Source organism: Leptonychotes weddellii, chromosome 15, assembly GCF_054177405.1.
Source record: "Leptonychotes weddellii isolate Sample4059 chromosome 15, ASM5417740v2, whole genome shotgun sequence".
In the NCBI taxonomy this organism is placed as follows: Eukaryota; Metazoa; Chordata; class Mammalia; order Carnivora; family Phocidae; genus Leptonychotes; species Leptonychotes weddellii.
Genome location: NC_138383.1, coordinates 14706781 through 14760979, shown reverse-complemented (window position 1 = coordinate 14760979; position 54199 = coordinate 14706781). Strand labels below are relative to the sequence as shown.

Genomic DNA, 54199 nt, shown 5'->3' with positions numbered 1-54199 from the left:
CATCTTGGCTCTTTCCACAGTTTGGCTATTGTGGACATTGCTGCTATAAACATCGGGGTGCACGTACCCTTTCGGATCCCTACTTTTGTATCTTTGGGGTAAATACCCAGTAGTGCAATTACTGGATCATATGGTAGCTCTATTTTCAACTTTTTGAGGAACCTCCATACTGTTTTCCAGAGTGGCTGCACCAGCTTGCATTCCCACCAACAGTGTAGGAGGGTTCCCCTTTCTCTGCATCCCTGCCAACATCTGTCATTTCCTGACTTGATTTATTCCTAGGTAGCTTATGGTTTTGGGTGCAGTTGTAAATGGGATCAACTCCTTAATTTCTCTTTCTTCTGTCTTGTTGGTGGTGTATAGAAATGCCAACTGATTTCAGCACAGAAGTTTTTAAGTTGGGTGAAATCCAATTTATATTTTCTTTTGTCACTTCTTTTGATGTCACATCTAAAGATAATCCAAGATCATGAAGATTTATACTGATGTTTTCTTTTAAGAGTTTTACAGTTTTAGCCTTTTAATTTCAATCTTTGGTTCGAGTTAATGTTTGTATGTAGTGTGAGATGGGAGTCCACTTTAATTCTTTTGTATGCAGATATTCAGTTATCCCAGCATCATTTGTTGACAAGATTATACTTTCCCCATTAAAGGGTTTTGGCATCCTTGTCAAAAATCAATTGATCGTAAGTGTATGATTTATTTCTTGACTCTCAATTCCATTCCATTGATTTTTATTTATTCTTATGCCAGTACCACATGGTCATGATTACTACAGCTTTGTTGTAAAGTAATAACATAAGCAATAATCTTTAACCAGAGCAGGGCGTCAGAATTACGTGTAAGCTTGATCCACCTGGTTCTACTTCTGGGCTATGATGGAGTAGCTTATATCAAACCAACCCTCCTGCTGAGAATAACTAGTAATATCTGGACTAAATTAAACAGCATCAACAACCACAACTGTTTGAAGGCATTGGAAAGCAACCAAAGCTGTCAGGGTTTGTGGGGCTATAAGATAAATACAAAGAGTGTGACTTGTAGCAGCAACAGCAGCTGCTGCTGCTTCTTGTCTGTTTTGTCTCTGTAACATAACTTTAAGTGAAATAATGCAAATTTTGATGTAAACTCATTTGAAATGCTTCACAGTTATTTCAGAGGCCACATATGAAGTATTATGTAGCCGAAGGCAGAAAGGTTGACCACTTACTTACATATGTCAACTTGAAAGGCACATTAGTTAAGAGCATGGGTTTTGGAACTATGGTGCCTGGACTTGAATCCTGGCCCTGCCACTTACTACCAATATATTCTTTAGTAAATCACTTAACCTCAATTTCTTCATCTGAAAAATAGGGATAATAATGCCCATCTTGGAATTGTAATAAGGCTTAAATATGTAAAGTAGAAGTATTTAAAACAGTCTGTAGCACTTAGTAAGTTTTCAGTAACTGCTAGCTATTATAATACATAATGGTTTTCAAAACTATACTAGTAGTTTCATGTAAAATTCTTTTATGCTGGGGCGCTGGGTGACTCAGTCAGTTGGGCATCTGCCTTCAGCTCGGGTGATGATCCCGGGGTCCTGGGATCAAGCCCTGCATTGGGATCCCTGCTCAGTGGGGAGCCTGCTTCTCCCTCTCCCTTTGCCTCACCCCTCCCCCCTGCTCGAGCTCTCTTGTGCATGCGCTCTCTCGCACACACTCTGTCTCTCTCAAATAAAATCTTTAAAAAAATAAAACAAAATAAAATTCTGTTATGCAACCCAAGCTTTTTAAGTGAAAGTGAATAATATACTCTTATTTCTGCTGTTGAAATATTTGTTTTTGCTCTTTTTTTGCAGCTACACAGCTACTCTTAGCTACTACCCAAATTCTCCAGAATGATCTAATTGATGCCTCTGAACTCAAAGCATTATTGGTGAACAATGACTTTTATGCAGCTAATGTTTTACTTAATGAAGTGTTAAGACATGAACCTGAACCTGGTGAGTAGTTTGAATGCATCTATGTTATAAATGCATCTCCTACCAGTTGGGGTGGGAGATGTATGGATGGGATACACAGCAATGGAAGGCATCCTGTGGGAGCTGCAGGGGCATGACTGGGGAACATCAGTGCTGCCCTGGTGTGCCAAGCCTGAGCCCTGTGAAACCAAATGGAGGGGTAAGTCAAGGCCTACTTTATACCTGTAGGTGGCAGTACTTGGGAGATGAGGTTACTTTGAACTGACTGGCATGGGTAGTACTCAATCAGAATGCCATGCACAGAATACAACAGAGTCCTTGAGGCCCTTCGCCAGGTGTCAACCCTTTGGAAGGTAAACTATGCTGATATCCAGGAATACCTCTGGGGGTATTGCACATGGTGTTGGCTCAGGGAAGCAGATATTTATAAATGTACAAAATAATTTCATTATTTTAATGACTGATACTGTTGAATATTATCTTTGCTATATTTTCAAAAGAGATGGAGAGTCTTTATTTTTCTGCTCTCTGTTTTTTTTTTTTTTTAAGATTTTATTTATTTATTTGAGAGAGAGAGAATGAGAGAGAGCAAGCACATGAGAGGGGGGAGGGTCAGAGGGAGAAGCAGACTCCCTGCCGAGCAGGGAGCCCGATGCGGGACTCGATCCTGGGACTCCAGGATCATGACCTGAGCCGAAGGCAGTCGCTTAACCAACTGAGCCACCCAGGCACCCTTTCTACTCTCTGTTAAGAGATTCCTCAGATGTTAAGTAGAACCCACAGGTGAAGCCTAATGGGCCTAGAGATTTATTTATGGGAAAGTTCTGGATTATTGATTTAATTTCTTAAATTGTATGGGATTACAAAGAAAACATTATATTTTCTTGTTAATATTGGCAGGCTCTATTTTTATAGGAATTTGTCCATTTCATCTGACTTTTCAAATTTATTGGATAAAGTTGTCCTTGACCTCACTTTTTATCTTTTTTGATGTCTGCCTGATCTGTAATAATATCTTCACTTTCATTCTCGGTATTAGTGATTTGGAGCTTTTTTTTTCACTCAGTCTCCACAGAATTTTTCTTTTCCTTTTTGTAAAATTGAGATACAATGAACATAGAATATTTTGTAAGTTTAGGGTGTACATTGTGTTGATTTGGTACATATATATTGCAATATGATTATCACCATAGTGCTAGCTAACACCTCTATCACATCACATAATTATAATTTTTTTGTGGTGAGAACATTTAAGGTCTAGTCTCTTAGCAAACTTTCAAGTATATAATACAGTATTAGGTCAGCACAGCATTAAATTTCCAGAACTTACTCATCTTCTAACTGCAAATTTGTACCTTTAACGACATCTCCCCAACTCATCGCACTCCCCAAGTTGCTGGTAACTACCATTCTACTCTGTTTCTACGAGACTGGCTTTTTTAGGTTCCACATATTGGTGATATATACAGTATTTGTCCTTGCCTGGCTTATCTCCTCTAAGCATAATGCCCTCGAGACCTATCCATGTTGTTGCAAATGGCAGAATTTCCTTCTTTCTCATGGTGGAATAATATTCCGTTGTATCTATATATATGCTACATCTGTTTATTCATCTGTGATGGACACTTAGGTTGTTTCCATATCTTGGCTTTTGTGAATAATGCTACAAAATACGTGGGAGTGTAGATATCTCTTAAAGATCTTTTTTCATTTCCTTTACATATATACCCATAAGGGGGATTGATGGATCATATGGTAGTTCTATTTTTAATTTTGGGGCAAGCCTCCATACTGTTATCCATAGTGGCTGCATCAATTTCCATTGCCATCAACAGTGTATGAGGGTTCCCTTGAGGGTTCCCTTTCTCCACATCCATGCAAACCTTCATCTCTTGTCTTCTTGATGATGGCCACTCTAACAGGTGTGAATGATATCTCATTGTGGTTTTGATTTGCATTTCCCTGATGATTAGTGATGTCGAACACCTTTTCATGTACCTGTTGGCCATTGGGATGTCTTCTTTGGAAAAAAATGTCTGTTCAGTTACTCTGCCCATTTTTTTCATCATTTTGTTTGCTTGTTTGTTATTGAGCGGTGTGAATTATATGTTTTGGATACTAACTATTTATCAGATATATGGTTTGCAAATATTTTCTCTCATTCTGTAGGTTGTCTTTTCATTTTGCTGATTTTTTTTTTCTGTACAAAAGCTTTTAAGTTGGATGTAGTCCCACTTGTTGATTTTTGCTTTTGTTGTTTGTGCTTTTGGTGTCATGTCCAAAAAATCATTGCCAAGACCGGTGTCTGAAAGCTGCTTCCTTATGTTTTCTTCTAGGAATTTTACAGTATCAGATCTTACAGTCTTTAATCCATTTTGAGGTAACTTTTTTGTGAGTGGTATAAGATGGAGCCCTAATTTCATTTTTCTGGATATAGTTATCCAGTTTCCCAACACCATTTATTGAAGAGACTATCCTTTCTCCATTAAATGTTCTTGGCTCCCTTGTTATATATTAGTTGAGTATATGCGGGGGTTTATTTCTGGACTCTGGACATTTTTGTTCTTTTTTACCACCCCACAGCCCATGAACATTTAACACCACAGATAAATATTTGCTGATGTACTGTGGCCACAAACCATTGTAATAGCTAAGTTTTTTTCTCCTTCTCTAAGAACTGGTTTTCCTCCTTGAAAGCCTGTTGCTCTCCATGAGAATGTATGTCTTGAAAGTATCTAGAACTTTAATTTCTAGATATACTGCTAAATCCTACTTTCTAGTATTTTACTTAGACTTTAACACATTTGTAAGGAATATTGGTCTATAGCCTCTTACCCTACCCATGATGTGTTTTTTTGTTTGTTTGTTTTTGGGTTTTTTTGTAGTTTTGGGGCAAGTAGGAGCTACTGAAGGGTTTTATTCAGAGGAGTAACCAGATTTTTTTTTTTAAAGACAAAGACCTCTCTTGCTGCACTGCAGAAAATAAATGTAGAGAAATGAGACTAATGGCATAGAGTTTTAACGATGCTGTTGGAATAGCACAGGCATTTACTAGCATAGTGATACATTCAAGAAGTATCTGGAAGTAATTAAAGATGCAGAAGTTAATGCAGAAGTTAAGGAAGAAGGAATAGTATAGGCTGACTCCTAGGCTTTTCACTTTTATTATAATTTGACTATTAGCTTCTGACATATTAATTCAGAATCAGTAACTCTTTCAGCCAAACTTTACTTTGCATTACAGAAAATGGCAAGATTACCATTCAAGAATTTTTAACTAAGTTCTGTAATACATTGAGAATTCCTAAAGTCGCAGGTGAGTTTTACTTAATATGTATCCACTGCCTATATCTGGAAGGACAGGCAGTGGTTTTCATGGTAAGACAACACAGGAACAGATAGTTAAAACACAGGTGAGTAAGAAACAATATGAAGATAAAACAATACAGTATTGGGTTATATAATTTTTGTCCAGATTATATGGCAAAGACTGCTCAGCTTTCCCCAAACTCAGAATTGTGGGTAGTTTTACTCTAGTAGTGCTAGAAAATTACTAGATTATGTATTATTCTCTGAGATTATTCTCTAGGTATACCTGACTTAAATTTATTGGAAAATTATAAATGATTAGAAAATAATTTTTAGAACTTTTTACAAACCTAGCAAAGTGGATTTTATGCCTATCTTTTTTGTTTTTAATGTATCCTCAGCCACTCTCTTGACTACATTGTTTTAGGGCAAATTTATGTTTATTACACTGTAACTTATATATAGTAAAATCACCTGTTAGGTGTACTGTTCTTTGAATTCTTGAAAATAATGTCATGTAACCATTACTAAATAGCACATAGAATTTATCACCCCAGACATTCCTTTATGTCTTTTTATAGTCCATCGCCTCCCCTAACCCTCATTCCTGGTATCCACAGATCTGTTCTTTGACTCTAAAGTTTTGCCTTTTCTAGAATGTCACATAAATGAAATCATAACATAAGAAGCTCATTTGAGTCTGGCTTCTTTCACATAGCATATTATACTTTATATTCATTAACTTTTTGCATGTAATTTGTTTAATTTTATTGATGAGTATTATTCCATTATATGAATGTACAATTTATCCATTTACCAATTGATAGACTATTGAATTGTTTCTGGGTTTTGGTGATTATGAATGAAGCTTCTAAACATTTATGTACAGGGGCGCCTGGGTGGCTCAATCGTTAAGCATCTGCCTTCGGCTCAGGTCATGATCCCAGGGTCCTGGGATCGAGCCCTGCATCAGGCTCACTGCTTGGTGGGAAGCCTGCTTCTCCCTCTCCCACTCCCCCTGCTTGTGTTCCCTCTCTCGTTGTGTCTCTGTCAAAAAAATAAGTAAATAAACATTTATGTACAGGTTTTTGTGTGTACATATATTTTCATATCTCTTAGTTGAATACCAAGAAATAGGATTGCTGGGATATATGGTAAGTGTATATTTAAATTGATAGAAACTGCCAAATATGATTTTATGATAGATAACATCCATTTATGATAAAAACTCTCAACAAAGTGGGTATAGAGAGGACATACATCAACATAATGAAGGCCATATATGACAAGGCCACAGCTAACATCATACTCAATGGTGAAAAACTGAAAGCTTTTCTTCTAAGATCAGGAACAAGACAAGGATGCCCATTCTTGTCACTTTTTAATTTTGTTTTATTTATTGAAGTACAGTTAACATGCAGTGTTGTATTAGTTTCAGGTGTACATCATAATGATTCAACAATTCTGTGTATTACTTAGTTCTACCCATGGGAAGTGTAGTTACCATCTGTCACCACAAAATGGTATTACAGTATTATTGACTGTATTCCCTATGCTGTAATTTTTCTCACCACTTTTATTCAGCTTTTATTCATAGTATTAGAAGTCCTACTGAGGACAATTAGACAAAAAAAAGAAATAAAAGGCATCCAAATTGGAAAGAAAGAAGTAAAATGGTTACTATTTGCAGATAATATGACATTATATATAGAAAACTAAAGGCCCTACCAAAAAAACTTAGAACTAATAAACAAATTCCATAAAGTTGTAGAATATAAAATCAATATAGAAAAACCAGTTGCATTCTATTCACTAATAAACTATCAGAAAAAGATATTAAGAAAGCTATCCCATTATAATTGCACCAAAAAGAATAAAAAATTTAACCAAGGAGGTGAAAGACCTGTACACTGAAAACTATAAGACACTGACAAAAGAAATTGAAGATGACACAAACAAATGGAAAGATATTCCATGCTCAGGGATTGGAAAGACAAATATTGTTAAAATATCCATACTACCCAAAGCAATCTACACACTCATTGTAATCCCTATCAAAATTCCAGTGGCATTTTTCACAGACCTAAAACAAATAATCCTAAAATTTGTATGGAACCACAGAAGACCTTGAATAGCCAAAGCAATCTTGAGAAAGAACAAAGCTAGAGCCACCCTACTTTCTGATTTCAAACTTTATTACAAAGCCATAGTAATAAAAACTGTATGGTACTGGCATAAAAACAGACACATAGATCAATGGAACAGAACAGAGAGTGCAGAAATAAGCCCTTGCATATTTGGTCAATGTGTTCATGACAGAGCAGCCAAGAATATACAATTGGAAATGACAGACTCTTTGATAAGTGGTGCTGGGAAAACTGGACAGCTGTATGCAAAAGAATGAAACTGGACTGCTATCTTAGACCATGCACAAAAATTAGCTCAAAATGAATTAAAGACTTGCATATAAGCCTTGAAACCACAAAACTTCTAGAAGAAAACATAGGCAGTAAGCTCTTTGACATCGGTCTTTGAAAACATTTTAAAAACCCCAAATTTTGTCTATTAATACAATAGCATAGGTAAAGTCAAAGAACAAATAACAAAATGGGAGAAACTATTTGCAATATATATCACAGAAGAAATACAGAAAAGCGGGCAAAAGTCATGGATATACAAATCATAAAAAAGATATAAAATGGCCCATGAACATATTAAGAGATGTTCGATTTTACTTATAATAAGAAATATGCAAAAAAAAAAAAGAAATATGCAAACTAAAATAGAGATGCAATTTCTCACCCATTAGACTGACAAAAATTGAAAACCTTGACAACATATTCTGTTTGTCAGGTTGTAGAGAAAAAGGCATTTATCTATAACTCATGAGCATGTAAAATACTACCATTCTTCTGGAGGGAATTTGGCAATGTCTAACAAAACTATACATGCATTTATCTTTTGACTCAGCAATTCCACTTCTAGGAATTTTCCCTGAAGATACCCTGCACCAATGTGAAAATACAGATGCATAAGGTTATTCATTACAGAATTATTTGAAATTGCAAAATTATGGAAAATACTTAAAGTGTAAACATTGGAGATTAGTTAAACTATAGCTTCTATATTGTACAACTATAAAAAGGAATTTAAAAAAAAGAATTTAATACCAGTACTTTTTATACCACAGATTTTATGCCTTTCCAACATTTAAAGCTACAGATTTCCCTCTGAGCACTTTTACTGCATCTCACAAAATTTTATATGTTATGCTTTGATCATAACTTATTTAAAATATTTTCTAATTTACCTTGTGATAGCTTTTTGAAATATGAGCTGTTTAGAAATGTACTATTTAATTTCCAAATATTTGGACAATTTCTAGGTATCTTCTTGTTACTGGTTTCTAATTTAATAACCTTTGTCAGAGAATTTATTTTGCACAATTTAAAAGCTTTTAAATTGATTAGATTTGTTTTAAAGACTAGCATGTGGTCTATCTAGGTGAATATTCCATGTGCACTTGAAAGAATGTATATTCTGTAGTTGTTGGGTAGTGTTCTATAAATATCCATTAGGTTAGATTTTTTGCTAGTTTGGTTGAATATTCTAATTCTTACTGATGTTTATTCTACTTGTTCTATTAATTACTAAGTGCAAGGTGTTCAAATCTGCAGCTCTGATTGTGGGCTCATCTATTCCTACCTTTAATTCTTTAAGTTTTTGCTTACAAGAAAGCTCTTGTTAGATGTACACATTTGGTATTGCAAAATTTATATATATGACCTTATGTAATGTACTTTGTCTATTGCTCTCTTTTGTCTTATTTTTGTTGCTCCTTTGTTCCTTTCCCCCAATTTCCTTACTTACATTTATACATTTATGTGTACTTATTGTCACCTATCTTATTTTATTTAAAATAAAGCTTTTAATTGATATTGCTAAATTATTTTACAGAAAGTTTATCAAATCATCCATAGGCAATATATGAAAATAATTATTCTTGGTGCACTTACATATTTCACATTATAATATCCATCTCTCTGTTTAGTTCTTTCAGTTTTGTAATACATGTTTTTCAGACTGTCACTAAGTACATACAAATTTAGAATTGTTATGTCCATCTAAAACATCATTATGAAATGTTTCTCTTTATCTCTAAAAATTCCTCTTCACATAAGGTCTACTTTGTCATATTTGTGTAGCTACACTGCTGTCTTTTGTTTAGTGTTTATCTATTATATCTCTCTTTTTTGGGGGGGTTTCTTATTTTAAAATTTAAATTCAATTAATTAATATATAGTATATTATTAGTTTCAGAGGTAGAGGTCAGTGATTCATGAGTCTTTTTTTTTCATCCAACAAGAAGCCATAACTTTATTAATGATAGAAACAGTACAAATTTCAAATCAAGCTGCAGTTATTCTTTTGAAACACCAAAAAAAGTCCTCGTTTTCAGATGGTTACATTGTTAATTCCATAATAGCATTTACAATATCATTACAGTTGTTCTTCAGGGCTCGGACTGCCTTTGCTCTTGACGCATTTGCTTGTGACATGACCAGTTCTATGTCCTTACCCTCTTCACCGGTTTCATCAACCTCTTCCTCTTCACTCTCCTCTTGCATAGTTGGAGTCTGTGTGTTTTCTTGAATGTTTGAGACAGCTTCACCTTGAACTTTGAATTTCTCAGCAGCTGCTAGTTGTGCTTGCTGAGATAAATCCTCGATCGTGGCTTCCCCCAAAACTACGTAGGTATCTGAAGCTGGGCTCTTGTAGACATCTGGTTTTGTGATGACAAAGAGGATATTCTCAGATTTCCAGATAGTGACTCTTGTAACCCCTGTAACCTGTCGAAGACCCAGTTTGGACATAGCCTTCTGTACCTTCTTTTCACTCCAGCTCTGTTTTGCTTTGCTGACTGGTTCTTCATTGATTTCAGCGGCTGCTGCCAGCTGGGCTTGTTATGTGGTTGCCTGTGTGGAATCCTGTTCCTCAAGCTCTGGTAATGAGTCATCATCACTGTCAGATTCTGTTCCAGACCCTGTCTCAGCCTGGGACTGTGGCAACTCCTGTTCTGTAACAGGAACGGTTTCTGTGGCTTTACCAGGCATTTTGTGAGGGGAACGCGGAACCAAGATGGCGGCAGAAAGAGCTGATTCATCAGTCTTAGAGAAGGGTATTTACCCCAAAGATACAAATGTAGTGATCCGAAGGGGCACCTGCACCCCAATGTTTATAGCAGCAATGTCCACAATAGCCAAACTATGGAAAGAGCCTGGATGTCCATCAACAGATGAATGGATAAAGAAGATGTGGTGTGTGTGTGTGTATAAATATATACACACACATGGTGGCTGGGTGATGGACATTGGGGAGGGTATGTGCTATGGTGAGCGCTGTGAATTGTGTAGGACTGATGAATCACAGACCTATACGCCTGAAGCAAATAATTTATAAGAAAAAAAAAGAATACCCAGTGCTCATTACATCACGTGCCCTCCTTAATGTCCATCACCTGGTTACCCCATCCCCTGCCCCCTTCCCCTCCAGCAACCCTCAGTTTGTTTCCTATGATTAAGAGTCTCTTATGGTATGTCTTCATCTCTGATTTTATCTTGTTTTATTTTTCCCTCCCTTCCCCTATGCTCCTCTGTTTTGTTTCTTAAATTCCACATATGAGTATTGTTGCCTATTTTAAATTATTTTAGGAACAGAGCAGTCCATAGATAAATACAAATACTGTCTTTTAAGTGTAATTTTATATATTGGAATAATTTTTCCCACTTATCTTTAAAACATAAAGGAGAAACATGAAAAGTCCTCTCTAATTGGAGGTGATTATCTCTTCTCAGGAGATAAAAGTCAATTTTACAACATCACCATTCACAAAAATGAAATTACAGCCATTCCTGACCTTCAGCAAAATTTGAATGTCATCAGAATCTATCTAACAGATGATAAAATAAAGGAAGCTTTGGATAATACTAATCCTATTGGTGAGTAATTATTTTAATTTAAAATAGCAAAGCTTGAGTATTTCAGAAGTTTCACCCTATATACCTAAGAAGATATATCCCCTTTATATCTTTTAAAAGAAAATTAAAAATGTATTTTCTTTTCTTTTGATTGATGGGTTTATATTGAAGGAATTGATTTTCAGAGTATATCTCCGACAGCTTTATTTCAGGTCTAATCTGCATATCATGTACATCACAGTAGGATTGCCAGTCCTCCCTGTTATTTTTGTGTTTATAGCTCTGGTTTTATAACATCAAATAGTCTTCTTTACAAGAATATCTAAATTCTTTCTCTTTTTTTTTTTTTAAAAAAAAGATGAAGTGGTGAATTTTAAGGATTTTATCAGAGCATTGAACAACAGTGATGAATTTATCGAGTGCCAAAGTAAGTATGGAATTTGAAATGAATATGAACAGAAACTTCATTTTTTTTTGGCTGGTGTATATATAGGTATGTGTGTGTATAAATTATATATATATATATTTAAATATTTAATTTATTTATTTATTAGAAAGAGAGAGAGAGCACAAGCAGGGGGAGTAGCAGGTAGAGGGAGAAGCAGGCTCCCCGCTGAGCAAGGAGCCCCATGCGAGACTCAATCCCAGTACCCTGGGATCATGACCTGAGCCGAAGGCAGATGCTTAACCAACTGAGCCACCCAGGAGTCCCTAAATTATATATATTTTATATATACTCTACCAAGCCCCTTTTTCCCCCATTTTCTCATTTAAACATAGTTGATTAGTATATTTTTTTAAAGTCTAGGTTTTCAAACATATGAACACAAAATTTTCATATACTTTTTTAGAAAGATTTATTTATTTGAGAGAGAGAGAGTGAGGGGAGGGGGAGAGGAAGTGAATCTTTGAAGCAGACTCCCCACTGAGCGTGGAGCCCCACTCGGGGCTCCATCCCATGACCCTGAGATCATGACCTGAGCCAAAATCAAGAGTTGGACACTTAACCGACGGAGCTACCCATGCGCCCCTTGAATTACTTTAAAAATCTCTGTTACCTCTATTTCTTCCTTTTTGTGTGTTTTATTGCTCCGTTCTCTCTTTTTTCTTTATCACTGCTGACAGGTTTATCCATTTTATTATCAAAGTAATCAGATTTGGGTTTTTTAATCACCTCTAGTGACTTTTGCCCTCTTGTGTTCTTTCTTATTTTCTCATTTTATTATTATTATTATTTTTACATTTACTCTCTAGTTCTTTGTCAAAAACTTTAGCTAAATGGTTAACTTTTTCAGTCACAGTTCTATCATGGAGATACTAAAACAGCCTTGGACCACAGACATTGAGATTGAGAATTATAGTCCTCACCCTGGGGTTTTAAAGAGTATTAAAATCAGTGGATTCTCTCTAAATTAATCTGCACTTTGAATGCATTTTCACTCACTATCTCAGGATAGGTGGGAACCTTGACAAAATAATTTTATATTTTTTTGGAAGATTATAGGTCTATGAATAGCTAAGACCCTTTTGAAAAAATAATGAAGAGGAACTTACTTTATCAGATATTATTACATATTATAATGCTACTTTAATATAGTGTTACAAATAGGGCGCCTGGGTGGCTCAGTCGTTAAGCGTCTGCCTTCGGCTCAGGTCATGATCCTAGGGTCCTGGGATCGAGTCCCACATCGGGCTCCCTGCTCGGCAGGAAGCCTGCTTCTCGCTCTCCCACTCCCCCTGCTTGTGTTCCTGCTCTCGCTATCTCTCTCTCTGTCAAATAAATAATAAAATCTTTAAAAAAAAAAATTAAAAAAAAATATGTAGTGTTACAAATAGACCAATGCATCATAATATAGACCAACAGAGACTCCTATTAATGGGACCTTGGAATGTGATTGAGATGACATCATTAGTCAGTGGGGGAAAAGATATTTAGTATATGATTTGAGAAAATTGGCTTACTATGTGGGAGAAAACAGAGTAGAATCCCTACTTCATACCGTATACAGAAATAACTTTCAAGAATCAAATGTATATGAAAATGGATCTCAAAGGTAAAACTATACAGCTGATAGAAGAAAATGTAAGAAAAAATATTGTGCCTTATGGTTGTGGATGCCTTCTTAAAAATACTACTCCCCCAAAGCACAACCATAGGGTGAAAAAGGATGTAATTACATCAAAATTAAGGATTTCTGGTAAATGAAGGACTCTAAAATATATAACAGACTATAAGAAGACAATCACAAGATAATTAACAAAAGATTAATATCTCAAAATATAAGGAAATTCCACAAATCAGCAGTAGAAAGAAAAAAAATCAATTGGAAAAATAAGTAAGGATCTAAGAAGTCAGTACAGGAGGTGAAACCCAAATAGCTAAATATGTATATGAAGAGAATTGGAAATACTCACAAATTGCTGGTGAGTAGGTAAAATGGTACAGCATTCCAGATTGCAACCTAGCAGTACTTGTCAAATAAGTATGCATGTTTCTTATGGCCCAGTAATTCTGTTTTTAGATTAATAGCCCAGAGAAGTTTCTTGTAGAGACATGTACAAGGGTGCTCCCTGCAATACTATGGGAGGATAGAAATGAAAGCAACATAGGTGTCCATCATTAGGGAAATGGTTGACTAAAACATGGTCCATATATATCACACATCCTAACAATAACTAGATTTATATTTGCACCAGAGAGAGACCTCAGTAATAATATGGTTTCATGAAGAAAGGAAAAAATAGAATAAATGAATAGCACACAATGCTTTATGTAAATTAGATTTCTACTAATGCCCATAACACTGTATTTATATGTTTTTTCAGGTGAGCACATAATTCTATTATTTATTTATTTATTTATTTATTTTGATGTAGTGTTCCATGATTCATTGTTTGTCTATAACACCCAGTGCTCCATTCAATACGTGCCCTCCTTAATACCCATCACTGCGCTAACCCATCCCCCACCCCCCTCCCCTCTAAAACCCTCAGTTTGTTTCTCAGAGTCCATAGTCTCTCATGGTTCGTCTCCCCCTCCAATATCCCCCCCTTCATTTTACCCTTCCTACTATCTTCTTTTTCTTTTTTTTTTTTTTTAACATATAATGTATTATTTGTTTCAGAGGTACAGGTCTGTGATTCATCAGTCTCACAATTCACAGCATTCACCATAGCACATACCCTCCCCAATGTTTATCACCCAGCCACTCCATCCCTCCCACCCCCCTCCACTCCAGCAACCCTCAGTTTGTTTCCTGAGATTAAGAGTCTCTTATGGTTTGTCTCCCTCTCCGGTTTTGTCTTGTTTCATTTTTCCCTCCCTTCCCCTATGATCCTCTGTCTTGTTTCTCACATAATTCTAAATAGAAAGATGAGAGATTAATTGAAAGAAATTGAGAAAGAGATTGAGATTGAAATGACAATATTAATAAACTTGACTTAAGAAACAGATTATATAATACTTTGTATCCTAAAGACTTAGAATACACATTCTTTTCAAATGCTTATGGAACAATCACAAAAATAGATGATGTATTTAAGTCACAAAGAAAAATTTCAATGAATTCTAAAAATCAGAAGTCGTTCAGAACACATAGTCTGACCATCATGTAGTAACATTAAAATTACTTTTAATTTGGAAGTTAAAAGAATTTGCAATGTTACTTTTAATTTGGAAATTAAAAGAATTTGGAATGAGAATATAGAAAAATGTTGCTTTTAAGACTAAAAACAAATGGTCTTCTAAGTAATTCTTTGGTTGAAGAATAAAAGAAACCTGAAAGTAAGAATTTTTAGAAATGATTACATTGAAAGCACTACATATCAAAATAATGTAAACTGTGGCCAAAACAATCTTACAGGATATTTTATAGTATTAAATGCTTTTATTAGAAAACAAGAAAGACAAACCATGAGAAACTCTGGACTCCGAGAAACAAACTGAGGGTTACAGAGTGGAGGGGGTGGGGGGATGAGGCAACTGGGTGATGGGTATTAAGGAGGGCACGTGTTGTGATGAGCACTGGGTGTTATATGCAACTATTGAATCGTTGAACACTACATCAGAAACTAATGATGTACTATATGCTGGCTAAATGAACATAAAAAAAGAGAAAAGAAACATTGAAAATAATTTTTCTTAAATGTTCAACTCATGAAGCTTACCAGCAACATAACAAAACAGCAAAAACAATCCCCCCAAAAAGTACTAGTCAGGAGCTAATAAAGTTGAAGGTAGAAGTTAGTGAAATAGAACACACACACACAAAAGAAATTACTCATGTAACCAAAACTTTGTTCTTTCAAAAGATTAATAGAGAATGCTTTAGGAAATATGATGAAGGGGAAAAAAATAGGACATAAAAAAGAAGATCATCATAACTTGGATACAAAGGAGATTAAAATATATAAATGAATAATAAAACTAAGCTAATAAAGCACCAAATCATTGGCATCTTATCAACAACACTGTCATTCTTTCCAAACATTTGGATGAAGACAGAAAGGGCTGCTTCCTCCCCCCTCACAATAATGGCACTGTTTTCTTTGGGATCATTTTGATATTTTGTTGTTTTTGTTTAGCTTCATGAGTTGAACTAATATAGTAAAATATTTCAGTATTTCTTGGTTTTTTTTTTTTAAGATTTTATTTATTTATTTGAGAGAGAGCGCGTAAGAGCACACAAGCAGGGGGAGCAGCAGAGGGAGAGGGAGAAGCAGGCTCCCCGCTGAGCAGGGAGCTAGATGAGGAGCAGTGTTTCTTGTTTTCTAATATAAGCATTTAAACCTATAAATTATGTGGAGCTCTCAGTTTGGAGAATATTTCAGAGAGGCAAAACCCTCAAGACTGTGTTTTCAAGAAAATGAATACATTTCACCCAAATCAAGTTGTGAAGTGCTTATCTGGATAGACTGACCAACTAAATATCTTTACGTTTTGTCACTTCTCTATATAGAAATAGAAGATGCATCTAACATTGTTAATAGTGTCTTTGATGGGAAAGTTGAAGTTAAAGACCTTTTATCTCCCTTGGAGAGCCTGGAGAAACTTTTAAGTAAAGAAAAACCTGAGGCGTTACTGAACTGTGCAACAGACGGTAAGTACTTGAGTTACCTCACGGGTTTCCTGTTTAGAGTATACATGTTCACACAAGCTAATTTTTTTTAAAGAATAATAATACTGTATGCTTAGGAAGGTTGTTATAGAAATAATGTTTATATATTGGTCACTGTGAACTGTTAGAACCTTTTTGGAAAGTGTATGGATATTCTTTATTTGGAGGAGACGAATAGAAGCAAGTAGTCTTGTTATCCATGTTTCAAAACCAGATACTCCTTTATTAGATTATGATGGTCACAATAATAAATATGATAGAACCCTGCTCTTCCAGTTCCCCAACCCTGGATTCCAGAGATAGGGTAATTCTTACAAACAGAGCTCCACCAATAAATGTAATATTTACTGTGGTATTTTCATAAATGATGTTCACCAGACTGAAGAAATAGCCTTCTATTCCTTTCTTGCTAAAGGATTGAATTTATATTTATTTGGTTTATCATGAATTTCCCAAACAATTTTTATGCATCTGTTTAGATAGCTCATAGGAGTTTTTCTTGTAATCTATGAGTGTGGTGAATTATATTGAATTTTTAAATATTAAATGAAACTTAAAATTTTGGAAAAACCCATTTTGGTCATGATATATTATCCTTTTTACATATTGCTGGGTTCATTTTTCTAATACTTTGTTTACGATTTCTACATCTCTGTGAGTAAGACTAACCTGGTATTTTCTCATACTACTATTGTCAGGCTTCAGTGTCAGATTATCCTCATAATTTGAAAAGTATTTTCTCTTTTTTCTAAATTTGGTATAGTTTGGGTAACATTGGAATTGCATATTCTTTTCATGTCTCATGGTATTCACCAACACAGTCGTTTGAGCCTTGATATTTCTTTTTGGGTAGGTTTTTGATTACTCATTCATCTTCTTTCATGCCATAGGATTACTTAGGTTTTCTGTTTTGTTTTGTTTTGTTTTTAAGATTTTATTTATTTATTTGAGAGAGAGAATGAGAGACAGAGAGCACGAGAGGGAAGAGAGAGGGAGAAGCAGACCCCCCGCCGAGCAGGGAGCCCGATATGGGACTCGATCCCGGGACTCCAGGATCATAACCCGAGCTGAAGGCAGTTGCTTAACCAACTGAGCCACCCAGGCGCCCTTCTGTTTATTCTTGAGTCAAATTTTGCTAAGGTTGTTTTTTCAAAGAGGTTGTCCTTTTCATATGAAAAATTATCGCTATAGTGCTATTAAGTTTTTAATAATTAGCGCTTAGGGGGCGCCTGAGTGGCTCAGTCGTTAAGCGTCTGCCTTCGGCTCAGGTCATGATTCCAGGTCCTGGGATCGAGCCCCGCATCGGGCTCCCTGCTCGGCAGGAAGCCTGCTTCTCCCTCTCCCACTCCCACTGCTTGTATTCCCTCTCTTGCTGTGTCTCTCTCTGTCAAATAAATAAATAAAATCTTAAAAAAAAAAATAATAATAATAATAAGCGCTTAGTAGTTTTGTAATATTTGCAGCATCTGTGGTAATGCTCCCATCTTATTCCTCATATTGGTTCTTTTTTCTTTTTAGATCATCTATGCTAATGGTTTGTCAATTTTAATAACTCTTAATTAATTCTCAGCTTTCTGATCCTCTCTATTGTGTGTTTGTTGACTGTTTCCTCAATTTTTGTTTTTATCTTAATCATTTTCTTCTCCACGATTTGTTTAAGCTTATTTTGTGACATTTTAATATATATTTCATATATATATTATGAAATGACCACAATAATAAGTCTAGTTAATATCTGTCACCATACATAGTTACAAAGACTTTTTCTTGTGTTAAGAAATTTTAAGATTTGCTCTCTTAGCAATCTTCAAATATGCAATACAGTATTATTAACTATATTTTTTAGATATATATATATTTTCCATTCTTTTGATTTCACTCTTCCTGTATTCTTATTCTTCTGAAGAAAAAAAAGATAAATTTGGAACCATGTGAGGGAAACTAAAATTTGAAAGAACGAAATAGGACTTCTAGAAATTAAAAAAGTAGCAATTAAAATTGATTAGTGGACAATAATGTCAGCAGATTAAACATAGGTGAAGAAATATGAACTGCAAAATAGTTTGAAGAAATGATACAAAATGTAGCATAGAAAGAGAAATAGAATACAAGAAAGAGGCTTAGAGGAAGGCAGAATGAAAAGGCTACTTATTGCAGTAATTGGTTTGAAATATATATGTATATCAGATTACAATGTTATATACTTTACACTTACATTATAATTAATATAATGTTATATGTCAATTATATCTCAGTAAAGCTAAAAAAAGAAAAAATGAAAAGACATGATATATATCCATTCAGGGGAGAAGAGACAGAATGGTTGCAGAGAAAATATTTGGAGAACTATAGCTGAGAATTTTCTAGAATGAGAAAGACCTAAACCTACCAATTCAAGAAGTCCAATGAATCCCACATAGGATGAAAGGAAATCCATCCATACATAGGTTTATCATGATGAAACTGCAGCCTACCAGAAGGAAAGAAAATCTTAAAGGTAGCTAGAGAGAAAAGTCAAATTATCTATAAAGGAGGAACTTTTTCTTATTCTTGATATTTTCTCTAGGTATTGAAATCTAGAGAAACATTTCTGTAAGTCGAGGATAAACCCTCCAGTTTGGGAGAAACCTAGGCTTTGTCTGACCTTTGAAAATACAAACTAAAGTTCATCCAATGTTGCTTTGTTTTTGTTTTGTCTTTGGCAAATACTCTGGGTGAAAAACTGTTGCGGTGTTTCTGGGTTACAGCCTTCCATTACTTGTTTGGCCTGGAAGTTTCTTACTTTCTTGGCAGCAGATTGATGGATTTAAGGTCATTTTAAAGCAATAATTTTACTTAGAATTTTTAGTTGTTTTTAGTAGGAGGGTTGATCCAGATATCTAGGCTGGTTCATTGCTGGCACCCTCTCCCATTCCAAGGTCATACCATAATGTAGGAGATAGAGGAAGAGCTTTTAAAACTCCCTTGCATTGTGTTTCTACTGACACCTAGTGGATGGAGCCTGTGGTGATCCTGCATCTGTGGGGAAGGGATATGGGAAAGGGGTGCTCCCACAGGGCAATTCTCATTCTTTCCCATCAGACTTCCATTCTCTCTCTCCCTCAGCCCTCCCATTCCCTCTCTCTCTTTCTTTCTCTCTCTTTGCCTCAGGAGAAATTCTTCCTCTCTATTTAGGCATTTGGTATATTTTCTTCAACTCTAGGTTTCTGCGCAAGCAGTCTCTACAAAAACTTTTAATCTACAAAAATCTCAGGAATGAGGAAATACTTAAGGCCAAACTAACTGCTTAGAACAGGAAAGATGGGGGACGCCTGGGTGGCTCAGTCATTAAGCGTCTGCCTTCGGCTTAGGTCATGGTCTCAGGGTCCTGGGATTGAGTCCCTCATCGGGCTTCTTGCTCATCAGGGAACCTGCTTCTCCCTCTGCCTGCTCTGCCTACTGCTCTCCTTGCTTGTATTTGTGCTCTCTCTCTCTCTGACAAATAAATAAATAAAATCTTAAAAAAAAAAAAAAGAACAGGAAAGATGGGTCAAATTATCCACCACTTCAAGAGGTACAGTGCAATAGCTCCAATTTGCTCTTTAAACAAATTACAATAAGCTTCCAGAGAAGGGTAACTTTTGAAGCAGACCGGAGTCAGCTAACTCAAATATCTGCAGTAGCCAGGCACATAATGCAAATTAATAAAATGAATTGGGTATAAGACAAAAGGAAGGGATGTGGACTGTAGGGTAACTTGAGAGCACATATCCTATATTAAGATAGTTAAATTCAAATGAAAAGAAAACGCTAACACTCCCTAAGACAATGAACATGACTGAATCTCAGCTGTATTCAGTCTGTGAGCCTGTGATCCCTGAAGCAGGCTTCTGTAGGAGTGGGGAAAAAAATCTTTTCCTTCTACCCTTCTAGGTTCTCAGCTAGAGCTCTGTAACAAAAGACAGATTAACAAGAGAAAAGCATACAAATTTAATATAACTTTACATGAAAGGGGAGCATACATAAGGAAACGAAGACCCAAAGAAGTGGTTAAGTAGAAAATGGTGGAAAATGTGATAGGGCAAAATGATATAAGCTAAGGGTGGTAAACGGGGGGAAATTTAACAAGTTTCCTCTGGGTGTCCCTCCAACCCTCAGTCTTCAGAGATAAGGATGCTCCTTTCCTGTGGGTATAGCAGGGAATCTCTCACGTGAGAGTCTTATGACCTGCTTCAGGGAGGATGGGGAAGTCTGAATCCTAACTGCACCTTCCATTTCTCAAATTTCTTCAGCTTAAAGTATTCAATATGCTAGGTTGCAATGTTTTGGGGGTAGTATGTCCTGAACCCTGTCCTCCAAAGAATAAGAAATATTTATGTGATAGTTTGGATAATTCAGAAGAAATTGAAATTCAGCTATTAGGTTTTATAAGGGTTTTTACTTACTTGGAAAGATTAATAATTTTATATATTTTCTTTTATGCATAGTTTTTGCTTGTTCACTTCAGGGTTAAATAGGGAGTAGTGACAGTAAAAACAAGTTGAATTTCTCTTTTCTCACCAAACAGAACTTTCTTCCAAAGGAATTTTTTTTTAATTCTTTCTCTTCCTTTGCTGTCTTTGTTGTATAAATCATCTCTGCAGGGAGTGGCTCTATGCATTCTCTCATACTCGTTATAGGTGTGTATATATTTTTGTACTATATAACCTGTGTGTAATTTTTTTAAACCATGGGTCACAATACTGGGTTGTGAAATAAATTTACTAAGTCCCGAATAGCATTTTAAAATGAAATGGAATAATGTGGAATTTGTTGGAAGATATCAGCATGCATCACATAGGATAAGGGTAAGTATTGTTTTATAAAACATTTATTTCTGTGTGTGTGAGTATTTGTGTGTGAGCACGCATGTTCACAATCTAAATGTTTTTCTTACTCTGCGTTATAGTCATAGAAGTTTGAAAACTGAATGAAATTATATTAAAGCAATACCAGATCCCTGCCTTAATGAGGTTGAAATCTATTTAAACCCTATTTTATTTAACTTTGCAGAAAATAAAAAGATTGTAAAAGATATAATTGGTGTTTTCACTAATTCACCGAAACCATCAACACCATTCAACAGTAAGTATAGTAAAAGAATGAGGGGCGCCTGGGTGGCTCAGTTTTAAGCGGCTGCCTTCGGCTCAGGTCGTGATCCCAGGGTCCTGGGATCGAGCCCCACATCGGGCTCTCTGTTCAGCAGGGAGCCTGCTTCTCCCTCTCCCTCTGCCTGCTGCTCCCCCTGCTTGTGCTCTCTCTATCTCTCTGTCAAATAAATAAAATCTTAAAAAAAAAAAAAAAAAAGAATGAAAATTAAAGACAAATTTCTAAGATCATTCTGTGATATTCTACTTTTTCTAAAGTATAGTTTGTTTTGCCCTGTGCTTTTATTTCCTTAAGTTTTCTTTGCTTTATTGTGATGTTATAATCTGCTTTCTTATTCCTTATCATATTCAATCTGTACTTTGACTATAATGAATTATTTAGAATTACATTCCTAGTATATGCTTCCTTAAAGCAGTTTGTCTCAGTATATGCTTCAGTGTAAGGTATCCCATGAATCTAATACAATTTTCTCTCACCTCTAATAAATCCCACGTGCTTCTTTATCTCACCTACAGTGAAATATTGTAAGAGAAAGTACAAAGAAAACAAGATCTAGCGCATCTAAAACTACTAGGTAGGCGTTAAGTAAGAGAGACTCTCTAATCCTAGGATAGGGTGTGACTACGTGTTTTTCAGGCTATAGCAGATTTATATTTTCATTTTTCTTTCTCCAACTACCTGCGTTCTGTTTCTGCTAGCTGACCTCATTCTAAGTAAGAGCCATTACCTAGCTGTGCTTGAAATGCTTACAGTCTATGAAAGATTGGAGCACGTAGTAGTTTTTACCTTTGAGGGGAAATAATAAATAAAAGCAAATTTTTACAAAAATTTTGCAGAAGTTCAACTTTTAGCTGCCAAGGGGTATGTTAAATTTTGCTTGTTGTTTAAGTGGCTTCTCAAAACAAAGCCCATTGATATGTTTGAAAGCCCTTTAACTCAGAATAACTTTTGTAATACACCTACTCTCTGCAGGTCAGGGTGTTAAGTCTAAGAAAGGGCTTTGCCCCAGCTTCCTCATTTGTTCTCTATTCTTCATGTATTTACAGATTTATTTAAAGAGATTACAACTCTTGATAAGATCAGAAATGATAAGATGCCTGCAAATGAACTGAGCTTCCAACTCTTGAGTGCAGGAATTCCATTAAGCAACAAGACATTCCAGGAGATTCTGGGTCAAGCATCTATTGATGGTGAGCCCTTTTTGAAAGAACAATCTATGTTGAGCTTAATGAAGTCCTAGTTCTACTGTGAGCTTGGGAAATCTGTTTTATATATGCATAGTTTAGATAAACTAGGTCTTAGAAACATAATGAGAACATAGGCATACTGAGAACTAATTAAAAATTAATATTTTTCTCTTGGAAATTTTATTTATTTATTTATTCATTCATTCATTCATTTTTAAGTAGGCTCCACACCCAGTGTGGAGCCCAGTGCAAGGCTTGAACTCACGACCCTGAGATCAAGACCTGAGCTGAGATCAAGAGTCAGATGCTTGGGGCGCCTGGGTGGCTCAGATGGTTAAGTCTCTGCCTTCAGCTCAGGTCATGATCCCAGGGTCCTGGGATCGAGTCCCGCATCGGGCTCCCCGCTCCGCAGGAAGCCTGCTTCTCCCTCTCCCACCCCCTCTGCTTGTGTTCCCTCTTTCGCTGTGTCTCTCTCTGTCAAATAAATAAATAAAATCTTTAAAAAGAAAAAAAAAAAAGAGTCAGATGCTTAACTGACTGAACCACCCAGGCACCCCTTCTCTTGGAAATATTTTGAAGAGGCACCCTCTGTTTATCTGGCATCATATTTGTAAAATGTATACATCAAAATTTAATTAAGACAAATAGTATAATTAGAAATTTTTTCTCATTTTAAGGGAACCGGTTCTTGGTAAAACTATTTTAAATTGATCAGTTTTTATCCAGCTAATTTTCAAAAATTAACAAAATTTACCCATCCCCCCATTTCCTGTCATGGTTATTTTAATGGTTATAAACATTGACACTTTGCCATTTTATAATCCTTATACTTTACTTTTTAGAAAATAGTGAAGTAAGTCTCAAACAAATTTTGGAGGCTTTGAACACAAATAAGCCAGCTCCTGAATTTGAAGGTGGGTCAGTCAATATTTCATTTTAAATATTTGTCATAGTTTCCATTACCTTTTGTCGTTATTATTTTTAAACAGTGTTGTGAGGTATAAATGATATACAAAAGCTGTATATTTTTGTAATTAAAGTGCACAGTTTGGTAAGTTTTGATATATGCACACACCTATGAAACTACCATCATGATCAAGGTAATGAACACATCCCTCACCCCCAAAACTTCCTCATGCTCCTTTATAATCTCTCCTGCCATTTCCTGTCCTCTTCCTCATCCTCAGGCAACCCCTGGTCTGCTTTTTGTCAGTATAGATTCATTTGCATTTACCAGAATTTTACAAAATGGATATATTCTTTTTTTGCTGGATGTTTTCATTCAGCATAATTATTTTGAGATTCATCCATGTAGCATGTATCAGTAAGTCATTCTTATTTATTACTGGATAGCACTCCATTTTATTGATATACCACAGTTTATCTATTACCTGGTGATACACATTAGGCTATTTCCAGTTTGGAGCTATTACAAATAAAACTGCTATGAATAATTTTGTACGTCATTGTATGAACATAAGCTTTCATTTCTCTTGAGTAGTTACCAAAGCTTGGCTGGCTCATATGGTAGGTGTATGTTTAACTTTTTAAGAAACTGCAAACTGGTTTCCAAAGTGGCCACACTATTTTACATTTACATTTCCACCAGCAGTGAATGAGAGTTCCAATTCCTCCAAATCCTTGCCAATACTTGGTATAGTCAGTCTTTCTAATTTTAATCATTCTAGTAAGTGTGGAGTGGTATCTCGTTGTGGTTTTAATTTGCATTTCCTTAATGACTAATGATGTTGAACATCTTCTCATGTGCTTATTTGCCATCTGTATATCTTCTTTGTAAAGTGTCTGTTCAGATCTTTTGCCCGTTTTTAAAGTTGGGTTGTTTGCTTTTGTATTTCTGTACGTACCTGTCCTTTATCAGAAATACACTTAGCAAAATATTTTCTCTGAGTCTTATACTGAGCAAAATTTTCTGAGTCTCTTCATTTTCTTAAGTGTCTTTAAAAGATCATTAATTTTAATTTTGATGAAGTTTAATTAATCAATTTTTTTCTTTTTTGTATTGTGCTTTTGGTTTCACATGTATGAAATCTTTGCCTCCCCCAAAGTCACAAAGGTTTTATTGTATGTTTTCTTCTAAAAGTTTTATGGGTTTTGGTTTTGCATTTTAGGTGTATGATCTATTTTGCTTTAATCTTTATATATAGAATAAAGTATGGATCAAAGTTCCTTTTTGTTTCATTTTGTTTTGTATATGGACATTCATTTGTTCCAGCACGGTTGGTTGTTGAAAAGATTATACTTTCTCTATATTTTCTATACTGAATTTCCTTTGTACTTTTGTAGAAAATCATATGTATTTGTATATATATTTCTTGGATTCTCTATTCTGTTCCATTGATCTTTGTCAGTCTTTACACTGATACCACATTGTCTGATTACTGTAGCTTGATAATAAACATTGAAAGCACTCAGGTAGTATCGGTCCTCCAGATACTTTGTTCTACTTTAAAAAAAGTTGTTTTGGCTATTCTAGGTCTTTTCCATTGCCATGTAAATTTTAGAATCAGTGTAATTTCTACAAAAAGTCTGCTGGAATTTATTGGAGAAATTAAAGGCCCTCATGAATTAAGATCTGTTGGAAAATTTCTTGTCTAATAATGTCTTATTAAAAAGTACACCTCTTCTCTGCAATTCCTTTGTGTGCCTCTACTTTGCCTCCTTTTAAATATTCCCCCAGATAAACTAGAGATTATAATCCAAACAGTGATCTTTAGTGTATGATGATTTGTGTAACTCATTGATAAATAGAGGCATGGCTCTAATCCTAAGGACCCCATTTAGAGGGGAAAACTCCTAGAGGTTTGGATAAGACCTGGGAAGAATACAGAGTGCTTCAGCCTGAAAGAACCTCCAACATTTTTATTTTCTTTGTAGAAAAACCCTTACATCTATTACCTCTAATCTTGAAACTCTTCAATTCATATTTCATCTACAGATTTTGTAGCATTTAGTTCTTGTACCTTTTAGGTTAAAAACTAAAGGCCACTTCCACTTTCAGGCACAATATATTCCTGAAAACCTTAATCCTCCCATACTTCTGGGGGGACTTCTAATAATAGAGTAAAAGTTATGATGAATAAGCAAAAAATGAAAGGAGCAGCAAAATATGTAAGTAGAAGAAAATTCAGGACTAATATTTTTATACTCCGAAATTTGGGCTGTTTCATATACACAGAGATAAGCCCCAAATTCCCTCTCACTGATACAAAATTAAACATTTCCCTAGGACATGCAATAATGGCCTATTTTAACTTTAAAAAAACTGATAGTTTTATTCAGTTAAATAAAAAAACCTCAGTCATCCTAATTTTTTTTTACATTAAGACAAAAATAACTGAACATCTCAGGGAAATATGCCTGGAGTAAAGGAATATTTGGCTTATTAATTTTGGAATCATAGAGATAATATTAGTTGAGATATATGACTTACAGAATCCTCATGTGTTTTCAGATTTATCTACTGCCCTCCAGACTGTTAACCTGATGGACTGCAACAAAATTCAAATTAACAACTTGCAAGATGCTTTTGATGACCTCAATATTTCTGTAAAGCCGGAAGAATACCAGATGTTAGAGAAAACGCTTGATGTTGATGGTACATATAATAACTATAAGTTGGCTTTCCAAATAAAGTGACAGTAAATTTTCCATTCCCCTTCCCTGTCCTCCATTCATCGCTGCCCAACAATTTTTTTCTTTATTATCCTAATGGAAAAAACACTCTAACAGAGCAGTTCTATTGAGATCATAAATTTATCTTGATAGAAAAATCTTTGAATAAGATTAATAAGATTTTAAAAACCCCATCAAGTATTCTGTGTTGATTCCGTCAGAGTGTAATTTGTATGTATGTTTTTAGCATCTATTATGTAAATCAGGGAAGATGAAATAATTCTCTGTGAAGGTTGTGCTAAAGTAAAACTGCTTTTAGCCAGGAATAGACTAAGGGAAGGCTTTCTTTAGCATCTACTATGTAAATCAGGGAAGATGAAATAATTCTCTGTGAAGGTTGTGCTAAAGTAAAACTGCTTTTAGCCAGGAATAGACTAAGGGAAGACTTTCTCCCCTTGGCGTGAGATATTTATGGCAGGAGATGGATTGAATGTGAATCCTAAGAGCTTTCAGAGAAAACAATATATAATTTTCCAAATTTTGCCAATTATTATGTGGTTTTTAAAAATTAATTTAAAATCAATTCCTAAAAGTATTTTCTTTTTTACAGTATTAAATGGGGCCACTGCACAGCACAACTTCTGGGGGCATGTTGTCATTTGTGTCAACAGCACCCTTTGATGTTAGGCAATGCATGGCCTGCATCGCTATGCAACAGACCTGATCCCAAGTGCCTGTTATATGTAAGGTGTCATGTAATATGTAATGTAATCAAATAAATACAAAGTATTCATATTTAGGAAACTTTCAGTCTAGTTGATGAGGCAAGCTATAAACAACAAAAGGGTATATAACAATATAGGAGATAAAAGCTCAGTGCATTTGCAATGTTACATCGCAGTGCTTTAATAATAGCCAGGGAAACAGTGATGTGATACTGTGATTTGTAATAAGAAATATATATTTGGTCCCATTCCTGGCATAGAGCTCCTAAAATACTTGTAAATTCTTAAGTGATGAGACCACTAGGGGTATCTTTTGTTCTAATAGGCAATTCTGGGTGGGCATCTTGTTCCTAGGTGGGGACTGGTCACCAAAAAGATAAGCCATGCTTAGAACCTTGGAATTTTTAGCTCTACCCCCAGTCTCCAGAGAGGGGAGAGGGGCTGGAAATGGAGTGAATCATTGATCATGCCTATGTGAGGAAGTCTCCATAAAATCCCAGTTGTTCAGAGAGCTTCCAGGTTGGTGAACACATCCACATACTAGGAAAGTAACTCACCTCAACTCCACAGGGACAGAGCTGCTGTTCCTGGGACCCTCCCAGATCTCCCAGACCCTATGTATCTCTTCATCTCGTTGTTCATAAATATACTTTATCATATCCTTTAATAAACTGGTAAACATTAAATGTTTCCCTGAGTTCTGTGAACTATTCTAGCAAATAATTGAATCCATAGGGGAGAAAGTCATGGAAACCTCCGATTTGTAGCCAAGTTGGACATAAGTTGTGGGTAACCTGGGGACCTACTACTTGTGATTGGCATCTGAAGTGGGAAGAAGGACAGTCTCATGGGACTGATCCCTTAACTTGTGGGACCTGATGCCATCTCCACGTAGATAGTGTCAGAATTGAGTTAAATTATAGGATGCTCAGTTGGTGTTGCAGAGAATTGCTTGGTGGGGGAAAACAACCCCCCACATCTGGTGTCAGAGTGTTGTGAGTATGGTAGTAGAATGAGAGTAATGAGAGGAGAGCAATTTCATTCATTCAATGAAAGTTTATTAAGCACCTATTGCTTGTTAGGCACTAAATATATAAAGATAAAAGAGCTTACAGTCTATTAGAGATGACAAGCAATGAGAATACCAATTGTTAAATATCGTGACAGAGGTAAACACAGAGTGTTATGGGAATGTATACAATAGGTACCTAACCCACAGAGGGTTGGATAGGGTAGTCAGAAGAGGCTTCTTGGAGGACATACTGTTGGAGTTGAGTTTTTTTTTTAAAGATTTTATTTATTTATTTGAAAGAGAGAGCAAGCATGAGAGAGAAAGCACCAGCAGAAGGAGAGGGAGAAGCAGGCTCCCCACTGAGCAGGGAGCCTGATGCGGGGCTCAATCCCAGGACCCTGGGATCATCACCTGAGCCGAAGGCAGATGCTTAATGACTGAGGCACCCAGATGCCCCCTTTGTCTTCTACACACACACACACACACACACACCTTGGCCATGATGCAGATATTCTGAAGAGATGTAAGCATCTGTGTTTTTAACAAATTCCCCAGGTAGTTCAGATGTGAATCAGTCTGAGATCCACTGGTGTACATCCTACTGGACTATTTAAGAGTTCCTTGACTTCTCCTCGAGCTTTGTTCTTCTATACTTTGTACATACTGAACATTCCTTCCTAACTCCTTCCAGTCGTCTTCCCTTCACTCCCAATTCTTGGGTAGCTCCTACTCATATTTTAAATCCCAACTCCAGGGGCACCTGGGTGGCTCAGTCAGTTAAGTGTCCTATAATTTAACTCAATTCTGACACTATCTACGTGGAGATGGCATCAGGTCCCACAAGTTAAGGGATCAGTCCCATGAGACTGTCCTTCTTCCCACTTCAGATAGACATCTCTAAATCTAAAATTAAGAAACTACTTATAGTTCCCAGAACACATCATACTCACTTATATTTCTGTATATTTTCTTCATCAGTCTTTCTGTTAACCTTCAGATATACTGCCAAGTCAGTAAAAATGTGACTTCCTTGAAGATTTCTTTAACTCATTCAGCCAGATATGGAAGCTTTTTTCTTGCATTTCAATAACATGCCATATTTGCCATCATTGAGACAATTTTGCTTTATAACTGCTTGAGAAAAGTGATTATTTTGGAGAAATTTCCATAAGAGTTATGAGGAAAGGATATATTTTGAAAATCTGCAAATATAGGCATTTGGTTACTGATGAAAAATGAATGCTTAAACTATAAGCAAATTTAAAGTATTCTGTTGGGAGAACAGGTTAAATATATAAAGTCACAATACAATGTGAGGTAGGTGGAAAGATCAAACAAGAAGCCTATGTTCTTGTTGGCTTTCCACTTCTTACATTGACCAAAGTCATATTATCTCACTTATTTTTCAGGTTCTTCCAACTAATGGGAAAAATATAGGTGTTTGCATATTTCTGAATGCACAATATATGCATCTTTGCTTTAAAAAACTTATTAGCAACTACATTTACTGGATAGGTGGTCATTTATAAAGTTTGCCACCTAGATGCAATTTCAGGTTTCTTTTTTTAATTGTTTAAAAAGTAAGATGTTGTTAGACAAATATTCATTATCTCACATTAAAACTGATATTTCAAAAAACACTCAGATATTCTTTTAATCAGTTAATGTGTGATAATTAATTCCTTTCAGAAATATTATATAAAACCCAGAATGACAGTTTAAACTGAGATTTAGGGGGGTTTGATTTATAATAAATTAGATTTTGTTTTAAGAAGAAGATGTAAGTTAATCTAATTATTCCTTGTCTTAATTTTGCCTCATCTTAATTTTTCATTCTTTTATTTGAATTTTATGCTTTATTATTTTGTGTTTGACTCTTCTGTCTTCAATATAAAGCAATAAATCAGTAAAGAAAATTGTGAAAATAAATAAAAGAATGTTATAATGATTTGTAAAAATATTAGTCAATACTTTTATATATCAAATGCATCCAATTAATCCTAGTTCTTGTTTTTATACACCCATTGTGCAAGCTGACACTAGACACTTCAAACTAGGTTCATACTTAGAGTCCGTGAAAACTTGGAATAGTATTCATTAGAGAATGGTGTAAACACAACTGTCAAAACCATAGAAAGTTGTCCTCTCTCTTTTCTTACAACTTTTTAAGATATGAAGGTAAAAGAAAATGCAATTAGAATAATCCACTAAGAGTTTTATTTGCCACCTGCCATTCTCTGAATTCTTGCTGATAAAAGTGAGTTTTTAACTTGCAGATTTTCCTTGATACACTGGAATTAGGAAAGGTTCCTTCTAAAGTGAGTGCTCCAGCTGCCACATGGGGATAAATACAGAACCAATCAAATCAAAGTTTGGCAATATGGAAGTAAAAAATGTATTTGATCTGTCCCAAAGATTTGTTATTTGCGTAGAAAGAAAATCATTAACTCATTTGTGTTTTAAATCCCCCTCAAAAGGATAAATTGTGTTTGAGAGGCTTGTGGACATAGAGTTGAAGATGTGCAGTAGATAGTGGTCTAGCTTAGAAATAGAAACTTGAGAGTCATCAACATGCAGTTTGTAGTTACAGGAGAATTCAGGAATGGTTTATATAGTGTGATGAGAAGAGGGCCAAGAATAAAGCACTGGGGCATGCTAACATTTAAGTAATGGTAGAGAAAGAATAGTTCATAAGGACATTAAGAATTAGCTAGAATGGTGTGAGGGAAACCAAAAGAAAGCTATAGCAACAAAGCAAAGAGAAAAAAAGAGCTTGAAGGAGGAAAGTATTAAATAAGACCAAAAAATTAAAATGTGTTCATTAGTTTGGCAATAAATAGTTTTGGGTTTTTTTTTTAAGATTTTATTTATTTATTTATTTGAGAGAGCGGGATCCCTGCTGAGCAGGGAGCCTGATGCGGGACTCGATCCCAGGACTCGATCCCAAGACTCCAGGATCATGACCTGAGCCGAAGGCAGTCGCTTAACCAACTGAGCCACCCAGGCGCCCCAGCAATAAATAGTTAATGGGTGAACTTGGTAAAAGCAGTTTCCAGGAGGTGGAAGACAGATTAGAGCAGTTTGAAGTGTGAATGAGGATGTGATGAATAAAAACATTTCTCTCCAGAAAATAGATTGTGAAGGAAAGGAAAAGGAAAGAGTAGCATTTAGCGGGGTATCGTAGAGGCGCAAGGGAAGGCGTTTTAGAAAACTAGACTTACAAGCTGATTTTGACATGAATAGGATTTATATAGGTAGAGTGTAGATTGCATTCTGGACAAAAGTTTACATAGCTAGAAAAATCATAAGATGCTTTAAGGGGACAGTAAGTGAACCAATCTAGCTCACAGTGGAAGTGCTTTATGTTTCTTGAATTTATTAATTTTTCTTTGTACTATTTTTGTCTTTACAGAAAAGGGAGATGTTTCCCTAAAGACTGCCCTTTTAGCACTGAAGAGCAATAAGCGTTTGCAAGATTTTAGAGGTGAGAATAATTAGGAAGTTTTATACAAATTGAGAATATCGGAAATTTTTAGCTAGTTGTCGAAAAGTGATGGACCACTTACATAAAAGTATAACTCATATGCTACAAGATTAAATGAATGGTGTACATTTAGTATTTTAAGAGTTGAAATGAAAGTGAGCTTCCTATGTTGATGAAAGTCTAGTTTTTAACATTATAAGTTTGTAGTTGAAGCAAATGGTATGTCTTCTAACAAGAATGCCAAAAATATGTGACCCTAAAATGTTTTAATTATTAAATTTAAGTTTTTAAATTAGGTAATACATTCACACAGATCATAAATAAAAAAGTATTTAAAGATACACAGTGAAAATCTCCCTCCTATCTGGTCTCTCTATTCAATTCCTATTCCTTAGCCCCAGTAACTAACTAATAAGTAAGTAGTTTCTTATGTAGGTAGTATTTAGAGCATTCAAGAAAATATGAATATATATATATGTATATATATATATTCTCCCTCCACACACTTTTTACATAGGTGGAAGCATAATGTGTATGTTGTTCTGTCTCCTTTTTTTAACAATATATTTTGGATATTTATTCATATCAGAATATAAAGAGCTTTCTCATTCCTTTTTGTAATTGCATAGAGAATATGTGAATTTTCATCCTGATGAAAATATACACGTTTAACTTACTGGGATCAGTGATCCATCCAACTTGAATCTTCGTCTTTTCGATTGTGGTACCAAGAAACATTTTGTGGCATCACGTGATGGATGTCCTCTGTGAAATATCTAACTTTTGACTAGAATTTATTTATTTTATTTATTTATTTTTATTATGTTATGTTAATCACCATACATTACATCATTAGTTTTTGATGTAGTGTTCTGTGATTCATTGTTTGCGTATAGCACCCAGTGCTCCATGCAGTACGTGCCCTCTTTAATACCCATCACCTGGCTGACCCATCCTCCCACCCTCCTCCCCTCTAGAACCCTCAGTTTGTTTCTCAGAGTCCATAGTCTCTCATGGTTCGTTTTGACTAGAATTTTGAAAAGCTCTAACTCTATTTAAAAATGAGTTAATAGCCTAATGTTTTATGAACTTACCAAAACTCTTCTCCAACTCTTATTTTCAGTATAAAAAGTATCTTGAGGACAAAAGTGTGCATAGTTTTATTTCATATTCTCTAAAGACATATTTTATTTTGTTTGGTTTCAAATAATATCATAATAGTTGGCAATAATAATACATTTGTATAGTGTTGATGTTTTACCAAGCACTTTCACATAATTTATTTCTCATCAACTATTCTTTATGACTCTACTGTTAAGTAGGAGTCTTATAATAAAGAATGAGAAAAGTGAAGTTTGAAAAAATTGTACCTTACCTAGAACCCCACAACAAGCGTTGGACTCTATGTGAAGATATATATTTTTTTCTGTATTACAGCTTAATGGTTTAGTTTAAAAATTTATGCTATAACTTACAGGTTAATAGCATCATGATCAGCACACATATATTAAACACAAAAATATGCATAAGGTAGGCCATGAGAATCTTAAAATCTAGATGAAAAGATAGGCCATTTACATAAAAACATAACTAAAATGGCATAAGATCACATTAGTGACGCATATTTATTATTTTAAGAGTTCAGATGAAGATTAGATTCCTATGAAAAAAATGGAGGGAGGCTTTGAAGGAAGGGTAACATCTTGTTAGGTAGAGGGAAAGCAAGAAAACACTGAGACCTAGAGATTAGAAGGGGAAGAATGGAGACATAAGTAGGATTTGAAAGATGAGGAATGAGAGATAGTTGATAGGTCAACACTGAAGGGAGTATTAAATGTTAGCTCAAAACAGGTCTCAATATATTCTCTGGGCAAGAGAGTCAGGTGCTAAGCTGTCTCTAAAGATTGATTTAACAGTGTTTTGGATTAAGGAGCCACGAGAGGCAGGAAGATCATTTATTCAATCCATTCGTTCAACAAACAAGTGGCACTTTGCTGGTACGCAAGATAGGTAAATACTGGTCTCTGACCCCAGAGAACTCATTGAAGAAAGACAGATGAACAAATAAATAACTACAGATTTTGCTAAATATTAGGGAGAAAATGTGCAAGGAAGAGGTAGAGCATTAAGGTACAGTGGCTTAATTTAGATACGATGACCAAGAAAGCATATTTTGAGATGTGACAGGCTGAAACCTACAGGAGGAGAAGGAATCAGCTACTGAAAGAGTTGGAAGAGTCTTCCAGACGGAAGGAAGAAGGTGTGAATGGTTCTAGGGTAGGAAATAACATATATGTTATTACCTATATTAGGACACTATTGAAGTGTTTGTTATTAAATAAAGAGGAGACTGACATATGGGGGGGCAAAAGTCTTTCTTACATTAACATTCATTTCCAATTATTTAAAAATTAATCATTCCTGGGGCACCTGGGTAGCTGTCGTTAAGCGTCTGCCTTTAGCTCAGGTCATGATCCCAGAGTCCATCGGGCTCCGTGCTCAGCAGGAGGCCTGCTTCTCCTCTCCCACCCCCCCTGCGTGTGTTCCCTCTCTCACTGTGTCTCTCTCTGTCAAATAAATAAATAAATAAATAAATCTTTAAAAAAATTAATCATTCTGTTAGCAGCTTTATTAGCTGTTAGCATGTATACCAAGCTTCTGAACTGTAAGTAAAAGAGAGTCAGTATAAGACAAATTAAGTTTAATAAAGGAATGGGAAAAAGGCAAATTGAGGTGACAGTGACTGGGGAGCATCAGAGAGATCACTGGACACATACACAAAGGATGTAGGAAACGTGAGAAACAGAGATAGATGGACAAGAAGGAGACAGATATCAAGGTTTAATTTCTACTATGAGTTTGCTTTATATAACTGATCTATTTTATATGTATAAAATGAGAGTTAGATGCATATGTACCTCAAGAGAGTATTTAAGGTGAGTACTATATCATCTTTGAAAAAATGCTAGGTATTGGGACACCTGGGTGGCTCAGTCGTTAAGCATCTACCTTCGGCTCAGATCATGATCCCAGAGTCCTGGGATCGAGCCCCATGTCGAGCTCCTTGCTCAGCGGGAAGCCTGCTTCTCCCTCTCCCACTCCCCCTGCTTGTGTTCCCTCTTTCGCTGTCTCTCTCTCTGTGTCAAAAAATAAATAAAATCTTTTTTAAAAAAATGCTAGGTATCTATACTAATTTTTTGAATTATGATTTAAGCTAATTATTTAGAATTTGTATCTAAACTGAAAATATTTTCTCCTGATAGAGGTTAATGAACTTGCAAATGCCTTAAACAAAGTCACCAGTGAAAAAGTTGATGTTGATGAAGTAAAATCTATACTGAAAGGCCTGGGGATTTATTTCCCAGAGGAAGAATTACAGGAGGTGCTTATATCCATTCCTCTTGATGGTAAGTATTCCTTTTCTGAGTCATTTATTACATATCAAACTTGTGTTTACTTTTACTCATAAATCCACAGAGTTGATCGATTAGGAATCAAATATAATGAGTTCAGTAACATTAGATTTTCCCTATTAGGCTTGGATGAGAGTTTGTTTTGGATTATTCTAATATTGAATTTATCCTAGGGAAGTATGACTTCCTCTCTTCTTTCCCTTTCTTTGCCTTCTGAGGTTTGAATCATACATTCTTATTGGACAGGGGCTGTAAAGCTCTCTCAAGCCCATAAATCACAGGGATAAGCCTTATTGTGGTGATATACACTACCAGTTTGGTTTCCCCAGAGTCCTCAAAGGACTACACTGGTATTTTGAAATCCTGCCAGAAGGATGTTTAGCTTACGTGCAAAGCCTTATGGTATTCTTTTTTCTTAAGTTCTCAGTATATATAAGTTCTCAGTATAATAAAAAGCAAAAGACTGCACATTTCCTTTATTAATATAGCTTTGCTTATAAGTATGTATAGTGTTCTTTAGGTATTATGGTTGAGTTTGGTTTATGGTACTTCTAGTGAATATCTTCTTGTCTTCCCTCAAAACATAAATGATGGGGCACCTGCGTGGCTCAGTGGGTTGGGTGTCTGCCTTCAGTTCAGGTCATGATCCCAGGGTCCTGGGATCAAGCCCTGTGTTGGGCTGCAGCAGGGAGCCTGCTTCTCCCTCTCCCCTCTTGTGCTCTCTCCCTTTCTCTCGCTCTGTCTCTGTCTCTCTTCAAATAAATAAATAAAATTTTAAAAAACACACAAAAAATAAATGGTTATAGTAGGACTTGTAATGCTGAAAAATTAAGAGAATGTCATATCAGAGAGGAAACATACAAAAAAATGGTTCCAATTGGAAATAAGTGTAAAATCCATAAAATGCTCATTGGCTCTACAACAAAAAAGACCACAGGAGTCATATTATCATATTCCTTTTCATAGTCTGAGATGTGTTTAGCAGCATCAGAGTTAGAAAACAGGACTAACTTGGTTCTGAAGGTTTAGTAAGCATGCATATCTTGTGACCTCATTCTTTTGTATCTTTGGATCAAAGACCATTCATTTCTTTATGTTTCATTTTCAGACGAGGGGAAAGTGGACTTAAAAGATTGTCTGACTCAGTTAATGAAAATGCCATATTTTACAAAAGTTTCAAGTAAGTGAGAATTTTTTAACAATAAAATTTTTGAGTGGAATTCTTTAGTTTTGATTATATGCATTTGTCCAGTTTTCTAATGCTAAAGCACATCATGTGTATAACAAATGTACTTTGGATGACAAATCAATAAGGGATCCTAGTCCTGACCTTTTCTTGAAATTATAGTATTTTTTTCATCACTCAAAAAGGATAAAAGTACAAAATCCATCTGGGTGATTCCTCTCAGCGTCCAAGTTTGTGATCTAAGATGGCTGCCATCAGTTGCCAGTGTCTTGGACATCATGAAATTCTGTGGGAATAAGATCAGTGTTCTCTTCTAATTCGAAAAGATAGATGCACCCCTATGTTTATTGAAGCATAATTTATAATAGCCAAGACATGGAAGCAAACTAAGTGTTAATCGATGAATGAATAAGGAAGATGTGGTATATTTATACAATGGAATATTATGCAACCATAAAAAGGATGAGATCGCACAATTTGAGACAACCTAGATGGCCCTAGAGGGTATTATGCTAAGTGAAATAAGTCAGACAGAGAAAGACCAATACCATATGAGTCCACTCATAAGTAGAGTCTAAAAAAAGCCAAACAGGGGTGCCTGGCTGGCTCAGTCTATAGAGCATGTGACTCTTGATTTTGGGGTTGTAAGTTTGAGCCCCGCATTGGGTGTAGAGATTACTTGAAAATAAAAATATAAATAAATAAATAAGTAAAGCCAGGGCGCCTGGGTGGCTCAGTCGGTTAAGCGACTGCCTTCGGCTCAGGTCATGATCCTGGAGTCCCAGGATCGAGTCCCGCATCGGGCTCCCTGCTTAGCAGGGGGTCTGCTTCTCCCTCTGACCCTCCCCCTTCTCATGCTTTATCTCATTCTCTCTCTCAAATAAATAAATAAAATCTTAAAAAAAAAAAAAAGTAAAGCCAAACAACAAATAAACAAAAAACAGAATCAAACCTATAAATACAGAGAACAAATTGATGATTGCCCAAAGGGAGGAGGTTTGAGGGTTGGGCAAAATGGGTGAAGGAGTGAGGGAGATAGAGGCCTCCAGTTATGGAATGAATAAGTCACAGGAATAAAAGGCACAGCATAAGGAATGCAATGATATTGTAATAGTGATATAATGGGACAGATGGTAGCTACACTTGTGGTAAACATAGCGTAATGTATAAACATCAAATCCTTAAGTTGTACACCGGAACTAATAAAACATTGTATGTCAGCTATACTAAATTTTTTTTTAAAAAAATCAGTGTTTTCTTTTTTATCCTGTTATCATTTTATTAAAATGGGATTTTATCATGAGAAGATTAACTACTGAAACATATAGGAACATGTTGAAACATATAGGCTTCCTCCATATTATGTAATAGGTTATTCTTCCCATTACTCCACTACCTTAACCATGAGCCATTGAATATAATCTGGTTCTAATGTGTTCAGTTAACTGACCTCTCCAACAGTGAGATATCTGTGATGTCTGTGGAACCTCTGGGTCTCCTTGAAGTTTAGGCTAAATGAGCCTTGGTTAGTAAATTCACAGCTGTTTTGGATCCCCTGGGTCTCCTCGGAGCAGCCCATATTCTTGAGATTAATTGAAATGGCTTAATTTCCTCTAAATTTTAATTTCCAAAATTAAAACTGAACTAAATTCAAAAGGCCTAATTTAGGTAGCTATAAGGGATGAAACTATTCACCAGAGCCAAGGTATTTAGGATGTAACCAAAATGGTGTTTTTTTCAATTGACAAAATATTTTATCCTTAATCTTTGGTTTTCTAAATGGAGCCTATAAAACTTTCCCAGATATGTGGCTTATAAGCAAATCTCTCACAGAGTTAATGTTTATGATGGGATAGGGTTTATGATAGTATAATATTTAAAATTTCTTTCTTACTTGAACAATTCATACGTGGTACTTTCAGAAATGAACATTACCTTTCTTTGGTATTGATACAGCAGTGCCAGTCTTTCCGTTATTTGGGGGACATTTTTGTGTGTATGTGTTGGATACATCCAAGTATCCACTGAATGAAAAAAATTAAGAATAGTCACATCAAACTATGGATGGTTATCTAATTTTTGGCAAGAAAATTACTTGTATGATTAGTTATCATAGCTTTAATGGAATTCCCAGCCTCAGATATGCTAGAGATGAGTATAAGCAGACGTCCTGAGATTTCTTTTTATGTAATCATTCTTCAATCTCAAATTAAATATTTGCAATGATTTGTTTGGACTAGTGGCTAAACATTCTGCCTATGAAATCAGACTTCACACTTGGCTTCACATTTAGTAACTGTGTATGCTTAGGCAGGTTAGCTTCTCTAAGGCCAGGTTTCTTTATCCGTTAAATAAGGAATTTTTGTGGTATTAAATGAAATGGTGTATATAGAGCACTTAGCATAGTGCCCAGGGAGCTCAGACAGAATACTTAGTAAGTGATAGAAGTAGCAGTAGTACTACTACTAGAAGTTGTTGTTATTATTATTATTATTATTATTATTATCATCATCATCATCATCCAGGACCCACTACTGATATTTGAGTGGTTTTTTTTAAAGTTCATACATTGTATATTCTTTTGAATATAGAAAAAGAAGGCCCCCTGAAAGCTCTGGCTGCCATTAGGAAAAATGTGGTCACTCCTGATGACCTAGGCTCCATTATGAAATATATAGGCGTTCCATTACCTGAAGATGTGCTTCAAAGATCGCTGCAGAATGTGACTCTGACAGGTGAGTCATGTTTCTAGATATCCTTTATCTTGACACGCATCTGTTTGAACTTTTCAAGAATCCTTACAGGGTTTATCTGCTGCATGGATTATCCAAGGCTCTTTCCTACCTACTACCCTGTTGGGTTCTACTTATTTTCAATAGCGTCATACAAAGGAGGATCTGTAGGGGGTGAGTGTATGTGTCTGAATGATATGTATGCGTCTGTCTTTCTGACTGAATATATATGTCTATATTTCAAGGCCAAATCTATAAACTGATTTTCAGTATAGCAGTTATGCCATAGTTGCCAGTCTCTGATCACATTCCCTGTTCCCTGACATGCATTTTTTTCTTTCAGAGGATGAGAAAGTGAATTTAGAAGAGTTTGTGGGCAATTTAATCAATTCAGGATTTTCACCTCTACCTGAAAGTAAGAATTTTCAGTTGAATAGAGATAGATAATATGTGGGTTGTGGATCTCTTGGGAAGACTGCAACTAGGGTTTTTTTGTTGTTGTTGTTGTTGTTTTTTTAAAGATTTTATTTATTTATTTGACAGAGAGAGACACAGCGAGAGAGGGAATACAAGCAGGGGGAATAGGAGAGGGAGAAGCAGGCTTCCCGCGGAGCAGGGAGCCCGATGCGGGGCTCGATCCCAGGACCCTGGGATCATGACCTGAGCCGAAGGCAGACGCTTAACGACTGAGCCACCCAGGCGCCCCTGCAACTAGGGTTTTGAGATGGTCTTAAAATGATTTAACACTGGCTTAATTTTCTAGTGTCTTTATTCCATACGTGTCAAATGCATAGCACAACTAAAAGAGAACACGCCCTTTACAGAGTACTAGTTACGTCTTCTGCCTAGTCTGAGACCAGAGTCTTGACTGCCATTATCTTTTCCACTAAGGGCCTTATGAAAGAAAAAAATAGTATTAGTTAAAATGACTAAAACAGCACTTGGAATTAGGCTGTTTGCAAGTTACTCTACTTTAAAGTGTAATTGTACAAGACGTATTAACATGATAAATAGTGGGTTCCTGATACTGATTTATAATAACTCTTCATCAAGAAACTAGTGAAAACCTCTGTTACTATTAGGGGAATTTTTGTTTAGGTTTATTATTTTTCTTCTTTTGTTATTGGAACATTGTTTTCTTTGGTTATTTCTTTGTATTGGCTACCCCCACCCTTTTTTCCCCCAGTTTCTCTTTATACACTAATTCAAAGTTTAACTTTAGCACAAGGTTTGTCAATTATAATGTTAAGGATCATTTTCTTCTTTTGGTTTGCATACTATTTCCGTAATCTTAGGCCTCTGAGTTCCCTGATCGGCTGCCCTTTCCTGCCCCTCTGGTACTGAAAAGGAAGGAACGATTTATATTTTGCACATTTAAGTGAGAAGAATATTTCTGACACCAAGCCAACATTACACGCACATTCAAATCACTTCATATTGTCCATTTTTAAGCACCCTCTATGGTTGCAGAAGCTCAAGGTTTACTTCTTTGACTATCTCAGCCTACTTTTGGGGAGGCACACACGTGTAGCTTTGACAAGCCAAAAATATTTATGAAGAGATATTTCATAGAAATGCCTCTTTTGAGGCAACTTCCTAATAATATATCTCAACTGGTTTTGAGAACTGGTGTTAAAAACAGCCATACCAAAAGTGTCACTGTGTCTCCTGAAGACATTTTCCATTATGTTATTTAGTAATGAATATGAAAAATGTCTTGAAATTTAATATCAGAAAAAAACTCTCTCTCCCAAAGACCAGTGTGCTTACTTTGTGTAGACAATAACCTGAGCTCCCCTTTATGTCTTAGCTTCCAGAAAGTTCAGATCTAAACTTATTATTTAATCATTATAACTGACTTTGAATCTACTTTACTTTTTTCCTAGCTTCTTAAGGTGAAACGTATGGTGACTGATTTTAGCTCTCTCTCATTTTCTAATATAAGCATGAAGACCCATACCCTTCTTACTAAACACTGCTTTGGCTGCATTCAATAAATGTTGAAATGCTTTGTTTTCATTATAATTCAGTTGAGATATGTTCTATTTTCTTTGTGATTTCTTCTCTTATCCATGGACTGTTTAGAAGTGTGTCATTTAATTTCTAAATATTTGGGGTTTTCTTGGTTATTTCATTGTTACTTGTAATATAATTCCATTACCGTTAGAGAACATATCCTTTATGATTTCAGTTCCTTTCCATTTATTGGTACTTGTTTTATGGCCCAGCATATGGTCTATTTTGGTAAATGTACTATGTGCACTTGAAAATGTGTATTCTGCAGTTAAAGAGTATAGTATTTTATTAGTATAAATTAAGTAAAGGTGGTTGATAGCTTCCTCAGATCATCTGTACTGGCTTTTTTGGTAGCTAGTCCATCAATTGTTGAAAGAGAGGTGCTAAAATTTCCGGTTATGATTGTTGTATTTTCTATTTCTCCCTTAAATTTTGTTAGTTTTGTTATGTATTCTTAGACTTAATTTGGTTCATCTGCATTTATGATTGTTATATCTTCCTGATGAATTGACTGGCAGAGAATACCAAATATATCATTTTGTAAGAAAAATCACTATTTCCTCTGAGTATAAGTTGAAAATGGATTCCCCATTCTATGGATGCATGACACTTTATTTACCACATGTTAAATATTGACCCCTAAGTGTTTGCTCAATATCAGCAAGTAACACTTCATGTCCAGTATCATATGGGCTGTACTAGGTTAAACGTTCCTGTGCTTTATAGCCATATTCTCTGTAAAATGATCAAAAGAACATGCTTCCATTTCTGATAGAATATCTTAAAGTGTGCGTCTGAATACATGTCAAAAGCGTCTTCTTTTCATACTGAAATGGAATATAACAATGTGAAGATAATAGGAAGTATTTTTTCTTAAATTGAAAATCATTAGCATTTCCCATTCTCATAGCTTTTATCATTTCTATTTTTCTCCTAGGAAGTAGGGTTGATGACAGCAACCTAGGCACTTTTCCAGGAAACATGAGGATGGAGATGTCAGGTAAAGAATTTTATAAGATTCTGAAGGTCCTGTTGGTTGAAGGTGACATATACATACACATGGTATACATGGTTCTGTGTTCTGAGAAGTCTTTTTATTAATGTCAACTTCTTATATATAAAATTCATATTTAGAACCATAGAAAATGACAAAAGTAATAAAAAAAAGTTACCTTAAATGTTATGCTTTAGGTTTCCCTCCTTGAGAATAAATTTTGTGGTTTCTAAAAGTTTCATTTGGAGAGTGTGGAAGAAAGAAGGATATGTATTCGCTATGTTAGTACTTTAGATCTAAACTTATATTTATAGAAATACTTTAGCAATCTTTCCTCTGTATCACTGATTCAAAAAGCATTAAGATCCCACAATGTTTTATGTATTGTGCTAAACACTGAGAATATAGAATTTAATGAGACATGATTTGGCCCTTCAGAAGATTATAATCCAGTAGGAAAGCAGATTGACCCTTCCATAGCCCTGCCAAGTATCCAGAAGACAGAACAGAGACATGCCAAAGTTCAGAGCAAGTCCAAAGACCCAGAGAACTGCTCCCTCAGGGTAGGGTCCTAAACTGCCACCATTACCATGTAGATCCAGTCCAATAGGTCAAGAAAGGCCTGGCACACAACATTCTGTAACTTAGAATTTTTTTTTCAATTTTTCCTCCCTTCCCCTTTTAAAGTGCTAGTCTGCACTTTGAAGATAAAATCAAGACATTAACAAAAATCAGCCTCTGAAGAAAAGCATTTCTAGAACAAATGTAGCTATATTTCACTGCCTTTATATAGCTCAAAGTAGGACAAAAATTTATGAAATACAAGTTCTCTTTACAATGTTAAAAAGCTGGATTTTCAACCTTATAAATAGAAGAAGCACTTTATGCATAGGGGTATGATGCCTTATTGTTATTTAAAGAAACAATGACAAATCCTTTAACTTGCAAATCTAATCAAAATGTAATCTAAATGTTGAAAATAGTAGAACAACCCAACCACTAAGCGATTTGCCTACTGTTTTTTTTTTTTTAAAGATTTTTTTTTTTTTTTTTTTTAATCTCAGAGAGAATGGGAGACAGAGAGCATGAGAGGGGGAGGATCAGAGGGAGAAGCAGACTCCCCGCTGAGCAGGGAGCCCGATGTGGGACTCGATCCCAGGACTCCAGGATCATGACCTGAGCCGAAGGCAGTTGCTTAACCAACTGAGCCACCCAGGCGCCCCTGCCTACTGTTTTTATATGATTATAAAGTGTGGAAAAAAAAGTCCTTATCTTGTCCCCCCTTTTGGGGATGTGATCATACGTGAGACAGGCAGGCACAAGGTTAACCAAGGGGGTTGAAGAGGGAGTGATGGGAACCACAGCTAGGACCAGACAACGTTCCACAGGCCAAGGGAGCGTGGGAGAGGAGAGGCCTAATGGACACCGACAGGGGACCGGATGTGAAGGAAATGGGACTAAATGCATCTGTGACAACAGAATCATACAGGGGAGATGGCTGCTTGTGTCCCTGACCCCCGAGTTTGCACAGGAGTGGGAATAGAGGTGAAGTGGTCCTAACAGACTTGATAGACCAGGACAGGTAGTAAAAGCATTCCTAATGGAAATGCTAATGTATGGGGATATGCACATGGTGTGGTAGGGCACAGAAAAGAATATGAAGGAGCAGCTTCAGCCAGGTAGGTTACTGTACTTAAGGAGTCAAAACAGAGTCAAAGGAGTCAAAACATCATTATGATATGTCTGCTCTGATCCTCATTTATTTTTAAATCTTCATGCTGGCATTCGCTGACTGGCCTCCCTTTGCACTTGGCATTTTATCTTGCCATCTGTATTGGTCCTTCTTGCTGTGCACCTCAGCTCGACTATCAGGTGCTTGGGGCTTTTGGCTCCTCTCACTAACCCCTGTTCCTTTCACTGGGTCACAAGAAGTGTTTTGCTATTTGATGCTATGCTGGGACTGTGGAAAATTTGGTGGCTGTCGCAGACTCTCCTGCTGAGATGTCAGTGCTCCCATTTCTGCTCTACTTTCCCCCTTGCTGTAGTTTCTCAGCAAGGTCTGTATGTCCTGCTGCCTTCCAGAGCTCCCAATAGACTCTCAATCACAGGCCTCGTTTTTCTTGGTTGTTTTGCACAACTGGAAGAGGCAGCTCACTAAAATGAATGGCTTAAAAGTTTTGTTGGGTAACAAGGAAAAAAGATGGCATACCCCTATCTCCTTACATCAGCAGAATGAATTTTTTTTTTTTTTGAGAGGTAAAGGATTTTTATTTATTTATTTATTTTTATTATAAAATTCTTTTATTATGTTCAGTTAGCTAATGATGTACTATATGCTCATCTCTCTCTTTTTTTTTAAGATCTTATTTTTTTTTAATGTTTTATTTATTTATTCGTGAGAGAGAGAGAGAGAGAGGCAGAGGGAGAAGCAGGCTCCCCACCTAGCAGGGAGCCCGATGCGGGACTCGATCCCAGGACCCTGGGATCATGACCTGAGCCGAAGGCAGAGGCTTAACCATCTGAGCCACCCAGGCGCCGCTTAAGATCTTATTTTTAAGCAATCTCTATACCCAACGTGGGGCTCGAACCCCTAACCCCGAGATACAGAGTCACACGCTCCACCAACCCAGCCAGCCAGGCGCCTCAAATGTGTCTTCTTTTTCTCACTGCCTAAAAGGGAACTCATTCTGAGTTCTGAAAGATACTACAAAACTTGAATTCTGATTTTTTTTGTTTATTATATATTTTTCAAAGTGCCCTATTTTGAGGGGAGGGGGGTGGGGGGATGGGTTAGCCTGGTGGTGGGTATTGAGGAGGGCACGTTCTGCATGGAGCACTGGGTGTTATGCACAAACAATGAATCATGGAACACTTCATCTAAAACTAATGATGTAATGTATGGGGATTAACATAAAAATTAAAAAAAAAAAACACAAAGTGCCCTATTTTGTAACTGATTCATTATCTCTCAGAAACAAGAATCTTCACTGATTCTTGATAGCTTTCTTTTTTCCTATTCCTTATATTTATTTGGAATTAAATTAGATCATATTTAGGTCAATAAATGCAACCTCCCTAAATTGCTGTGTTTACATTAATAATTTTATAACATTCACTATAAGTATTTACCTTTATGACCTAATTTCGTATTTTACAGCTGATAAAAAAGTGAACAAGAAGAATGGGATAAAAGATAGGAGGTCATCTACTGGTGAGTGAAAAATTTGTTAATTAACTAATTCATTTATTTAACAGATATTTACTGAATAGGCGATGCTATGTTAAGTGCTAGAGATTTGAATAAGTATAATAAACTTTTTAAACTTACAGTACTATCTATGGCGAATTCTTTTTGTATATTTTGTGTATTTTGCCACATTTTGAAAAACAATGTATATTAGATTGTTTCCAGTGAATTTAGTCAAGAAAAACTAAACCCAAAATTCAATGAAGAAAGCCAATTCACCTTTATTAGTCAAAGTCAATTATTTATCTGGCCCCAAGGAGAACTTCTTGAAGAAAATAAGGAAAATAATTTTGTGACCTTAGGGTAGAAAAAGATTTCTTAGACAGGTGGCCAAGAGTCTTAAGCATGAAATTTTAAAAATGATTAAATTGGATCTTATCAAGATAAATAACTTCTTTTTCTGAAAGACACAGTTAAGAAAATAAAAGGCAAGACACAGACTGGGAGAATATATTTGCAAAACGTATGTGACTAAGGACTGATATCCAGAATATCAAGAACAGCTCAATCATAAGAAGACAAACCAATGAAAGTGGGCAAAAGATTTGAATGGACATTTCACAAAAGAAGATATATATCTTGGCTAATTGAATTTAAATAAAAAAAATCCTGTGGAATTTTTATGTACACAACCAGATCATGTAAAATGATGGGGAAAAAAAGAAGATATATAAATGGCCAATGACCACATGAAAGGGGGCTGAACAGTATTTATCAGAGAAATGCAATTTAAATCATTAGTAGATACTGCTATTCATCCCTTAGAATAACAAAAATTAAAAAGATTGACAAGACCAAGTATTAGCAATAATATGGAGTAACTGTAACTTATACAATTGCTAGAGGGTATTCTAACTACCATGGAGATCAGTATGGCAACTTCTTAAAAAGCTGAACATAAATTTACCATAAGACCCAGCAATCCCACTAGTGGGTATCTTTCCAAGGTAAATGAATATATATGTTCACAGAAATATTTGTGCATGAATATTCATAGCAGCTTTATTCATAATACCTAAAAATTGGAAACAATCCTAATGCCCATCTACCCATGGAGGGATAAAAAAAAGTGTGGTGCTTGTTCTTAAAGTTGCATTTGATTAAAGGGGCAAAAGAAATATATAAGCAAAAAATATAAGTGAAATTTTGATTTGGAAGTTAGGGCTATCATATTAGAGAAGGTGCTTTCTGAGGACTAAGTGTGCTCATGGTCAGTTTTAAGAATATTAATGCAAGTGATTATGCTGCTTTTAAATTCTACCCCAGCAGCCTGGTTGATTTGGTGGAATGGAGCAAGTGTTGATTTAGGAATCTGATAGCTACAGTTTTCTGTCTCATACTAACTTTGTGACTTTAGGCAAATATCTTAACTTTTCTGAGGCTCAGTTTCTTTTTTTTTTTTTAAGTCATAATAACTTTACAGAAGATTGAGATATAGTATATGAAAGCACCCATCCCACTACCTGGCTTGGTAGACACTCATTAAATTCAGTTTTCTTTCCTTCCCTGACTGAAAGAGAGATTAGAGAGCTTAGGAGATCAGATCAAAATGATGGGTTTGGAGGAGAATACTTTTAAATCTTTAAGTTTCTGTTCTAATGCTGTCAGTAGAGTTTAACATCTGAGTACTCTAAAAGAGCATTGTACTATTTGAAGAATACTCATTTTGCGTTTTTATGATGTGGGGAGGGAGGATAGAAATACAACTGTAATAAAAATCATGGGAAATTGTTGACTTCCTATGCTCTGTTTCACAATTAAGAATTTCATATTCTGTTCTTGAATCTCGTTGTGATCTCTGTAATTTGTACCTCGTTTTACAGCTGACGGAAATGTTGAACCTAATAAACTAATGAATAAGCGAAAGCTGTTACAGCTGTGAGAAGTTGATGTAAAACTGAGATACTATGCTTTCAAAACATATTTTTGCAACAGATTAATTTTGTGATGATAAAAACCATGCAAAATCTCAGAAAAAACTCTAGTTCTAGAGTAGGAACGAATCCTGTCTTCTATTTTCTGAATCCATATACAGTGCAAAGCACTTGATTAGATTGGTTCCAAGACCATCTTTCACATCTGGGAATGTTCAGAAAGCACAATTAAAAGATGGAAAAGGAAATGAATGAAAGTGCACTGTATACCCTTTCCACATTTCCCATTCATTCCTGTATTCTGACACAGCCCCGTAATACTACTGAAACTTCTCTCACGGCACCAGTAACTTGCCATTTGCCAGTTGCATTAGACATTATTCACTTTTTATTGGAGCTTGCTACTGTCTTTTATATTCGTGATAATACTGACCTTCTTGAAATTATGCTCTTTTGGCTTTTCTGTGTTGTTCCCTCTGACCTGGATCTGCTCATTCTCTGATTTTCATTTCACATACTCTCTCTGGATAATCTCATCTCTCTCTGTGGTTCAATCTATCATCTATATGCTTGTGACTGTAAGTCTGTATTTCTTATATAGTCTTCAGACTGGTATATCAAATGCCTGCCAGACATTTCCACTTGGATATTCCATGGGAGGCTTCTTTTTTCTCAACACATTTAAAACTGAATTCACTATTTTCCCACCTAGTCTCCTGGTCCTATATTCTCAATCTCATTTGTGCTGTCACCGCCCATCTAGTTACCTAAGCTAGATATATGGGATTCATTTTTGATTCCCTCATTTCCTATCACCTACTGTCTGGATTATCACCTAATTTTGTAAGTTTTACATTTATAGAAACCTAAATTTAAAAATCACCACACACAGTTGAGTAGATGGATGGATTTGTGACAAACCAAGTATAGTAAAATGTTAAATAGTAGAATCTAGATGGTGGACATAAGGGTGTTTATTGCACAATTCTTTCAACTTTGCTGTATGTTTACAAATTTTCATAATAAAACATTGAAAAAAATCCCACATATAAATCCATCAATGTCTCTCTGTCCCTGCTACCACTGCCATATTTTAGGTCAATCTCAGAAAACTAAGAATTATGCAATTAAAATGAGCCCAAATAATGATATGGAATAATGGAATTTAGCTTGTTTCTGGTTTATTGTTTTATAATTTTTAAATGAATCTGCTTTGTATCTCAATTATGCCTTATTTTATAGCTAAAGGGAAGACTGATCTGAAAACACTGATAGATACAGTACAAGATATTACAGGTCAGTGAGAAGTTACTGTAAATTTGAGATCCCAATTCTTTACACTAAACTATATTTTTCTATGATAAATATTTTACTGAAGTATGAAATACATTACTACTATGTCATATAATCATGTGTGTCCAGCTTAAGAATTATTGCAAAGTGAACATATCTATTTAACTATCACCTGGTTAAGAAATAAGCATTATCAATAATCCAGAAGATCCCTATACCACTTCACAGTCACTTCCTCCATACTCTCTGGAGGTAACTGCATCCTTTATTCTAGGGCCACAGATTAGTTTCACCTGTTTTTGAAATTTGTGTAAATGGAACCATATGATTTGTGTTCCATGATATCTTACTTCTTCCCTTTAACATTATAGTACATGTTATTCTCTGAGATTCATCCATATTGTTGCATGTAGCAGCAGTTTGTTAGTTTTCATTGCTTCATATTATAAAATGTATGAAATTATAGTCAAGGAGATCTTTAGAGAACCTTCCATAGTGGCTGAAATGATTTCTAACTAACTCATTGTACCTGAATACATTGCTGTGTATACCGCAATGTACCTTTCCAATCTACCATCACAGCACATTTCAGGGTTGGAGCAGTTAAGAAGAATATATTGCTATGAATATTCTGTATATGCCTTTTGGTGAACATATGTGCATAATTCTAGGCCATAATACCTAGAAATGAAATTGCTTTGTTATAGGATAGGATTGTGTATACTTTGTTAGATATTGTCAATCCATTTTCTAAAGTAGTTGTACCATTTTATACATCAACCAACAGTATATCAGAGTTTCAATTGCTTTACATCCTTGCTAATACTTCTCTCTTCTCCATTTTAGCCATTTTGGTGTGCATGCTGTAGAATCCCACTGTTAGAGTTTGCATATCCCTAGTGATTAATGATGTTGAGCACCTTTTTCATGTTTATTGGTTATTTGGATACTTCTTTTGTAAAGTTCCTTTCATGTCTGTTGCCTGTTTGTCTGCTTGGATGTCTGTGTTTTACATATTGAATTTTTTTAAATATTTATTTTTTAAATTCAAGTATAATTAGCATAAGGTGTTATATTAGTTTCAGGTGTACATTATAGTGGTTCAACACCTCTATACATTACTCACTGCTCATCATGCTAAGTGTACTCTTTAATCCCCATCACCTATTTCACCCATCCCCTACCCACCTCCACTCTGGCAACCATCAGTTTGTTCTCTGTAGTTAAGAGTCTGTTTCTTGGTTTACCTATCTCTCTTTTTTCTGTTTGTTCATTTGTTTTGTTTCTTAAATTCCACATATGAGTGAAAACATATGATATTTGTCTTTCTCTGTCTGACTTATTTCACTTAGAATTATAGTCTCTCTCTCCATCCATGTTGTTGCAAATGGCGAGATTTCATTCTTTTTATGGCTGAATAATATTCCATTGTGTGTGTGTGTGTGTGTATCACATCTTCTTTATCCATTCATCAGTTGATGGACCCATGGGCTGTTTCCATAATTTGGTTATTATAAATAATGCAGTAAACATAGGGGTGCATATATCCTTTTGAATTAGTGCTTTTGTATTCTTTGGGTAAATACCCAGTAGTGTGGTTACCGGATCATAGGGTAGTTCTATTTTTAATTTTTTGAGGAACCTCCATAATGTTTTCCACAGTGGCTTCACCAGCTTGTATTCCCACCAACAGTGCATAAGGGTTCCTTTCTCTCCACATCCTCGCTAACAACTGTTGTTTCTTGTGTTTTTGATTTTAGCCATTCTGACATGTGTGAGGTTATCTCATTGTAGTTTTGATTTGCATTTCCCTGATGATGAGTGATATTCAGCATCTTTCCATGTGTTAACCATCTGTATGTCTTCTTTGGAGAAATGTCTGTTCATGTCTTCTACCCATTCTTTAATTGGTTTATTTAGGGTTTTTTATTGTTGAGTTGTATAAGTTCTTTATATATTTTGGATACTAACCCTTTATTTGATATGTCATTTGCAAATATCTTCTCCCAGTCTGTAGGTTGCCGACTTCAATCCTTTTGAATTTGTTGAGACTTGTTTTGTGGCCTAATATGATCTATTCTGGAGAATGTTCCATATGCACTTGAAAAGAATGTGTATTCCACTGTTTTTGGATGGAATGTTCTAAATATATCTTTTAGATCCATCTGGTCTAAAGTGTCATTCAAAGCCACCGTTTCCTTGTTGATTTTCTGTCTGGATAATCTATCCATTGATGTAAGTGGGGTGTTAAAGTCCCCTACTGTTATTGTATTACTATTGATTTCTTCCTTCATATCTATTAATAGTTGCTTTATGTATTTGGGTGCTCCCATGTTAATGCCTAAATATTTACAATTATTTTACTTTCTTGTTGGATTGTTCCTTTTATCATTATGTAATGTCCTTGTTGTCCCTTATTACAGCCTTTGTTTTAAAGTCTATTTTGTCTGATATAAGTATTTCTACCCCAGCTTTTTTTTTCACTTCCATTTGCATGATAAATGTTTTTCCATACCTTCACTTTAAATCTGCATATATCTTTAGGTCTGGAATGAGTCTCTTGTACACAGCATATAAATAGGTCTTGCTTTTGTATCCATTTCATCACCCCATGTCTTTTGATTGAAGTTTTTAGTCCGTTTACATTCAAAGTAATTATTGATAGGTATGCACTTATGACCATTTTCTTACTTGTTTTATGATTGATTTTGTAGTTCTTCTTTGTTCCTTTCTTGCTCTGTTCCTTTGTGGTTTGATGGCCTTCTTCAGTGATATGCTTGAATATCTTTCTCTTTAGTTTTTGCATTTCTATTACAGGTTTTTGATTTGTAGTTACCATTAGGTTTATATATAATATCTAATGCGTATAGCAGTCTATATTAGGTTGCTGGTTGCTTAAGTTTGAACCCATTCTAAAAGCACTAAATTTGGGGCAGCTGGGTGGCTCAGTTGTTAAGCGTCTGCCTTTGGCTCAGGTCATGATCTCGGGGTCCTGGGATTGAGCTCCCTGCTCAGCTGGAGTCTGCTTCTCCCTCTGCCTCTGCTACTCCCCTATGCTCGTGCGAGAGCTCGTGCTCTCTCTCTTTCTCTCTCTCTGTCTCTCAGATACATAAATAAAATCTTTAAAAAAAAAACCCAAAAAACCAGTCAGTACATACTCAGATGGAAATTTGTTCATTGTGTAGAATATCAGAAGACACATTTTACCAACAGCACCATCACCCACAACAATGCACTTTGATTGTCTCCACTTTAAATATTTCAAGTTTGATGGTGACCTCAGCTTCTCTGCCAGGATGCTGGCAGCACTGAGCAGGGTCTCTGGTTGTATTTTATCTTCTGATGAACAAAAGTTTCGCTTTCACATGTAGTTGAATTAGTCAGTCTTTTCTTTTATAGTTAGAGTGTTTGGGGGCTTGTTTAAGAAATCCTTGCATACACTAGGGTCATGAAAACCTTTACTATTTTATCTTCTGGGAGTTTTGTTATTTTCCTTTCACATTTAGATCTATAATCCACTCAGAATTGATTTTTCTATATGATACAGAATAAGGGTCACTATTTTGTTTCTTTTTTTTATATTCAGTTAGCAAACATATAGTACATCATTAGTTTTTGATGTAGAGTCAATGATTCCTTAATTGTGTATAGCACCCAGTGCTCATCACAACACATGCCCTCCTTAATACCCATCATCCAGCTACCCCCTCCCCCCACCCTCCTCCCTTCTGTAACTGTCTGTTTCTAAATGGATATGCAGCACCATTTATTGACAAGATGATCCTTTCCCTACTTTAATGTAAGGCCAACTGAATGTGTTGCATATATCTGGGCTTTTCATTCTTTTTATTCTTTTTCTTTGGTCTATTTGTTGGTCCATAGCTTTAATATGTCTTGGTATCTGGGGCGCCTGGGTGGCTCAGTCGTTAAGTGTCTGCCTTCGGCTCAGGTCATGATCCCAGGGTCCTGGGATGGAGTCCCACATCAGGCTCCGTGCTCGGCAGGAAGCCTGCTTCTCCCTCTCCCACTCCCCCTGCTTGTGTTTCTACTCTCACTATCTCTCTCGCTCTGTCAAATAAATAAATAAAATCTTTAAAAATATATATATATGTCTTGGTATCTGAAGCGTAAATCCTCCAAATCTGTTTTATTTCCTTAGGCTTCTCTTGGCTATTCTTGGTGATGTCCTTTTTGTCATTAAAAATATGTTATTTGTGCTTTCTCTCCTTTTTTCCTTTGTCGGTCTTAATGCAGGCATTTAGCACTTTTGTTAGTCTTCCAAAACCCAACATTGGCTGTATTCATTTTATTTAAAGTTTGTTTTTCACTTCAGTAATTTCTGCTTTTGTCCTTATTATTTTTCTTCTCCTTTTGGGGGGTTTAATTTGCTGTTCTTTTCTGACTTCTGGAGATAGAACCTTGGGTTATTGATCTTTTCATCTTTTCTACTATATGCGTTTAAGGGTGTAAATTTCCCTCTGAGTACACCTTTGCAAGTTTTAATATGTAATATTATTATTGTTACTCAATTCAAAATATATTCTAACTTCCAGTGTGGTTTTTTTTTGACACATAATTTATTTAGAGAGGGATTCTTTAATTTCCAAACTTAGAGGATTTTTCTAGTATCTCTTGCTATTGATTTCTAGCTTAATCTCATACCCTATATTAAACAGTTATTTGTACCAATCATCTTTATTATTCTAATAATTTTTAAATTATATGAACCTTATTCAATTGTGAAATATTATTTTATAGCCATCATTATGGGAACATCTCTTTTACCAGTGTTAAAGAAATACTGTTCATTCTCTGTCTGCCAATTGACTGCTTGTTGTTTAGCAGGTATCATTATGCCTTATTTCTCTTTAATAATTTGAAATTATGATATTTAAAAAATGTTATCTTTTTCTACTTCTTTTGTTTTGAAGGAGGAGAAGTTGACTTCAGTGAGCTGGATAATGTCCTGCAAAAAATGGGGATAGATCCCTCACCTAAAGAACACTTGGAGCTAAATAAGTCACTTCCAGTTAATGGTGGGCATTTCAACTATCAGAATAGTCTTCAAGAGAGTTCATATTGCCTTCAAGAGAGTTAATATAGTCATAAAGGGAGTTTTTCAGAATTGCAAGTATCGGGTAGAATCTTCAGGGAATTAGGATTATATCCCTAAATTATTTTATTATCCAATACTCTGCTTATTTCAGATCATTTATAAGTTAGAGTTTAAAAATAGCCATAATTTTAAGGGTGATTATTTTTAATATATAGGAATACATAAATTTCCATTTAAAACATGCAAATCAAGAGGCTCATCTATCATAATTCTTGCCATTTGGAATAAGGAATATTAATATTTTTCATTCCATTGAGATGCCTTTGGTTAAGACCTCTAGGAAACAGGAGGAGGAGGAGGAGAGATGTAGAGCTATAATAGGAGAGGGAAAAAAAGGTGGACTCAGAAAAAATACAACATATGGAAGTGTTTTGCTTTGGCATGATAGGTACTAATAATTGTCTCAGGCTGGTCCGCCCGAGACCCCCTGAGCGCCAACCCTATTCCCCCGCGCGGTCCCATTTCCGCTCCAACAAGATGAAAGAAACTATCATGAACCAGGAGAAACTCGCCAAACTGCAAGCACAAGTGCGCATTGGTGGGAAAGGAACTGCTCGCCGAAAGAAGAAGGTGGTTCAAAGAACGGCTACGGCAGATGATAAAAAACTTCAGTTCTCCTTAAAGAAGTTAGGGGTAAACAATATCTCTGGTATTGAAGAAGTGAATATGTTCACAAACCAAGGAACAGTGATCCACTTTAACAACCCCAAAGTTCAGGCATCACTGGCAGCGAACACTTTCACCATTACAGGCCATGCTGAGACAAAGCAGCTGACAGAAATGCTACCCA

At 35.6% G+C, this 54199-nt stretch overlaps 2 protein-coding genes across 2 annotated transcripts; one reads left to right on the top strand and one right to left on the bottom strand.

Moving 5' to 3' along the window:
• Window positions 1–9609: 9609 nt before the first annotated feature.
• LOC102738989 (nascent polypeptide-associated complex subunit alpha) lies at window positions 9610–10409 on the bottom strand. The gene is given in 1 exon segment (XM_081804145.1): window positions 9610–10409. A coding segment is annotated over 1 exon segment (651 nt). The 5' UTR covers window positions 10390–10409; the 3' UTR covers window positions 9610–9738.
• A 2885-nt stretch (window positions 10410–13294) lies between these two features.
• On the top strand, window positions 13295–53391 carry LOC145717452 (EF-hand calcium-binding domain-containing protein 13-like). The gene is made up of 15 exons (XM_081805958.1): window positions 13295–13451; window positions 16212–16352; window positions 21336–21473; window positions 22544–22687; window positions 23527–23598; window positions 26157–26300; window positions 31467–31538; window positions 34802–34945; window positions 36060–36131; window positions 38729–38872; window positions 39213–39284; window positions 41823–41885; window positions 45037–45090; window positions 48243–48296; window positions 53225–53391. The coding sequence occupies exons 1-15, from the start codon at window positions 13295–13297 to the stop codon at window positions 53389–53391; spliced, it is 1638 nt and encodes a 545-aa protein (XP_081662084.1).
• The last annotated feature ends 808 nt before the right edge of the window (window positions 53392–54199 follow it).

Coding starts and splice junctions, on each gene's coding strand:
- LOC145717452 (XM_081805958.1), top strand. CDS start 13,295: ATGGATCTCAAAGGTAAAACTATACAGCTGATAGAAGAAAATGTAAGA. Junction 38,873..39,212: donor GCAGAATGTGACTCTGACAG/GTGAGTCATGTT, acceptor TTTTTCTTTCAG/AGGATGAGAAAGTGAATTTA. Junction 39,285..41,822: donor ATTTTCACCTCTACCTGAAA/GTAAGAATTTTC, acceptor TTTTTCTCCTAG/GAAGTAGGGTTGATGACAGC.